Source organism: Saimiri boliviensis, chromosome 13, assembly GCF_048565385.1.
Source record: "Saimiri boliviensis isolate mSaiBol1 chromosome 13, mSaiBol1.pri, whole genome shotgun sequence".
NCBI lineage: Eukaryota > Metazoa > Chordata > Mammalia > Primates > Cebidae > Saimiri > Saimiri boliviensis.
Genome location: NC_133461.1, coordinates 15,004,565 through 15,076,653, shown reverse-complemented (window position 1 = coordinate 15,076,653; position 72,089 = coordinate 15,004,565).

Below are 72,089 nucleotides of genomic sequence, written 5' to 3'. Positions count from 1 at the left end.
TTGAACTGAAAGTTCAAATGAGTATGGATAGACAATTATTTTTTCCTAAGCAGCCTGAGGATAGCATTTCTTATTTGCAATCTCTCTCGTTACTAATGAAAAGCCTCTTAATTATCTTCCTTTCGCGGCACTTCTCATCCTGGTTGTTTTCTCTTTGTCTTCAGCACGCTCCAGTTTCACTAAACTGGGTCTAAAATGTGTTCGATTTTGATTTTATATTCTGTCCAAGGTCTTGGTTTCTTTCATATCTTAAAAATTTATGTCTTTATCTTAGTCATTTTCTTTTCGGATGTTATACTTCCCCTACGTTCTCTCTTCTCACCTCAGGAACTCCTGCCAAATGTCTTTGAAGTTTTCGTTCTAACCCCCATGGTTGATAACCAGCATTGCATGTTTTAAGACAAAAGTGCCTACCCTACACCAAGGGGGGATTCCTAATTTGCTCTTTTTGAGTTATTGTCCATGCTGTGTTTACCTATGACTACTCTTTTGGTGTTAGTTAGATACTAGAGTCAGTGATGATATTAATTTTAGCCTCAGAAACTAGAATGATCTGTAGACATGGACAGTGTCACAATTAAGGGCACAGAAAGCATTGTGAGGTTTTCAAATAGGCAAATATTTACACATGTGTACGGTTATTTAAAAACGTATTTCTTATGTCAATCCATGATTTGTTTATGTCACAATGGAATCTGGAGTAGTTTTTCTTCCTTGACAGAAAGAAAGATTCTATCCTCATAGTGTTGAGTCTTTTGCAAGGACCTGTGGATATAGGTGGTACCTACATGGAAACACGTTTCCTAATACCACCCATAATGGGTAGCAAAGTTCATAGTGAAGTTTCCACTGTGAGTGGCAGGTGGTGGGCTCTGCTGAGAAAGGACCTTCTAGATGCATATTTTGGAGAGCAGGTATGGGATAATCACTTGGAGTCTTCCTCATCCTCCTTGGATACTAAGTGGGTTTCTGAAGTCTGCATCTTCTTGGCTTTCTGTTTCCTCTAGAAAGTGTATAAAGAAACACAGGCATATTGTACATAACAGAGGAAAGCAGACTTCAGCTTAATTTTGAGGCAGAGAAAAGCAAGTGCTCATTTGTATGTCTAAATTGTAAGCATCTATAGAAAGAAGATTCCTCCTCTTACGAAGCCAACCTGCACCTTAATCAATTACCATTCTTGCCTTCACATGCTGGCACTTCAGCAGCCTTGGTTCAGATTTTGACAATGACAGGGGATGTCATAGAGGAGGCATGATTGGGTTCCCTGACTGGAATTTATTGTACAGCAGATTTTGTTTTCTTTTGCTGGGAGAGAGGTAGCAAGGACTCTACTTACCTTGAAGGAGCAAAACCTCTTTGGGAAATTAGGAAGAGTTATGCTTGGATGCCTCCTTCAGGAGTGATAACTCTCTGCTGCTCCTTTGCTACCCTGGGACAAACAAAACTTTCTTTGAGGCTGCCCAGGGACCTGCCCAGGGACACTCACATTATGTCCATTTCTCCTGATTAACATAGCCAGGAAATCTGGCCCAAGCTGCCTCCTGGGACCCAGATGCCTCTTTACCCTTCCTCCTCCAGGCCCTGTGGAATTATTCTAGCCTTGGTGTGGGAGCTGGGGCAGTGTGACACCTCTCACTCTTTCCCTGCTTCTCCTGCATGCTATTCTTTGCCTCCTTCTTTACTTCGGCACCCACGCCCCAGCTCCACTCCCTTTACCTCCTCCACAAATCCTTCGGGTGCTCTAAGACCTCAGGGCAAAAAAGTCAGAAAAAATGGACAGGTTTTTATTTTTCTGCTTTCACCTGCCATGTGGCTTCCCTGAGGTATCCCCGAACATATAAAAAAAATATTATCTATACTGGGTGCGGTGGCTTATGTCTGTAATCCCAACACTTTGGGAAACTGAGGCTGGCAGAACACCTGAGGTCAGGAGTTCGAGACCAGCCTGGCTAACATGGTGAAACCCTATCTTTACCAAAAATGCAAAAATTAGCCAGGCTTGGTGACACACACCTGTAGTCCCAGCTACTAGGGAGCTGAGGTGGGAGGATCCCTTGAACCTGGAGGCAGAGGTTGCAGTGAATAATTATATCACTGTACTCCAGCTTGGGTGACAGACTGAGACTCCGTCTCAAAAAAAAAAAAAAAAAAAAAAAGAAAGTTATTTAGTGAACTTGATCATTAAAAATGTTAAAAACCCTCTAAAATTCTGGAAACATTATATTTTTTTTTTCTGTGATGTGTATATGTGTAAAGTATATGTTTTCTTAGAAATGATGCCTTACATTTGCACTGTGGTAACGGTATGGGATAGGCTGGCAATGGTGTGCCTAACCCCCAACATTTGCATTACAATGAAATTTCAATCCATGCAGTTGCTTAACTCATTTTCTTAAAGATACCACAGCCGATCCAATAATATGAATACTATGATAAATATCTCTGAAATTACCCAGAGAGAACCTGGTTAGTAAGTGAGAGAAACATCACAATTCCCAATAGCTCACAGTTACTTTTACATCAACCAAATATGGGAGTGAAATGAAGAGATATAATTAAAAAGGCTTTCTTCCCTGTGCTTTCTCATGCCCTGCAATTGTCCATACCTGGGTGCTAGGGTTTGTAGGAATGCATGTAACATTGTTTCCAATGACATTCAGCTTAAGGGAAGGAAAGGAATACTAGCAATTTGTCAACAGAGTTAGCCTTTGAGATTTCTGCTTCTACAAACTGAAGGCCTGATTGGCACCTGAACTTTAGAAGGTTTATTTAATGCTACAGAACCTCAGCATTTTCAGGTTACCCTTCAATTCAGAAGTGTTGTGTATATTTTCTCCAGTGACCTGTTGCTCACCTCTGCTTAGCCTCCGAATCCCCTTGCTCTTGAGGCTGGCTTCTTCCAGCGTGTTTCTGTAAACGTGGGCACGTCTGCTATGCCTGGAAGCATGGAGGCAGGTTGGCTGAGACTGTGCCTATGCTCTGGCTTTCCTGGCAGTGATGTCTTTACTCCACACCTCCTCCTGGCTGTCTCACTCATTTACCACCTTTACAAACTTAGATCTGTTTTGTCACCCCTAGAAGCTTCTGGTTCCTGTTCAAAGACACCCTCAGCCTATTCCTCTTTTTGTCATTCATATCCCCTTTCTCCATTGTCATTTGGAGTTTCTGGGTTCCATTGATGACACTTTCAAAATGCCTCTGCTGCCCCGATATACAAGTAACACTAATTTGTCATTTGAATCAGTGCTGCCTTGTCAGTGTTTTGATAATTAACCCGTGGGCTGGCATCCCATGTGTGTGTCTCTGGAATGAGAACACACTGACTCAACTATGGTCATGATGCTTCCTGTGAGTCAAGGTGCAGAAAAATGATGCAGAAACAACTGAGGTTAGAATAGCATGCAGAATAAAAAGAAAAACAAAACACAACCTCATTTCATTCTTTGTGTTCCTGACTGGTGGCTTAGGTGGCAAACTTGCCACCTGCATTGTTTATGTACTCACAGAAGAAATGAAGGCTCCTGAGTTACCTTGGAGGGTGACACATGAAGAAAGACTTTAGAAGCAAGTGAGCAAATTGCTGTTTACAGATAGTGATGTTGTGGCTAAGAAATAAGGTAAAATTGATGGGCACCAATTCCAGGCCTGGCCTTAAATTTTTTCAAAATCCTCTTCTTGATCTCATTTTCTTGTCTCTGCATGGCGGAAAGAGAAGAAATTCAAAATGGTGAAGCCCCATGGAGAAAAGAGCTCAGATTCTTGAGTTATCGCTGAAAGTTTTTTGTGGAGGTGGAGCCAGATTCATTGCACATGGACCTGGATTGGAAGCGCCTGACCTCCTCGATCTTTCTGGGCTCATACTCTGGGACAGAAAGACAGACAAGTAATAGAATGCTTGGTAGGGACCATATGCCACCAAACACTGGAGGCATCCGGAGAAGAGAGAATGTGAAGGAGTCAGGAGGATTGTGACCTATGATATGTTACTTCCCATAAAGATAATAAATACTGGTGAATCAGCAGGGTGTGGAGCAAACAGAAAGGCTGAAGGGAAATCTCTGAAGTTCTTCAAGCTTCGGATGCTGGAGTGATGATGGCTGCATACCTGAAGGCATTGGAGTAGATGGGCATGGAGGAAGTACTGGCTCTTGCCTACTGCATTTCTGACTAAGGAAAATGAACAGGAAAAAGCCCTCTGCACATGTGTTTGAGGAGACGTGGTGGTGGAGAGTTTAGAGAATAGAAACCAGGCTTGCCCAAGGTCAGATTCTACTGCAGCCTCAGTGACACTGGAGATACAAAAGGACTTTGGATTCTCATGTTTGTGTTAATTTGGCCAGAAGAGGCATGTGGCCAATTTGTCTTAGAGGTAGCATCAGAGGATTGAAATTCACCATCTAGAGGGAGGATTAAAAGTCAGTGAGGCTCTACCACCTGAGACCTGTCCGTAACATCCAAGGCCAGGGGGACAACAGTAGGCTGATTCTACATCTCCATGAGCGGGGTTCTCGAGAACAGCCTCAAGCCAATGAAGGTGGCTTTGCCAATTATTCTGCTGTAACTATGGGGAGGATGAGCATAAGCAGGGAAGCTGAGACAAGGCAGGCAAGTAACCTTTAAAAATCTGCAGTTGGTGTGCTGTTGATTAAGGTAAAGGCACAGAATTATATATCCAGGTTTCTAACTTATAACAGAGCCTCCAACCCAGGTTGAGAGACTACTAACCTTAAGAAAAAAAATGAAGATTTCTGATTTCTGGATAATGATCCAGAAATCTAGAAATTGAAGAAGCGACATACCCACTTTGTTGAAGTTGTAGGAAGGGTAAGATTTTCCAGGAAAATTGCCAGCATGCTAAGCACTTGCTTGAATCTGTAAAGGAAGCTAAGGATTTCTTGGAGTGCTTGGAAAACGAGAGAGAAGGGGAATCATAAAAGAAAGAAATGAAACACATGAATGTTATGGGTTAGCATGACACGTTGACTGTGGTCCATTGCCTTCCTCTGGTGAGTGCACAGAGAGAATGGGAGATGAAAACTCAGGTCAGAGAAGTGGATAACTATGCTAGTTCAATTGAACCATAACTGCTACTGCTGTTTTGGAGCCAAGGACAGTACATTCCCCTTCCTTGGTCACAGAAGGCCCCTTATAGTTGTCTCCCAGGACTAATATATTAGAACCAGATGAACAAATGTGAGGTGATAAGAAAATACAAGGTGAAACAAACAAGAGTTGAGAGACAGCTCCTTATCTATGCTTAAAAATACAGCCCCTAGGGTGGAGGGTAAGAAAGTCACATCCATAGTTTGATAGTGTTCGGTGTGTAGTAGATGGTGTCACTGAGGAACCAGCCCTGAACAAGTATACAAATGGCCCCAATACATACTTTGATTATATATTTTTTACCTATCCCTCCAAGTCAAAACACATAGGGTAGACCCTTGGCAAAGACTGTGAAGCATTTATACAATGGAGGACGGAACTGGAGAAAAAGAAAAAAAAGTATAATACATCTAGTGTCATTTTCACCATTCAGGGGATTAAAAACTAACTTTTATTTCTTTTCTTATTTATGTGGAGGGGGAGAAAGGTCTGCCTAAAGCTTATCTAGAACCTGTTACATCATATCAATCTCCCCTACCCACCCCCCAACATTTGAAAAATCACTGCTGTAGATGTGTGAAATGGATTTGTAGACGAGCAATAGTTTCATTTCGGATTTAAGAAAAATGGATTTGATCCCATGGGAGGTACTCTGATGAGTAATATAAGAGACTAACATCGGAAAGTAAGCTAAAGGGTCTTGAAACAGGAATACCAATACAAAATTGTTTAATCGGGGTCAGTACACAGGAAACAGACCTCAAGAGGGTTCCCATTAGTAAAAGAATATGATAGCTTGACATGTTCGAAACCACCTATAAGGTAAGACGGTGCAAAAGGTTGGAGAAATTACATGGAAAAGACCATGATTCTTACTGATCGGGACAACGTTGGTAAGAAGCCACCTGTCTTACCTGTAGTAGAAACAGGGATTACAATTGGAGCTAACAACAAATGTGTGTTTCATGTGATAAAGCATATGAATATTTGAATAATTAGATGAAACACTCATAACTTATTTACATATTGAGCCACCTATTCAATGTCATCATCGGCCTCATCATCATCATCATCAGCATGCCTTCCATTTCACCTTCCACCATTTTTGAAACTATGCTGGGTATCCTGGGAAATTTTTCATCTATTATGTCATTACTCTTAATAACAACTCTGGTAGACATACTATTACTAATGCTCAGAAATATATATATGTATATATTTTGCTGGCACAAGGAAGACTGCAATTCTTATGCTCTCTGTGGTTAGATGTAGCCATTTCTTTTGTTCTAGCCATTGGACGTGGAAGAGGATTGATGTGTACCACCTTCAGACTAAAGCACTCAATTAATTGCCAATGCAAGATCCTCCACTCCAAGCTTGTCCAACCCGTGACTTGTGGGCAGCATGTGGCCCAGGATACCTTTGAATGCAGCCCAACGTTAATTTGTCAACTTTCTTAAAACATTATGAGTTTTTTGCAATTTTTTTCTTTTTTTGCTCATTAGCCATTGTTAGTGTATTTTGTGTGTGGCCCAAGACAATTAGTCTTCTCCAGTGTGGCCCAGGGAAGCCAAAAGATTGGGCACCCCTGTTCTCCTCCATCTTCTTCTGGACATCTAAAAGGAAGCTTTGTGTTGAGATAGTAAAGTCAAAATGACTGGGTATCTTGGATCCCTGAGAGGCCTTGTGGTCCCACAGAAGACTTTGCATGAATAAGAAATAAAGTTTTCTTTTGTAAAGACACTGAATGAAGGATTGTTTGTTATCGTAGCATGACCTAACTTCTCTTCGACTCTGCAAAGAATATCTGCTTATTAGTTGCATTTTACTGAGAAAATTAAGGCTTGGAACAGTAAGGTATCTTAAGATGGTATTGCACATTCAGTTAAGCTGGAGTATCCATCTGTCTGGTTTTGTGTTTACAACTGGAAGATAATAAAATAGGTTGAACAACCTAAACACAAAACCAGAGAAATGGTAGCATCAAAAGGTAAAATTGGAAAGACTTTGGGAGTATAAATGGGGCATTTTTTGAGGAAGAAAAACTTGAGATGTTTTTAATGGTGAACCATAAGGATACTGGCACAGAGGATTTACAGACCTGCTTTTTGGAAGTGACAGCCTTGTCTAGACATTTTCCTGTATCTGTGTCTGTATTTTAGATAATTTTTTTTTTGCATGAGTTATTTAGAAGTTTAAAAAGATCTCTGCTGCTAAGTAAGAAATGAGGAATAAAATAAACAACAACAAAAGAGCCTTTGCTTTGGCCTGACAAAAACACTGGCTGGTTCATTCATGCTACATTTGGAAAACATTAGGAATAACTAAGCCATTATTACCTGTGGCAAAACACTTTGCTGTGGATGGACGCACTGCTAATGACCTCGCAGCAGGAAGTATGGGCTCTGAAAGCACTTCTCTGTTTCCAATGCAGGGTGACTGGGGTGTTTTTCTATATCCTGATTAGTGCTTTAGAATCTCTGTGTGGTGCTTTCTGAAAACAGAATGGGTCTCTATTTTGTTAAATGTTGCAAGGATGGATGATTGACAATCACAGATCAAATAAGCACTCAGTAAATCATCAGAGGAAAGACCAAGTGAGAAAAAAGAAGATGACAAAATACCTTCAAATATGCAGTTTGAATACTTTAGCACTCATTTCATCAGGATGGTTGCCTTATTGTGACATAGCATGTTTTTCCATTTCCGCCTTTCAGAATGAGTAGCAGAACTAGCAGCTCTTCATCCTTCAAGACCAGCTGTCAGTGTGAGATAGGGATTAAGGCAGGGTGTTTTCATGATGAGACTGTAAATCTCATGGCGGAGAGGATTTGACCTTACTCATCTCTGTACGCCCAGATTCTAGCCCACTACGTGGCACACAGTAGGTTCTCACCCAATGCGGGGGGAGAGCATGAGGACAGCAGAAGCTTCTGAGTGCAGCTCAGATGGAAAATAAGTTCCCTGGTACCCTGTAATTTTTGGTGTTTTAAATGTGATTCTTGTTTATAGACTAGTAAGGAAAATACATCATTGTAATATTTTGAAATAGAATATGAAAAGACTAAGGTCAGCTGGTAGATTCCAAAGTAGAACACAAATGTCTTAACCTCTAGCCCTGTTACCCTGTGATGCTGCCTGGAGGAGGTGAACCTTAGGGTGTGGGTGGAACCAGGTGGTGGATGGCTGGGTCCCTGCCCTCTCTGGATGGCTTTCTGGTCTCTAAACTTGCCTGAGTCAAGTAATCAGAGCTCCTTCAGGAAAGTGTTAGGGAAGCAGTATGTTTCCATGCCAAGTTTCCTAAGGATTATGAGAAGCTGGCTTTAATACTTTTTAATAGGAAATTTTAATTAAACTAAATGTACCTCAGGGAAGAATAATGTATGCGAACTTATCACAAAATCAAGGACCATGGTGAGAAAAAGTAAGAGCTTAATGTGGATGAATTCCAAAATATTTGGCTTAAGCAACAAAATCAATTTATTCTCTATTTCCCCTTAATATGTTGTGTGGATCTTTTAACAGTTGGTTGTTTAATAATAGTAATCTTCAAGCTTATACCTCCGATCAGCATGCGTGTGACAGTCCTTCATTCTCAGTAAGCACTGTGTGATACAATCAACCTACTGCAGATGCTCCTTATTCTATTACTGCAGCATAATCATTTGGGGAAATCGGTGAAACTAATGCAAAATCTCACAAAGCTATTCAGAAATATGGATTGAAAATAGAAGACTGGAAAAATAGCTTGTCATAGCCCATTAGCGACTACACACTGTGATTTGAGAAACTATTTTTCAAACGTTTCCATTTTGCACATTGCTCTAAAAAAATCCTACCTTGTTTGTTCCCGAGGAACAATGGGAGCACCTATCATTGGATGTTAAGGCAGATTTACCAGGAAAATATTCATATTTTCACTGGAATAAAATATGTGGACTTGATTTAAGATTCGTGCACGCATTTTTCTCAGAGATAAACACTATATCTGATGTTTATGTTTATTGAGAGCAGAGGACAATAATATAATGCAATTTAGTGGTACGATTTCATTGATCTTGATGGGTAGGATTCTATACTTATGGATTGGCCAGCATTTTATCAAACTGGCTATTAATTCTTTCATTTCCCCTGTTTTTTATTGTTTTGTAAATATTTATTATAAATCTTGCCTACTTTCAGCCTGCTGTAACCTGGCTGTCTTTCTCTAATCATTGATCTCTCTTTCCAGAAAGAATCTTTTCTATTTTATTTCACAGTCAATGACTTTTGGTTTTTTATTTGGTTACATTATTCCCTCTACTGAGATGCCAGCAATTTTACTGGGTTTTTCTCAAGTCCTTGTTAACAATAGTTCTCCCTACCCCTATACTCCAGGGAGGAAAAGAAGTAATGGTTACTATGAACCCATTAATACATCCTGGGCCTTCTACTAGGAACTATCATGACAATTTCTTACATTTCATAGGTTGAAAAACTGACAGTAAGAGGTGTTAAACAACTTGTCTAAGGTTACACATTGACTATATTGCAGAGTTTGCATTCAAAGAAAGCCATGTTATTCTGACATTCAAACTCCTGGTCTTTCCATTCTTGCGAAGTATTCTAGAATGAACTACTCCCTACTCTGGTAGATACTGTAAGAGCAGAGGCAGAGACAGCACGAGTGTGGGCTGTAGTCAGAGGGACCAGGGAACCACACCTTGCTCTGTCACATACTGCCTTAGCTGTTTACTTAGTTTTTCAGCGAAAATGATAGTTAGCTTCGCAAATTAAAATAAAAACCTAGGCCGGGTGCGGTGGCTCAAGCCTGTAATCCCAGCACTTTGGGAGGCCGAGGCGGGTGGATCACGAGGTCGAGAGATCGAGACCATCCTGGTCAACATGGTGAAACCCGGTCTCTACTAAAAATACAAAAAATTAGCTGGGCATGGTGGCGCGTGCCTGTAATCCCAGTTACTCAGGAGGCTGAGGCAGGAGAATTGCCTGAACCCAGGAGGCGGAGGTTGCGGTGAGCCGAGATCACGCCATTGCACTCCAGCCTGGGTAACAAGAGCGAAACTCCATCTCAAAATAAATAAATAAATAAATAAATAAATAAAAATAAAAATAAAAACCTAGCAGATAATGTAGCACAATGCTTACCTCTGAGTCAAAAAGCAGAAAAAGAGATTATTATAATTATTACCCCAAGAAGAATAGTTGCATATTTATCCTGAAAAAGAGCTATACATTATTTATTTCCCTTGATTTGACTATTTCTTTCAAGTTCAAACTGTTTGCTCTCTAAGTCCCTGCCCCCTTCTCCAGGTAGCTTGCACACAATGGAAAGTAAGCATTTAATGGACTTAGAAGACCCACAGGCTTAGATCTCTAAGTTAGTTACGCTGCCTGTGAGAGTGAGGAGACAGGCTTCCTACTGTCTTCTCCGTTCCTGGGAAAGGTTTTAAGTGCTGTATTTGGGCTATATTACCTGAAAGCCCTGTTTCACCTGTAGGGAAAAGGTGGCCAGTAATACTCAACCTCAGCAGTAGACTCAAATGTGCAGGGCAGATGTATAGAGAAGAGATCAATAACCTTGATCTCTGCTGCTGGGGCACCACCCAGTCATGGATACGAAGAAATTGCTATTTTTCATAACGTTTCTTTGGAGGCTGACTGTCGACTTTCTAAAGCACACTAAAACTTGTAATTCTCTCAAATATCAATTTCTATTGGCATATTCACAAATAATATAAATTGTAAGCAGAGATTCATGAAATTTCTGGAAAGCAAATAAAAATGAAAGAAAATGTAACTTTCAGGGTTCTAATGTGCAAACTTTCCAAAGAGGTTCTCCCTGCCTGTATATTTAGGGATATCTTCTGAATTCTGCTTTGGGGGAATCCTCAAGCTCTTAGCCAGAGGATTGCTGAATGAGACTAAGTGGACATTCTGGGTATGCTATGAATCAGGGAGATTCTGATTTAACTCATGACATTTATATTCTAAGTCTATAAGGGAACATTCTGTTATCTCCTTTGGTACTTGTTCATAAAAATATTCATTTATTTTATTTTATTTTTGAGATGGAGTCTCCCTTTGTCAGCCAAGCTGGAGTGCAGTGACACAATCTCGGCTCATTACAACCTCCACCTCTCAGGCTCAATCGATTCTCCTGCCTCAGCCTCTTGAGCAGCTGAGATTACAGTTGCATGCCACCACACCCAGCTAAGTTTTGTATTTTTTGTAGAGACAGAGTTTTGCCATGTTGGTCAGGCTCGTCTTGAACTCCTGCTTCAGACTCCCAAAGTGCTGGGATTATAGGCATGAGCCACCACATGTGACCTATTTTGTTTTTTTGAAAATGAGTTTGTGTGTGAAGATAGTGTTATGATGACAATAAGAGAAAATATGCATAAAGAGGAAAAAAGCCTGAAAACTTTCTGGGAACTTCTGCACAACTTTCTCCCTTCTTCTCCCACCCTCCTCCATGCAGGGCTGAGGTGATGCGCCCATTTGTGGTCAGTCATCTGGGATCCTTTGGTGCCTTCACTGGTTTTGAAAGAACACAGACAACATGGAAAGGGAAAGCTCTGTGCTGAAATTTAGGGGAGGCTCTGAAGACCACCCTTATTCCACCTTACCTTCAACCCAAATTGTCTGCCTTGTTCATATTTCATTGGCACTGATTTCTAGAGGGCATAATTAGTGAGTTAGATACTGTGTTCCCAAATATCCTCTGTACTTATGCAGGCATCCTTAGAAGGATGACATAATAATCTACCATGAGACTTCCATTAGGGCATGAACACAGAGTTTATGGCATCAGCAACCCATTGAGAGTACAGGTGAGATGCATGAGGCAAGAAAGCCTTGCTGAGAAAGAAAATTAGGCTTTCCAGCCTGAGGACTTTGCAAAGAAGTAGGAAAATGAGGTAGGAGTGAGTTGCAGGTGGATTTTTGTGTGGGGAGGCTGCCTATGGGGGTAAGCTAGGAGGGAGAACATACGGTTGTCAGATAGGACAGTGGAATGAGAACCCAAAGACACATTTTATGTACTGAAATATAGAATATATTGATGTCTAGGGAAGCCCAAGTTTTTAAAAATCCTTTATGATGAGTCTGTTCAAGGAGGCGTCAATGTTCTGCTCAGCTTTTCCAAACTTTAGATAGGTTTTTCATGCCTCTAGAATCCTTGCCTTCCTTTTTTTTTTTTTTTTTTTAAATGGAGTCTTGCCCAGTTGCCCAACCTGGAGTGCAATGGGATGATCTTGGCTCACTGCAACCTCCACCTCCGGGTTCAAACGATTCTCCCGAGTAGCTGGGATTATAAGCACCTGCCACCATACCCAGATAATTTTTGTATTTTTAGTAGAGCTGGGGTTTCACCATGTTGGTTAGGCTGGTTTCAAACTCCTGACCTTGTGATCTGCCCACCTCAGCCTCTCAAAGTGCTGGGATTACAGACGTGAGCCACTGTGCCTGGCCTGAATATTAATTTCATGAGGTTGACATTGCCTGTTGAGTTCCTTTATTTCTACAAACATGATGTCAGTTCACATGCAATTTTATTTGATGCTACACAACAAATATATCAGTTGTCACTTTCTTTTCATGTTTCTTTTCCTTTTTTTTCCAGCTTTATTTTGGTATAACTGACAAACATTGTATATGTTTACAGTGTGCTATGTGATGATGCTTTGACACATGCCGACATTGTGAGAGGATTACCGTGATCAAACCAACATATCCTTCACAGTTATCATTTTTTTTTGCAAAATTTTACAAAATTATTGCAATCTTTGCTTTGACAGTCCAGTGAAAATGCTGGCCCTTCTTTCTTACATACTGTCTTGGACAACGAAAAGTGCTAAACTTACCAGCTGCCTTGAGTTTGCCATGGGCCTTCCATGGAAGCAAGTCCTGAGGTGGAAATGGGCTTCTTCTGTGGGAGTCTGCTAAAACCCACAAACCTCACTCCTTCATTAAAACAAAGCCAAACAAAATTCACGCAACTGCATTTTTAACCTGTGTTTGCATAACAATGAGTTTCATTCTTCACTCTGCCTAATTTATTCCCCATAGTGATTCGCCTCAGGCCCCTAGCCCTTGTTCACTCTAATAAATCCAGTGGCTAAAGATGAACCTTAGTGCTTTTTTTTTAGAATTAGTAACAAAATGCTAACTGTGATTCTTCTGTAGAGGCCCTGTTTTATAGGGAAATGTGTCAACTAAACAAAACCCTGAACACTTTCCCTGTGGAACTTTGTGACTTAGTGAAAGTACCATCCCCAAAACCTTCCAGGTTAGCCATAATTAGACAGCAAATAAGTGACCCTACCGTGATAGGTTCTTTGCATAATAATGTAATGCCTGAGACATTCATAGGAGTGATTTATTGTTATCTCTGCTTTGCAGATAAGGAAGGGGAGAGGTTACCCATCATACTCTAGATTTCATAAGTAAAAAAGTTGGCAGATCTCTATTCAAAATTCAATTCAGGTGGCTTTAAAATCTGTGAATTTTCTATGCCTTGTGCTATATTCTTACCTGTAAAATTGACAGAACGATAATTGATATGTAGCTTACATTCCAAGCTTGGAATTCTCAGAGACATAGTCTTGAAAGAGAATGTCTTGGGCCAAGGGAAGTATGCAGAATCCAGACCTTTCAAGGAAGGCAGTAGAAAAAGTTCTCTTTTTTGAGACACTTAAAACCTTTCACTCCACTGGCTCACTCAAGTGCATCTCAGCAGTACAGATCACTTGGTCTGACTAGAGGACAGCTCTCTGCCTTTCCAGTAAGCACATTCAGACTTTGTCTTCATGTTTCCATGCATTTGTTTTCTAAACCCAGAAAAGTGATATTTACTGTCAATCTGTTCTTGAAACGCATCTGGGGTTTAGCAAAGGAAACTATCCATGATGTCAGGTATATTCCTGGCTCTGCCTGCTTTTCTTTTCTTTGACCCTCCGTCAACAAGCAACTTCATTTATCTAAGCCTTCACTTAACTTCTTGAAGACTGGTGATAGTAACTTTCATCTTATGGAGATTTTCTAATAACTAGATAGAGTAAAATCTCAGAGATCCTTGAGTTCTCCAGGTTGAATGCATTATACAAAAGTAATTACTTGGTGTGAACAGCTAGGAGGCATTTCATTCTAGTCAGGGGGTATCTCTGGTATTTATTTTAGACAAATAAAGCAAACTTAAAGGAAACTCAGCCATCAGTTTGTTTAATGCTCTTATTTTACAGATGAAGAACGGTCACAATTATGTGATATTATGAAACTGAGGTCAGTTAGGCTGTCTTTCTCAAAATCCTCATAATAAATGCTCTGTACATGTAGACATACGTACAGTCTATGAAGGCAAACAGTATCTAACTTGCTTGACGTAATAACTACTCTTCTGTTTCACGATAAGTTTGTATCTATTTTCCTAAAGAAATGCTATGAAGATATTAATTTTAATTCTTTTTAATGTTTCCAACTTAAAAATGTATATATTATATAGATATAAAATCATTATAACTTTTTTGTATGAGTGCCGATAAGATCAACCAAGACTTTAATAGGACTTAACTCCAGACACTTGGATTACTCCCGACACTGTTTGCGGTGGGATAAAGCTTTACACGATGACACATTCTGCCTGGAGTGTTGGCTCCATCTGCTTTCAAAGTTCCACTTAAACTCAAATATACATAAATTATATACGTATACGTAAATTAAGAATTATGCTCATAAGTTTTAATTGCCTATTTTATACTTTTTATCTATGCGTCATTGGCTGCCTTGTACCAGTTTAGGTCTTATTTTCCTAAGTATAAAATAAACCTACTTGGTCAAGACCCTGGTGTGTGTGTGCGTGTGTGTGCGTGTGTGTGTGTGTGTGTGTGTGTGTGTGTGTGTATACATATATCATCCTCTGTCTGTAGCATTACACTTCATACAAAGTAGGGTCTTAATTAATATGTGTTGTTTGATGATTGATTTGTTTTTCTTTAAATATACTTAACTCATTAATCGACTTGTACAGTAATATTTAATGAATATCACTTTTATGCAAGTATCCAAAAAAAAAAGAATCATATATCCTTATCTTCAAGACTATACAATTTAGCTGAAGAGCTAAGAATCACTTACAAATAGGTAAGTGACAAAAGACAATGTGTATGACTCCAATAGAAAGATGTAGCCTCCTGTGGGTAAAGAATTCTTAGGGGACATGGGATTTTCAGAGTGAAAAAGGTCTCATAACTTCTAGAACCTCAGTTACTGTAGACTTTTTGCCATAGTGATATAAAATTTGTCAACAATGTTTATTCGCATTTTGTTTTGATTGAAAATTACTACATATGATTCCTTATAGTCAAGGAATGGGAGGAGAAGTACCTCTCCCATGAGTTTTCCCAAAGACCTTTATGGTCTCCTCTTGCAGTGATGAGATGGGTTTTCTTGAAATTCTTTGGCAGTTGGCAAGAAACCGGAAATTGGGATTGTTCTACCTCAAAGACTGATCTGCTCATGTCTTCTTTTCTCTGTGGCATCTTTCTCTTATTAGAGTCTTGGAACACAATTTTGCTTTTGCTTTTGGGTATCCTCATGCAGTCTGTTAGATAGGTATTAAAGTTGACAGTGATGCTTCTTGTCCATGTGTATGAAATAACTAAAAGTTTGGAGAGAACAAATGGCCATCACCACAAAAAAACGAAATAAGCTTTGGGTCTAAAGTATTTTTATTTCTTCTCCCCACCATCACTTTTTGAGAAGCAGTTATAATGAATTATTTTTCTTTAAAAATAGATTTATGGCCACCAGGGGGGCTATTTTCCTACAAAAAGACCAGAATAAATAATAAAAGCTTACCTGTTAAGTCTCCCAGCCTGATGTGGAGCATCATTAGCAGAGAAACCAAGCAAATTGTTGTGGGATGTTTTGCAGAACAGATACCCTTATTCCATCCTCTCTCTAAGATGGCTTTTCCTTTTTTGTTAGTTTAAAGAGATTCTAAGTCCCAATAATAGTTAAGTTTAGAGAAATACTCTGAGTGACACACCAAATATTTTAATAAACTGTTAACGCTGGTTCAGATTAATGATCTACTTATCCCTGTGTGAGATGCACACAGTGGTGGATTAAACCTCCACTTAAACTAGGAATTTTTTTTTTTTTTAGGTGTATAGAGTTTAGAGAGAAATTTCTGCTTAACATATTAGGTGTTGCTGAAATTGTTGAGTATAATATTTGTTCTGGCACTAACTTTCTTTTTGCATTTGTGAGATGTCTGGAGGAAATTTCAGATGCTCAAGGAGAGCCAATTTATTGGTCTGTTTTGTTATGTTCAATGTAGGAAAGTGGTAGACTCTTTAATCCTCCATTAGCCAGATTCTAGAGAGCAAGGCATGAATGATAGCAATTTAGTTATCATGTTCTATTTCCAGCAGAATTGTTTGTAGTTTAGCTCAAAATATCCATCTTCTTAATTTCAACTGGTTTTGCCAGTTGCCAGTTAAACCAGATTGCAAGTGAAAATGAATATCATCAACACACTTAAATATTTCTGTGCATGGTACAAAGCAGACTGTAGATGATTATAGACTAGTGGAAAATGTGTTTCCACAGAAACTTTCTTCTAAATTGCTAGGAGTGTGTTAGACTTTAAGATTACTCATAGACATGTGCTCAAAAATTTGGTAAACTTTAAAAATTTTTTATTTTATTTTAAAAGTATGTTATAAAGAAAGCAATATTCTCTAAGGCAATGAATGATCTATTCTCCTCCAGTTTAAAGATGCTACATGGGACATTTGCATTATACACAAAGATTACTTCAAATAGCTGTATGTGATCATTTTAAACAAAGCAGAATACTAAACATTTGCCATGACATTGCTGATCACCTGTTCCTTTTAAAATTTGTATAAATTTATGGAATATTGTGTAATTTTGTTACATGCATAGATTGTTAAGGGCTTTTAGTGTATGCATCACCCAAATAACATACATTGTACCCCAAAACCTCTCATCATCCATCCCCCTCGGTCCCCTTTCCCTTCTAAGTCTTCATTGTCTATCATTTGACACTCTATATCTTTGTGTACTCATTATTTAGCTCCCCACTTATAACTAAGAACATATGGTATTTGTCTTCCTGTATCTGACTTGCTTCACTTAAGATAATGGTCTCTAATTTCATCCATTGTACTGCAAAAGACATGATTTCATTCTTTTTATGGCTTAATATCCCATTGTGTATATATGCCACATTTTCTTTATCCAGTCATTTGTTGATAAACACTTAGGGTGATGCTATATCTTTGCTATTGTGAATAGTGCTGCAATAAACATATGGGCATAGGCATCTTTCTGATACAATGATTTCTTTTCAAAACCCAATAATGGGATTGCTGGATAGTTATGTTTTTAGTTCTCTGAGAAATCACCATACTGTTTTCCATAGAGGTGGTACTAATTTACATTCTTAGAAACAGTGTATAAGAGTTCCCTTTTCTCCATAAACTCACCAATATTTGTTATACTTTATCTTTTCAATAATAGCCATTCTGACTGGTGTAAGATGATATTGTGGTTTTACTTTGCACTTCTCTAATAATTAGTGATGTTGAGCATTTTTCATATGTCTGTTGGCCATTTGTATGTCTTCTTTGGAGAAATGTCTATTAATGTCTTTTGCCCTCTTTTTAATGGGATTATTTCTTTGTCTGATTTGTTTTATTGTTTGAGCTTCTTGTAATTTCCAGATATGAATCTTCTCTAAGATGAATAGTTCACAAATATTTTCTCCCATTCTGTAGATTGTCTGTTCACTCTATTGATTATTTCTTTTGCTGTGCAGAAGCTTTTTAGTTAAGTCTCATTCGTCTATTTTTGGTTTTGTTGCTGGTGCTTTGGGGGTCTTAGTCATAAATTATTTGCCTAGATCTATATCCAGAAGAGTTTTTCCTAGGTTTTCTTCTGGTATTTTTAATAAAGTTTTAGTCTTTACATCTTTGATTTATCTTAAGTTGATTTTTGTATACAGTGAAAGATAGGAGTTCAATGTCATTTTTCTGCATATGATAATCCAATTTTCCCAGAACGATTTATTGAAAAGGTTGTCCTTTCTCTAGTCTAAGTTCATGTCTATTTTGTCAAAGATCAGTTGACTGTAAAAATGTGGCTTTATTTCTGGGTTGTTCATTTCATTCCATTAATCTATGTGACTATTTTTATACCAGTACCATAACTGTTTTGGTTACCATTGATGTGTAGCATAATTTGAAATCAGGTACTGTGATGCCTTCAGCTTTGTTCTATTGCTTAGGATCAATTTGGCTATTCAGGTTGTTTTCTGGTTCTATATGAATTTGTAACTGTTTTTCTAATTCTGTGAAAAATGACGTTGGTATTTTGATAGAGATTGCGTTAACTCTGTAGGTCGCCTTGAGCAGTGTCATCATTTTAATGACATCAGTATTCATTCTTCCAGTTCATGAGCATGAGATGTTTTTTCAGTTGTTTGTATTACCGATGATTTCCTTCATCAGCATTTTGTATTTTTTCTTGGAGAAATATTTTACCTTATTGGTTAAATATATACCTAGATATTTCATTATTTTTGTAGCTATTGTAAATGGGATTGTCTTCTTGATTTGGTTTTCACCTAGATTGTAATTGGTATATAGAATCAATACTGATTTTTATACACAGATTTTGCATTCTGCTGTATTCATTGATCAAATCTAGAGATTTTTGGTGGAATCTTTAGTCTTTCTAGATATAAGATTATATCATCAGTGAATAGGAATAATTTGACTTCTTTTCCATTTGGATGCCTTTAATTTTTTTTCCCTGCCTGGTTGCTCTGGCTAGGATTTCCACTACTATGTTGAATAGAAGTGGTGAAAGTGATTACCTCTTCTTGGTTTTCTTAAGCAATTGCTCTAGTTTATTTCTTCTCTTTTCATCTGGATGGTAGCTGTAGCCAAATATACCACTCTACTTCCACTCACTCTTTCATAATGAACTCCAAATTATCTTATGATAATGTACTTCCTTTTTAGGAATATTCAAGACTCGTAAATTTCAGAGTAAAATCAGACTACTTAATCCAAAAATGGCCTTCCTATACCACCAGCCCCTGTCAAAATGCCCAGTCTTAAAAAAAAAATGCTGTATCCCTTTCTCTGCTGATAAATTCACATGCTAGAAGTAGCTCAATAAATATTCTATATGCTTTTCTTCTCACTCACCCCAACCTTGTCTTTTGGCTTATCCTATTTTATTTTATTTTATTTTAAGAATGCTCTTTCCTTTCACATTTCTATATGCTAATACTTTATCATTCAGCACCCATGTGCTATGATTTGGTCATTTGTTCTCTTCAAACTTCATGTTCCAATTTGATCCCCAAGGTGGCAAGGTTGGAAGGTGGGGCCTGGTGGGAAGTGTTTGGGTCAGGTGGGTGACTTCATTATGAATAGATAAATGCACTCTGTCAAGGGTGAGGGAGTTCTTGCTGTATTTGTTACTTGACAGTTGGTTGTTAAAAAGATCCTGACAGCCCCCTCTTCTACTTCTTCTGTCCCCATGGGATCTTGCCCATCTCTCAACACATAATCTCTTGGCACACATGGGCTTTTGGAGATAAGGCCCTTACCAGATGCAGGTACCCAGTCTTGAACTTTCCAGTCGCCAGAATCATGAGTTAAATAAACTTAGTTTCCTTAAAAACTACCCAGTCTCAGGCATTCTGTTATAGCAACTCTAAATGGACCAAGACACCACGTAAGCACTGCCTCTTCCCCAAAGCCTTCTGAGATATCCCCCTTGCTCCCCACTTATGTACACACCTCAGATTAGCCTTGAGATTGTATTTTTCCAGGAATGACAGTCACAGTATTTAACCTCTGCATGACATGGCCATCCACGGATCAGAACCTAGCTGGCTGAATGTACTGGTTGAATAGCCAGCCTATAGTCCTGCAAATCTCTCAACTGGTTTTCCTCATGTTCTTCAGGAAGTTATCAGACATCTTCCTCGCTAAAAGGTCACTACTCTGTGGTCCTCTAGCAGCTGCATGTGCCTCTGTCATGGTACCAATCACGCTGTGCTAGAATCACACTGTTCTGTTGTCTCCATGCTCTGCCAGGTAGAACACCTGGCATGTCTAGATACTCAATAAAAGCTTGTTGCCAAACTGATTAAGATTTTTAAAAAAGTAATTGAGGCCAAACACTCAATCACTCTTCCTAGTAATTGTATTTATAAAATGCTCAGAAAATATTTGTTGTATTAAATTTGAGCTCTTGATCTCTAATAATATCTTAATAATAATGATGATGATAATGATGATGATACTGCCACACAATTACATATCAGTCACGATGTGCCAGTCACTGAATTAAGTGCTATATAGGTACTTACTTAATCCACGTCTACTTTAGTGAGGTGGTTCTCTTATTTTTCCTGAGTTATAGAATAAAACAGAAACCAGAGAGATTAAATAAGCTTTCTAGAATCCTGCACCTCATCAGTGGAATGGCCAGGCTTCTAACCTAGTAAGTCTAACTCCAAATTCAATACTTTTTTGCTCTGAATTAATTTCAGTGAAAGCACTTTTTGATCTGATGAACCCATTGTATACATTGATTGTTTTCTTTTCCCAACCAGCCACCCTTTCCATTAACTAATATTCTGGCACTGTTCACAGTGACTTGTAGAATACTTTCAATCAAAAGCATGTAAATAACTATCTTACCACCAACATTCACCCTTGAAATCTTCTTGCTAAGACATACAACTGTTGCCTCTACACTTAAACTACTTATTTCCTGCCTCTATTTTTTCATTTGCTTTGTCCTGGTTTTCTAGCTGAGGACAACTTGTAAAAGTCTGTTGCCCATTCACCCTGCCTTCAGCACTCAGCTTCTCAGTAACTCATTCATTCCCTGAGCGTTGGCTAACACTAATACTACAGTGCTCTCAGTATCTTTTCTTCTCATCTTAATTTCTCACTCACATTTCAGTTCCAAGTCTCTAAAATAGATATTGGCTTTTCTTTTGCAATTAAATAAAGAATACCCTGAAGATTATTACTCTTATCTTAATTTATATTCTCAAATATTTATCTCTTAATTATATTAGTAGCATTACTTGGCTAATCTTTTGAACTAATTATCATTGCAATATGTTTAATGAAATATGTTAAGCATATTGTAATGATAATTTCTTTTTTACTTAAAAAAGAAAATACATACATACATGTGTATCTTAAATCCATCCATATAGGTCTTAAATCTATCTATCTCTTTATTTCTTAAATTTATCTTCTTATCCTTCTTTCCTCAATCCTTTTACAGTAAGCCTGATACTTATTACCTTGTGCTATGGTTTGAATGTATCCCTCCAAAACCATGCATTGAAAACTTAATGCCCAGTGCAACAGTGTTGGGAGCTGGGGCCTAATGGGAGGTGATTAGGCATGAATGGATTAACGCCATTATCAGAGACAGTGGGTTTGTTATTGCAGTAACGGATATATTATAAAAGAGTGTTTAGTCCTTTTCTCTGTCTTGTTCTCTTTTGTCTCTCTACCATGAGATAGCACAGCAAGAAAATCCTTCCTAGACACTAGTTTCTTCATCCTGGGCTTCTCAGCCTCCAGAACCATGAGCAAATAAATTTTGGCTCATTATAATTTACAGCAGCACAAGTAGACTGAGAAAGCTTGCAAACGGATGGTGACGATAGTTTCTCATATGGTCTCCCCTTGAATCTTCCCTCTGTTCCAATTATCAGTCATACATTGAAGTAATTTATACTAAAACCTTCTTCATAAGGATCATTTCTAGGTGATAACATCATAAATGATTTCAATTCCTGTATTTATTATTTTCTATATTTTTAAAATTTTCTGCAGTGAACATACTTTCTTAAAAACAATTACTGTAATTATATTTTTCACAAGAAAAAGCACAATAGAGCTATGTTTTAAGATACTGTAAGGAACTTTTTAAAAAAAATAAGATCTAAATAGGCATTATTAGGACCCTTCCCAGCCACTCACTTAGATACGCTGATCAGCATAGACTCTCGCTCAACCTCTACGACCAAGGAGCTATTCACCAAGATATAGGATTGCTCAGAGCTGCCCTTAATAATTTATACGTTCATCTCCTCCCCTTGTTAGTATGGGAATTCTAAGACTGGCTCATTCATTCCACAAATGTTTATGAGATGCATCTTAATGATCAAATACTTGAGATTGAGTGATTGAGTGGTGATCAAAGCATGTCCGTCTGCATTTTCATGTTGCTTACGGACTTTTCATCTTCACATCTCTGAGCCCCTAGCGTAGTGTTAAGCACCCAGGAGAGCTCTCAAATAACTACTCTTGATTTAGGATTTCTCTCAGTCTACTGTATTAGATTGTCAAAATTATAATATTAATAGAATTATGTAAACCTCACTGCCTCTAATCAGGTAAGGGAAATATTTCAGACACTAAGCATTTTTGATTTCAGAAAAAATTTTTTTTCAACTTTTATGTTAGATTTTGAGGTCCATGTGCAGGTTTGTTACATGGTCTAGAAAATATTTTTAATCTTAACTATATATATCCCAGTTATATATCAATGAAAGAGTAACCTTCCTCCCTGCGCCCCTGCCAAGTAACCAATTTTGAAACCAAATAATCTGCTAGGTGTCCAAAATAACATCAGAAATAAACAATGATTTATCCTCAATTTTTGCTGCCTCATCTCCATATGTAGAGTCACTTGTCACTGCACTGCTGTATTACAGGTATTATAATATACTTTCTATTGTTCTGCTTTCTTTAATACCTGCTTTCTCAGGTTCTGAACCTGTGCTTTGTAGCTTAGCCCTGTGGTAAATATTTTACATGTATAGCTTGTTAATTTCTCACAATAAGGACACGAGGCAATTTTATTATCCTTATCTTGCAGACGAAACGCTGAGGCTTTCAGAGACGGGAGGTGCTGTGCCAAGGCCACACCACTGGTAAGTGAAATTGACACTAAAGGCTGAGATCTCAGTGGCCACGTCCTTGCCAATGCCCATGTCTCAGTTCACATGGTGGTGTCATATCTCCTTGTAGCTTAGTGAATCACCGGCCTGGTTGCATCCTGAAAAACCTGGTTTATATCTGTTCTGTCCAGAGATGGGTATGTACAGAATGTGCCTGTTTTCAGAGTATGCCTGGAATCTGCCCCATGTCATGGTAAAATAACCAAGGAAGTAACCCCTTTATCAAGTCTGCGGAAGCCAGCCCAATGGTCCCAATCTCCTTTCAAACTTCTACCTGCTATGTGGGATGGTTGTCATTAGTAACCCATGTTTCTCTGTGCGTGTTTCTGCATTGCTATTCTCATCCAACCTCCTTAAATAACAGGGCTGAATCTCTCTCATGGATTAGTCTCCTTTCTAAATTTTATTCTCATGTAGAGGGTCCAGAATGTGCTAGGAATGAGGAAGTTTGGGTTTTTGTAATTAAGGTAATTTGGGGAGGAGGGAGATTGCTTTCAGTTTTACATGCTGAGTTCTCAAGGTAGAACTAAATTACTCCAGTAAGAAATCTTTTCCTTCTTTTTTTTTTTTTTTTTTTTTTTTAAGTTGCTATCAATGACATCCAATGTCACTGCATGATACTAATGTAAAGTGTCAGATTAAATCAAATAATGGTGTCTAATTGTTTTGCAAATGAACAACCCAAGTCACTTACATTCAATGTAGCTTGACTTTATAAAGATTTAAATAGAAAAGGTGATTCTCTGGAAGAGTGATCATTGCAAGATTCCTGAGCTACTTGTGCGATGTAGAAAGCTCCTAGCTATTCATCAACTTGGCTTATTTGACCCAAATGAGGTGAATGGAAAAGATATAAATTCTTAGTATGTGACACCATCACCTGCCACCTGTCACCTGTCACCTCCAGGTCAGAATCCTGAACTTCTCTTAACATAAACTGAAAAGGAAGTTGAAAAACCTTTACCTACTGCAAAGTGTTATTTTATTTAAAGCTTCACAACTACAGTCTTGTTGGGGGTGTTCAACATGCCTGGCAGCTGCCTTTGATTTACCTGGGAGCACTGAAATGAAAATCACAGCAGCGCCATTACCTTAAAATTATTGGGGTGGAGTGCTGGGAGAAATTCTTTAAATTTATGATTTATTTGCTCTTCTGGTCACAGGTAGTATTTCATATCCCACTCTAGACTTACATATTCAGCTGCGTGTATGGACATGGCCATACCAATTGTTAAAATATTAAAATACTTCTATGCCAGTTGATAAATAATCACTGCATTTTTAGCCTCCTAAGTAACTCCCTTCCAGTCAAAGACCTTCCTGAAGGATCCCAGGAGAGTCTCACAATCCAGCAAATAAGAGAAATAACCCTGACACAGCAAGATTCTTCTGGAACTCTGTACCAACACTCAGGCTTCTGCCATTCTGTTATTAAATATTTTAAACATTGCCCCTGAAATGAGGAATGAAGAACTTGAGTGGGCTGGCTTTACACGGGATCAATTGCAAAAGTACTTTTTGTTGGCTGCTTTGAATCTTTTACAAAACTTCCGTGGAAGATATTATCTATTATGGGTCTATTGTCTCTCATTATGGGATTCATGCAATACATTTTAAAATTTCTTCAAGAGTGTCTTATTTTGGCAATGTAATTTACTTCCCAAGAAAAACAAAGCTAAAAGATGTGGTTTCTTTTAATCAGGCAAGAGGAATACATTGCAATGTAGTTGTCTTTTTACTTTGTCTTTCTGGAAGTCTAGTACTAAAATTAACACCTAGTTGAACAATAAAATTATGCAAACTACTTGATGTGTCTGTCTTTCTTCTTAAATGACTGATTTGCTCATTTTAAAATTTTATTCTCTTTAATATGATTTAATATTATAAGTTGCACTAAAAAAATTGGGGGTATGGGGACAGGTTTTTAAGAAATCATGCCTAATTGGAACATGCTCTGTGCTTGGCTGTGCTCAGTGCCTTGGGTATCAAGAGCTGCAGGGATGCCCCAGTGCTTCACTGTGTTCTCCTGAACAACTTCCATGCATTTGCAGTTATTTCTCTGAAGTAGGAACTGAGATCTCTTATTATTAAAATAAAATTAGGTTTGAATAAATATTAAAAATCCATTTGATTGTCCGTGTTTCCTACTCAGGAATCTTCTGCTGAGGTTTGCAAACCTTTAAAGTTGACTTGGTTAGACATGAGAAAAGGAAATCTAAAAATATCCATTATAATGTTATTCTTATTTTACGTTTTGTCTTATGTGATACTTACTTAGCTCATGGACAATTGTGATCTTTCCAATTGCTTCTTTTTCGTAGCTTCCTTGTAGCCATTCACATGAACATGTTTATTTTGTAGAATTGGTAAAGGCAGAAAGAAGTTAAATTCAAAACATTTTGTGAAATAAATTAACTAGAAAAATAAAAAGGGGTTTGGAAGTTAAATGTTGAGAAGACTGCTTGGGGTGTATGCCAGTTTTCAATTGTCTGTGCATTTCATTTTCAAGAACATTCTCTTTTACCCTATATACCTTGGATGATAGAGCAAAATAAATAAAAAATCTCTTTAATGCATTCTATGTACCTTCAGTAGTCTGTGCATTCCATAAATTTTGAGTCATTATGCTTTCATCTTTGTGCTCCTTTTTCAAGATTTTACACATAATATGTGCTCAGTGATTGTTTACTCAATTTTATGTATTATGTGCTTAGCATACTGGAGAATAATTAGGTCCCTTTGGCTTACAATTTCTGTGTGTTTTAAATCTCTCATTTAAAGTTCTGCCATTCTGCCAATCAAAATAGTAATCATTATCATCCATCTGTTCTACCTTTACAGTTTACCCAATCAATCAATAATATATTACAGTGTGCCAAACACATTTTCAAAAAAAACACATAGCTAAATAAATCATTTTTTCCCAATAAATTTTACTTACTTTACACATTAAAAAGTAGATAAGTAAATACTTTTCTAGATAATGGACTAAATTAAAATAAAATTTTGAAAAAGGTCTACAGGAACAGAAAGGAGGCTTCATCAACTCTGTACTCAGAAATTCAGGAAAACCTTCACAGAGGGGTTGATCCTTGTGCTGTAATTGATGAATTCAGTTGACAAATATTAATATGAATTTCCTGGTAAAAGGAAGCGGAATGGGCCATGACATTCCAGATTATTGAACTCCCTTGTTCAATAATTGCTTATTTAAGAAAGAGATGTTCATGTTGGATAGGAAAGAGATACGGTAGATCAACTTGAAGAGGTATGGGAGATGCTGTTGTGAAAGACCTTTCATACCATCCTATGAACCTTGGAGCTTTAGTCTATAGGTAAAGGACAACTAACAGAGGTAGTTGGCCATGGACTTGAATTTCAGCTATCAACTTGTGTTATTATTCACAGACCAATGAAAAGGGGGCAGCATCTCACTTAGATTTTTCTTTGCAGCTTACCTAACTCATAGGCTCCTGTGTTGTGATATTATGCAGAAGCCTTTCTACAAAAATGTGAGAACTTATAGGTTAAGAGATGGAAATAACATGCTCTTCAATTGATATGCATTACTAAAAGAATTTCTTTTTAAACAACTTGAAATATTCATGACTAAACGTTGGAACTACACGCTACCATTTATTTTAAAAATACGGTATTCATTTCTTTATCATTTTAGATTATAATGGAAACCTTGACTTCTATACACTATGCTGCAAATTCAACTTGTACCTAAAAAGTATTCATGCTTGGCTTATGTGACATTTGTTGAGAAATTTAAATTACCCATTGACAGAGATCATTCAGATAGGAAAAGCTAAAGCTATGTAGAAAAATTGAAAGGAAGTGAATTGGGCAGCTGCAGGAGAGAAATGATAAATCATCCATTTATGTCAAAGGAAAGTGCCTGCTTCTGTATTGTTGGTATGTCATGTAGTTCAGATTTGAAATACAAAGCTAATAATTTTTTCTTATATATAGCATCTGTCCATGAAGGGCTCAAACAGCATTTATATAATGGTTTCTCACAATATTTCAGTGGAATAAGGGATAGCCTATGATTGTAATTTATAGATGAGGAGATGGCAGTGATTGCCAGCAAGTACTAGAAATGTTGTGGCATCACTTGTTAGGGATTTGGTGCAACAAGCAGGCAGACGAGAGGACAAGTCTGCTGAAGGTGGCTGAATTGTGGAAGGCAACGTACTATGTAAAGATAGCTCCAGAAGTGTCATCAGAAATGGGGATTGCATAATGCCAAGATGGCCTGCATTCCTGCACTATTTGAAATAAAGAAATATGGAAGAAGTAAATGATCTTCCCCAAACTGAAAAAAGTCTCTAATCTCTCTAGCCTGATTCTTTATCCCCCCAGGTTCAGGGATGTTCTTTTTTTTTCCATTGCTTGATGTAGTTGCAATAGAAGATATTTTTATTTTGTTTTATAATAAGAGAATAATGCCAATTTTAAGTTAAATGTAAATTTGTTAGTGCAATATAAATAATTATTGCATTTATTTACGTAAAAATATGAGGGAAGTTGGGAGACTGTCTTATAATTTGCTTATATTTGGTAGGAATCAATGAAAGGCTTAGGAAAGAAAGGTATCATTTTAAGTGATTTCTCTGAAAGACAGGCAGAGAATTATTCTAGGGATAGGGTATTTGCATGAACAAAGCAATTAGCAGTAGCTTTACTGTTAAATAGATTAATAGGTAAGTGATTTTAACTGCTTGAGAATTACTTTATTTTCTCTTGGTTCCTTACGTCTATATGTGTGTGATGATAAAAAGGGGTGCCTCATTGTGTTAATTATTGGCACGTATTCAATAACGATCTGTTTCAGGAGCTCTGCTGAATTCTGTACATGTATCACCTTGTATAAACATTAATTTTCTTCCCAGTAACTCATGGATACCATAATTGTATTCACTGTATGTAGGAAAAACAAAACACAAAATACAGAGTTTAGTAAAGTTAATTTAGACCCCAATCCCACTGAGTGGCAGATTCTGAATTAGTATGCTGTGTAGCCTGGATCCATAGTGTATGAGTTTAGCCACAGCTCTGTGATTCTTCTGGGCCCAACCTGGCCTCTTTGGTGCTGGGCAGAGCAGAGAAGAGAAGGTCTTGGTTCCTTCCATAAGACAAGGGGTGTTTGCTCTGGTCATAGAAGTGGCTAGAAAAATGGCTGAGATGCCATGCCTAGGAAGCACTGAGGACTTTCTGGGTGGCTTCTGCCTTAGTCTTTTGAGGGTGACACCATCCCAGCATGACTTCACAACTAGGATAAAGTCCGGAAAAATGGAGGTTTTGGCTGTGTGGCAAGTTGTGCTGACAAGCAAAGTCGAGAGAATTAGTGATTCCTCCATATGGTTCCAGGGGACATGCAGGGATAGGAGCAGCTGGGACTCCAGACACGATACAGCAGAAGCTCAGCCAGAAGAGCCTCCTGTTGTCGCTGTTGCCAATTTTGGGTTGTTTACATCCCTTTGCTGATCACCTGAGAAGTGTTGGAGGGAAGTCTCAGAGTAGTCTTGGAGGATGGAAATGGTTCCATAGGAGACGGGGTGCCAGTGGAGGATTTTAAGCCATCTGCTAACATTTCTAGCTGTGTGCTACTTTGGCCAATGTAAAGAACAGATGAGAGAGGACATATAGTTTTGGGGAGGAATCTATTGCCTTGATTCACTCTAGGTGAATTACAACAAGGACCCAGACCAAAGGTTGATGGAGAACAGTTAAGATTTGAGTGGGAGTTTAGAGTCCCAAATAAAGTTTGTGTTTTAAGAGCTGGGAAACTCTACTTTCAGACTTACTCCTCTCTAATCCATCTTCTGCTCTGAGGGCAGAATGATGTTTTCAAAATGGAAGTTATAAGTGACTCCTCATTAAAATAACCTACAGAATAAAACCCCAGCTCTGGGGAGGCCACAGATAGGCTCCCAGAAACTAGTTCCTTTCTGTCTTTCTACTCTGACCTCCAGCCACAGACATGGAGTGTCCTAAGTAAGCATTCTACCTTTCTACTGTGTCTTGCACAGGCCTATTGCTAGAGCCAGTGATGTTTTTTCCTTTCATACTCCATAGTAAAAATTCTACTCACTTCTTTAGAAGCAGTTTAAATCACACTTCCCTTGGAAACACTTCCTGATTTTCCCAGTTCATACAACAACAAAAAAGGAATTTCAACATGTCATTTTCATGGTTTATGACTTAATCTTTTAAACTCCAAATCTATGCTGAAAACATTCACTGTTTTCTCCTTTCCTAAAGGTTAAAGTAGCTCTTTACCCTAGAGGAAACCAGCTTTCACGTAAAATAGTAAATACTTGAATAACGTAATGTTTATTGTAGTGTTTTTTAAAAGTATACATGTGTAATAAAGATGTGTTTGAGAAATATAGTTTTTAAGGTATTAAACATCTGAAGGGCTTCAGACAAAAAGATTTTTAATTTCAGTTGTACCATAGTAGATCTTAAAGTATGGAAGATTATTCCAATGTAAATATATCAAACATCCTGTGATCCTGTAAGAAAAATATCACTCCAAATCACCAAGGTAAATCTGTCACTTTTAGGGCATTCATATATGGAAACCCTGGCAAACATGAGTATCAGGAAATCAAGGAAGTTGTCTACAGCTGGTGAATGTTATTAGGGCAAGGAAAATGCCCTTATTAGCAAGAAAACAGCAGGCAAATTACAGTTTCATAATTATGTTCAGTATTTCTATAAAATAAATTTTCTTGAGCTGATCAAAATTTGTTTTTCTTTATTGAGAAAATATGACTTCTTTGCTTCCTAGCTAGAGAAGAAAATGCTTTTGTTTTTTTCTGGAGTCATGGTACAAAAACTTTCAGGCCCAGCATGAGGTCTGACATGTTCTGCATACCTACCTTTTAGTCAATCTTGGGTTTTTTGCTGCCAAGCTGTTCTTTGTGAAATGACTCATCATTATTTATCTAAATTGGTTTTAAATGAGAATGTTTAACCAAAAGATCTGATCTGGATATTATGACAGCTGTTATAAAATATGAAGGTTCAAGTTGTGTCATTTTCTCACAATTTATTTACTTTTCAGATTTATTATTACCATTGCAATATTTTCCTGAAACAAAATTGTACATGTGAAGTTTTCAGCAAAACTTTTGGACTACGAATTAGGGTAAATTTATGAAAATAGGCATTGAGTTATAAATCACGAGGTCTGCATTCTGATTCTAGCTCTTACAACATGAACTGAAACAATCAGGCTAAGCTCTCTGGGCCTTCTTCCTTACTTGTCAGGGAGGAGTTAATAGATAATGCCTGCATCCATTCGCTTGAGCTGCTGTAATAAAGTACCACAAGCTGGGGGACTTGAACAACCAAAGTTTATTGTCTCACAGTTCTGGAGGTGGGAAATCTGAAATCAAGGCATCAGCAGTATCGGTTCCTTCTGAGGACTGTGGGGAACCGTGTTCCAAACCTGGCTCTTTGGTTTGTTTCTAGCTGTCTTGTCCCTGTGTCTCTTCACAATGTCTTCTCTTTATGTGTCCGTGTCTTTGTCCAAATTTCCCCTTTTTATAAAGACACCAGTCAAATTGGATTAGGGCCCACCCTAATGACCTCATTTTAACTTGAACAGCCTTGTGAAAACCCTATCTCCAAAACAGGGTAACCGCCTTAGGGTCCCGGCATTAGCACCCCAGCTTATCTCTCTTGTGAGGTTGGTGTAATTTCACCCATAATGACACACAACTTCTTTCTTTTCAGCTTGAACACTTCGTTAAGGCTATATATGTGCCAGTCAGTACCCTTGAGGTTGTTGGTGACAGAAACACAAATGTACATGGTTTTGGCATGAAGGGAGGAATTTGTTGACACACTGCAAGAACAGGGAGTAACAGAGATGCAGCCAGACCCTTCAATGCTGGCAGGATGCTTTCTCCATTTGTTCCACTTTGCTTTGATTCAGCTTTATTTTCTTTTTTCTTTTGAGACAGAGTCTTGCCCAGGCTGGAGTGCAGTGGCATGATCTCAGCTCACCACAGCCTCCACCTCCTGGGTTCAACTGATTCTCCTGCCTCAGCCTTCTGAGTAGCTGAGATTACAGGCTGCCACCACCATGGCTGGCAACTTTTTATATTTTTAGTAGAGATGGGGTTTCACAATGTTGGCCAGGCTGTTTTGGCACTCCTGACCACCAGCTGACCTCAGCCTCCCAAAGTGCTGGGATTATAGGCGTGAGCCACCACACCTGGCCTATTTTCTTTCATTATAGATTGGTTTCCCACATAATAAAAGACTGCTAGCATCTTAGAGTTCTTCTGAGGGTGAGCATGGGGAGGGAGGGACGTAGAAGACTTCATTCAAGTTTGAATAATCAGCAGGGCTTGCATCTGATGGCCCAGCTCCAACCAAGTGCTTACCCCAGACTACCCCTTCTGGAGGGGCCTCAGGGAAGAATGTGGCAGTTGTGGCTCTATCTGCTCTTTTCCAGGAGAACAATGTTTTAGAAGGTCGGCAGGTCCATAGGCTGTAACTGCAGTAATGCTAGTTAAATACGTGTTTTCATCCTTACTGGTTGTGCATGTATGATATAAGACTTGTTTAGGTATCTACCTTCCAAGTACAGATTAGGGTTTTCCACACTGGAAAAATCTTGGCCGTTGTATTAGTCCTTTCTCATGCAGCTATGAAGAAATACCTGAAACTGGGTAATTTATAAAGGAAAGAGGTTTAACGGCTTCACATTTCCACATGGCTGGGGAGGCCTCAGGAAACTTACAATCATGGCAGAAGGCATCTCTTCACAGGGTGGCAGAAGAGAGAAGGAGAGTGGAGTGAAGGGGGAAGCCCCTCATAAAACTGTCAGATCTCAGGAGAACTCACTGACTGTCATGAAAACAGCTTGGGACAAACCACCCCCAGGATTCAATTAGCTCCACCTGGTCCCACCCTTGACACTTGGGGATTATTACAATTCAAGGTGAGATTTGGGACACAGCCAAACCATATCAGCAGTGAAGGCTGAAATGAGTGGAAATTAAGTAACAGTCTGTGGAACACAGAGTGGATGGTGAGGCTGTCAGAAGAGACAACACGAAGAAGGAAACCACAAGGTAGGAGCTTAGGAGCCCGGCTTGTGTGTGGCACAAATCCTTCGATTCTAGGCCCTGTTGTGCCTCAGGAAGGTGAGTAACACAGCCTGAGAGGTGCTCCAGGACACAGGTATAGGGCTCGCTGGACTGAGGGACACGCCAGCTTCATCAAAGCTTAGGTAAGATGTGAGGATGAAGGATAGTGGTGCTGTTTGGTGCCCACTTGATTTGCCATTGCATTGGGTTGCCTATCGTCCACCTGCACCTCTCCAGAATTCCATTTCCGCATGGAACCTGTAATGTGACCTTTTATGGAGATAGGGCCTTTATAGATGTAATCAAGTTAAAATGCAATCCTACTGGCTTCTCAAGAGCCTTAATTGGTGACTGGTGTCTTTCTAAGGGAGAGGAGAGGGAGATCTGGACACACAGTCACAAGAAGAGTCCCATGTGACGCTGAGGAGGAAACTGAAGTGATGCAGTCACTGTCCAGGGGACACCAAGCACTACCAGAAACCACTAGAAGCTGGAAGAGGCAAAGAAGGATCTTTCACTAGAGCCTTGGATGCAGCATGGCCCTGCCAGCACCTGATTTTGGACTTCCAGCCTCCAGAACTTCGAGGGATCACATTTCCGTTATTTTAAACCACCCAGTTTGCAGCACTTTGTTAGGACAGCTCTGGGAAATTGCTACAGACATGGCACTTCAATTACGAGCTACAGTCTTTCTTTCTATCTACTATTACTTGAATTTAATTCACCAAAGAATCATATTTTCTTTATTCAAAATGTTTTAAATTATGGGCAAATATGTGGACACAGATGTCATACATCAGAGACTCACAACTTGTTTCAAAAGTAAAGAGTTGCACCACTTTTAAATAACTCAAAACTATAATTAAAATTCCAAAGTTGGAGTTGATGAGAAGTGATTCTCCTTTGCAAAGCTGTCTTTGGGGTCCTGCTTTGTCACACTCAGAGAATTTCTGTTTTATACCTATGAATTGTCAGAAATCCTAAACTTCCATTGTTAAAATCAGTTATACATTGTTTAGGGAGGAAAACCTACATGAATTTACTCAAAAGAAATTTACTTGAGAGTTCAACACAAGCCGTTAAATCACACACATACACAAACACACACAATACAAACCACTAGGTGTTTTTCTGTCAACCACCCCACCCTTTTTAGAAACTAAACACTTTGTTTTAGAGCAGGTGTCCCCAAACTGCAGCCCCCTGAGGTCATTTTTCCGGCCCCTACCGCACTTCAGGAAGGGGCACCTCTTTCACTGGTGGTCAGTGAGAGGAGCACAGTATGTGGCGGCCCTCCAACAGTCTGAGAGACAGTGAACTGGCCCCCCTGTGTAAAAAGTTTGGGGATGCCTGTTTTAGAGTATTGCCTGATTTGGATGAGAAATATTAATTTCCTCAACTGAAATTCTTCAGATTGCCTCTCCAAATGTCAGTGCTATTGGGCTTTCCCTGGGAAAACAAAACAAGATTGCTGTCAGAGAAGCAGTCTGCAGATCAGCAGATCAAGTGGGTAACAGAATCCAGGATGCTATTATTAGCTATGGAGAAGGCAGTTAGTTTGCAGGTTACATAAGTGAGGGAAATGGTTGCATTCTGGAAATGAGGAAAGAAATGGAAAATTGATCAGTAAGGACGATCTGGGCTGTTTTCTCATTATCTCCTTTTTTTTTTTTTAACCGCACCAAAAAAGAAAAAGAAAATAATCCAGAATTGTAGTCTTTCTGTCTGCCTACTGTTATTTGAATTTGATTCACCAAAGAATAATATTGTCTTTGTTTAAAATGTTTTAAAGTTGATGATAAATCCTGAGTTCAGGTCAGTGGACACAAGTGAGAAGCAAAAAGTCAAGCACCTTATTATGGAAATGTTGTTTACATCACACCCTGGATTTGCTGTGTTACAGCTTATAGAATAGCAGACAGCCCTTTCTCAAGTTTCTTCAATTTCTTCGCAGTTCATAACAATCTGACTGATGGTTTGCAATTTCTTTTCTAATGACATTTTTTGGCATGTGAAAATGCAGAGCTGCTTCAGTTCTGATCCAGGTTTTTTTCCTTCACAGTTTTTCTCATTTTTGTGGTGAGGGGGTTATTTTTTATCCAGCAGCGGGTTTGGTGCTTCTGTGGTTATTTTCTAACCCTTGGCCATGGCATACTTAGCACTGAATTTCTGGCAGAATCTTTCCTGATGCTTGTCAGTTTCCACTTTACTCTCTTGTGTTTTTTTTAGTATATAAAGCTCAGCCACCACTCATTGTTTTTTGAAGATAATGTTAGTTATACGCTTGGAATGACTTGAATAAACTTGCAATAAATGACCCTATCCAAATGCATCAGAAATGCATGGGGCACAGCCGATAACCAGTGCACGGAGACATTATCAGTAAAAACTGTCAGCTCCCCAGTAAAAACACCCAGAACTGCCAAAGGCAACTCCTCATAATGGAACTTTTGCAGGGAACAGTTTCTTTTCAATGACACTGGTTTTAACAGCCTCCAAATGTTCTTCCTCTGTGTGCACTCCACCTCCAATCAAAAACCGAAATTCCAAATCAATTCTGAAATACTTTTTAGCAAACAGCTCAATTCTTAATTTCCTGAAAATCAAGGAACCAGATCTTCAGCAAGGATAGATTCACAGCAGCAGCCTCTAAACAAGGTTATCTTTACTTTCTTTCCCCAGATCACACTGCTGTGCCTAGTCACATAATTAAGGACAAAGTGATGCTAGGTGAGGATACATGCAAATGAAGTCATGCCTGTAATCTGTAGGAAACGGGTACTAGGTATAGCCTGAAAAATCCCTAGAAGAGCGTCTCTGGTGCTCCTGGTTTGTGGTTGGATATGGCAGAGCAATCCTGGCAGTTTACTGTTTTAACATGCAGCGTTTTAGTTTTAGTGGTGCACTTGTTTAATTGAACAGATCAGTCCAGCATTGTCTGAAGCATGCATCATATATCTGGCTCAAGCGAGTTCAAGAGTTTTCCCCTGAAAAAAAAAGTGCATATGTGTGTGTATTTTAATCTTGAAAAATCACTTTCAAGTAAACATTAAATGGCAAATGAAGACAAAAATCAATAAAGTAAGCATCAGGTAAGGCACAGGCATCCAGTGTAGATCTGCTGTTGATAACTAGTCCCTTCTCTATGCAGGATGGGTGGGTGCAAGACAATAGGAAGCAGCCACAGATCTACAATTTTCTGACTTCCTAGAAACAACTACCAAGACTCTTGAGGCAATCCTTTTGAACATGTTATAGCATATGGATGCTTTCTTCCAAACCTTCCAATAGCTTCCTGTCTTGCTCAGAATATAACTAAAGCCCTTATGATGATGATCCTTATATCATGACCCAAAGCTTCCATCCTCCCTCTAGCCCTCCATCAAGCTGTTCCATGGACACTGATCTTATTTTTCTTTAAACCCACAAAGACTGCTCCCACCTCGGAGCCCTTGTAACTGCTGTTCCCTCAACTCAGATGTGCAACCCACAGCCAAGCACACCGCCCTCTTTCCCTCTTCCCCACTTTCGGTGACTCTGCTCATGTATCAGAGAGGCCTTCTCTGACTATCCAATCGGAATTACCTCTGTTCCTCCTTCTCTTTACCCTCTGCTTTGATTTCCTTCCTTCGTTCCTTCCTTCCTTCCTTCCTGCCTTCCTGCCTTCCTGCCTTCCTGCCTTCCCTCCCTCCTTCCTTCCATTTATTTATTTATTTTGAGACAGAGTCTCACTCTGTCACCAAGGCTGGAGTGCAATAATGCAATATTGACTCACTGCAACGTCTTCCTCCCTGGTTAAAGCGATTCTCCTGCCTCAGCCTCCCAAGTAAGTGGGATTACAGGAGCCTACCACCATGCCTGGGTATTTTTTGTATTTTTAGTAGAGATGGGGTTTCACCATGTTGGCCAGGCTGATCTCAGAACTCCGGACATCAGGTGATCCACCCACCTGGGCCTCCCAAAGTGCTGGGATTCCAGGTGTGAGCCACTGCACCCAGCCTGATTTTCTGTAGAGTATTGTTCCCTACATGGTAAAGATCAGCTAAGTAGTTTCCTCTCCATCTCCCCAATTAAAATGAGTGCTTCTTGAGGACAAGGGCTTTGTTTTGTTGACTTCTTAATCCTACTGCTTAGAGGAGAGCCTGACACATCCCTGTGGTCATCAGGATTTTGGTGTTACTGCCATGGTTATGTTATGTGATATGGCAAAAGAGACTTTGCAGATGGAATTAAGGTTACCAATCATCTGACCTTAAAACAGGGAGACTTTAACACTTTTACCCTATAAAAACTATGGCAATAAATTTATTATGTTTTAATTATGGATGAATAAAGAAAAAAGTAATAAAGCATTAAATAAATCACCTAAGGTATGTATTTTTAATTTTCTGGGCAGGCCTGATATAATCACATGGGCTCCCTTTTCTCAAAAATGCAAAAGGGAGTTAGGAGAGTTCACAGTGAGAGAGAGACATGACCAGGGAAGAAAGAAAGAGCCATGCAGTGTTGCTGGCTTTTCGGGGAGGAAGGCGGGGCATCAGCTGGGTGCACTCTGGAAGCGGAGAGTGGCTCTCACCTGTCAGCCAGCAGGGCCAAGGGAAGCTCCGACCTAATGCCACAGGGAACCAAATTCTGTCAATAATAGTCTGAATGATAAAAAAGGATTCTTCCATGGAGTCTGAAGAAGAATGCACCCTGTGGACACTGTGGCTTTCAGCCTGTGAAACTTTAAGCAGAGACCCAGCTGAGCCCACCACACCCTTAACCTATAAAAACTATGAGACAATAAGTTTATGCTATTTTAAAAGTGGACAAATAAAGAAAAACAAAATATAACATAACACAACATAACATAAATCACCTAAGGTATATTTTGGGTTTTGAGATTTGATATCTGGAAAGAACCAAGTGCTTTCTTAAGCTACCTGCTATTAGATGGAGAACAAAGTAAGGAATACACTCAAAAGCTGTGAAATTGAATAGGCTGTAAAAAAATTGCTGTTTAAAAAGAGCATGAATTCTCTTTTACCTAAAAGATAGTGGTTGTAGAAAAAAGTGAAAAAAAAAAGGGGGAAAGATTTGTTAGTTAATGTTTAAATCTCAATTCCGTCATTTGCAGGTCCAGTGACCATGTGCAAGTCACCTAAAGTTGAGATAATGATAGGTTTATACTTAACAAGAATGGTAAAGAAACAAAGAGACTGTGTATGTGGTAAAAAAAAATCATAAACTATAAGTTATGAAAGGTAATAACTCAACTCTCTTGTATGTACTGGAACTATTGTCCTTTTAGAAGATTTCTTCCATCCAATTCTGATAATTCTGAGATGTTGATTTTTCAGACATGTGTCTTTTCCCAAAACACTTTGGTGTGATACTCACGCACATGAAACAATGTACTTTAGCATTATATGCATACTTTAAATGGGAATATTCTCACTCCATGATTAATGTGAAAACGAGAAGCTAGCTGAAAATATTTATGGCATGTTTAAGGCTGATTAATCTTACGATCTTGAAAACATGATCGTTTCGCAGTTTCTAAGCTAAAATGGGACGTACATTATTGAGCTATAAAGGTCTTGGAATGAAATTTTCTCGTCTAGTCACAGTTGTGTGGGAACTAGCATAAGAAATGGCATTTTGCTGACTGGGCTGCAGCTCATACACTGCTGTCTATGTGCATTGGTGAGTGCTGAGTTGAGGTGGCTCAACATTTTCCCCAACAATTTGGATACATGTATTAATCAGCATGGGGCCTTCATTTCATAACCAACAGAAGAAATTGTAGTCTGGGTATAGAGACTAGCTTATAAAATGTCATGAAATTGAATAGGTTTTTAAAAATGCTGTTGAAAAAGAGCATAGATTCTCTTTTACTTGGAGAGGGATCAATGGATGCAGTGGAGTGGCTGGCATAGCATCTCCTTCCTGCCCGGCCTGGTGGATCCAGGTTAAGTGAGAATGAGGGTCCCATGCTGTGGGAATTGTATTTACTAGAGGATTGTGAGCCTCATGGCACAAACAAATAACAAAGCGATACAAAGTCCAAGTGGCAGTTATCCCTACCACTTCTAAATGGGACTCTGGTGCTGCATGTGTCTCTGGAGGCCAAATATAAGCATGAATGAGTGTTGCAGGGACCTCCATGCACTGCTGGTGCAAGCACATCTCAGAGCAGCCATTGTGGAGCATGATACGCAAGACTTGGTGAAACAAAATCTGCATATTATACCCGTATATAACCACAGGAACCTTCTCTATGCAGTAGAGAGTAGTTGAAAGCAACTTACTGTTAAAAACTAGGAGAATGAATAAATAAAATGAGATGGATGCATGCTACAGAATAACTCCAATCACTCAGAAACCAGGGATCATAGGAACATACAGCAACACTGATGAACTTTTAAAATAGTGTTCAAATTTTAAAAGTTAAAAACAGAATAGAAACTACAATTCATTATCATTAATGGAAATAAAATCATTGCATATTTTAAAAGATCAAACATACTCAAGTACACCAAGCAATGTGGGAGCCATGAGGGAAGAGATGGGGGTTAAAGCTGTAAGAGTAAACAGTGACATCAGCATTACGAAACCAACCAGTACAACTGGAGCCGAAGGAATATATCTGGCCTTGGGTTATGTGGTTATAATACAATTTAATCCCTTATTTAAAAATGATCTACTTGTCCTTGTTTTCTTTAATTATGATGTCCTCTATTTGCTTGCCAAATCTGGATGGATTGTAACCACAAGATTAATAAAGCACCAGGAAGATACTAAATACCTATTGGTATCTAGCTTGGCAGCCTTGATTTCCTTATACGGTAGTAGATGGCCTAGTATCTGAAGAGCATTGATGATGAGTGCATATATATACTATCAATATGATGTGTAAATATATATGTGTGTGTGTATATGCATATGCACACACAGATAATTCTTAATTCAAACATACCAGAAATTTGGAGAATTTTTGCAAATACAGGTGAATTTAAAAGGTAAGAAGTATTCTGTTTCCTGAAACACCACAAATTTCTCCTCTTTGTTAATTACATATAGTGCTTCCTGATTATGCAAAGAAGATTTGCCTCTTTATCAGTTTCTTTTTATGCCCTCTTTGGCTTCTTGAGGTCAGTGCTGATTGGAAAATAAGAAACTGGCCTTCTATTAATATCTACCTTGCTTAATTTTTTTTTCTGTCCCATAAAGAGATTCTTATAAAGGAAGTTGACTAGAGTTGGTAAATTATTTATGCTCTATAGAATTAGGTTTTGCTGCCCATTGCCTTATGTGTTTTACTTTCTGAGGTAGGCAGAATAACGGCCCCTAAAGATGTTAGTTAACATCCTAATCTCTGGAACCTGTGAATATGCTACTTTACATGACAATAGAGAATAGAGGCATTAAGAAAATGGAACTATAGTTGTTAATTAGGGGAATTTAAAATAGGAAGATTATCCTGGTTTAACCAGGTGTTAAGCCAGGATAAGTGTTTTTAACAGTAGAAGAAAGAGACAGAGTTCAGAATTAAGAGGGGGATTGAGGCTATGGAAGCACGGACATAGAAGACAACGAAAGCAGTCCATCAGCCAAGGAATGTGGGCAGCCTCTAGAAGCTGGAAAAAGCAGGAAAATACACTTTCCCCTGGAACCTCCAGCAGAGAATGCGGTGTTACTGAAAACCTTGGTTTTTGCCCAGTGAGACCTGTATCAGACATATAATTTAGAGAACTTTACATTATTAATGATTAATTTTTTTTGAGATGGAGTTTTGCTCGTCGCCCAGGCTGGAATGCAATGGCGTGATCTCGGCTCACAGCAACCTCCACCTCCCAAGTTTGAGCGATTCTCCTACCTCAGCCTCCCGAGTAGCTGGGATTACAGGCGCCCACCACTATATCCAATTAATTTTCTTGTATTTTTAGTGGAGATGGGGTTTCAACATGTTGGCCAGACTGGTCTTGAACTCCTGACCTCAGGTGATCTGCCTGCCTCAGCCTCCCAAAGTGCTGGGATTATAGGTATGAGCCACAGTGTCTGACCAGAACTGTACATTATCAAACTGTGTTGATCTAAGCCATTAAGTTTGTGGTAACTTATAGCATCAGAAGAAAATTAATGCAGTTTCTGTGTTTTTGTTGTAATACAGGCATAATCATTTGCCTATATAATGATATGCTCTCAAAGTTAAGCTGGCAATATCTATTGAGAATATTTCTCTTTTTTGTAGGGTAGCCTTGTTTTTGAAAATCATTAATTTTTGGACTCACAAGGTAGATTTCAGACTAGAAAAATATGGAGTACTTATTAGTCATTCCAAAAAGAAGAAAAAACTCTAATGGGAAATATTAATATTTTATAGAAAGAATGAGCCTCAGGATATCTTAGTAATTTTTTAAAACTCTGAAAGACAATTAACTTTTTATTTTAAGTTAATTATAAAGTTTTAGTCGGCACTGAGTCAATTTTGTTCAAGATTATCTAGTGGCCAAAAATAAGTTATGGTTGGTGCCTGGATTAAGAAAGATTTTTTGGAATAGTAGTATTAGACAAATATGTTCATAAAAGCAGATTGGTTATAAAGACAGTTAATTTTTTTTAATGAATGGAAAGTCCAAAGATGACAGTGTGACTGTCCCAAGAAATAGCTCCCATTATAAAATTTTTAAACTATAACAGTACTTTATTTAGTTGGACCGTGTGTATGTGTGTGTAAATATGCAATGAAAGCTTATTACCAGTGAATGTGGTTGTAAGTAGCTTAAGTGACCAGCATTCCTTCTAGGTTGAATACCAGGTTGTTGTGGCAACCAGAAAGCATAGTTATGAGAAATTTGATCAACTCAGTGCCCCGAAAGTCATCCCAAGTGAGACAGCCAGACACAACCAGCATGTATCACAGAACACCTGACCAGCTCCCACCAGCGGGGCTTCTGTGGGCAAGGAAAGATTTAATTGACCTTACCTAAGTTTCTGTTAAAGTATCCATTAATGGAAAAGAATTGAAAAGCCTTAAGATGCCTACATCTTTCCAGACACTAGAAAGTAGAATGTTATATTTAAGCAGAGTCATGTTTTAATACATGCTGTAGGGGACTAGAGTAAAGGAGGGCTGAGAATTTCTCTAGCAGACTTGGACCTACGTTGAGAGGGGAGGTTTAAGTGTGTGTGTGTGTGTGTGTGTGTGTTTATTACATTGAACCACTGTTAAATTAATAAATAGTATATCTCCTGCTGAAAATTAAAGGGTATGCTTTTAGTTCAGCTTCACATATTAGCAAGTCAATTTGTGTGTTTTTCAGAATGTTCCTTTTTTTTAACAGTATTATTTTATCACACTATTTTCCCAATGTTTTGCTTCCTCAAAAAGTATACATACAGATTACATAATGGAAAGCTATATATTTAGTGTAAAAGAATCATAGAACTTACTTGAGATCCAATAACTTTGGACACGTCCTCCAATGCCACATGAAAATTTTGGAATATTTAAGCATTGTATGGTAGCCATGGTAGTAAAATGTCAGCATTTGCCATTCCCTGCAGAAAACATAAACTCATAGATATTTTTTAAACTTATTGGGTACCTTGTAAGGATTATAGCAAATGGGTGTGGTATTTTTATGCAACAACATAAGAATTTTAGCCATCAAACTAGCATTATTCTACAGTAATATTAAAGGTGGATGAAGTATATTGAATGAGTTTATGTGAGTTAAAATATTGAGGATATTTACATAAATTTATGTGTCTGTAGCACTTTCTCCAAGAAACTCCGCAAAGCTATAGCTGCTCTATCTTCTGTTTTTAACACTGCAAATAAAATGGGACTCAAAATTTACTATTTGTACAACTGATATACAAATACACAACTATATTTTTTGTAACTTATTTAATCTTGTCACTCCTATTCTGGCTGAAAATGTCTGGCTTTGTCCACCATGGATGTTTCAGTCTCTCTTGAACTAAAATATGTCAACTTGAGTTAATTACTCAGTATTATAGGTGCTCTCTCCCTTCCTCTCATATTCCATCTGGATGTAAATCTGGAAATCTACAGAATATGATGATGTGGGTTGATAGGTAGAGGGGGACTGGGAGAAGGAGCTGCTTAAGTGTTCAGAGCTATCATAATTCATAATTAGTTTTCTCATATTGATCAAGGACCAAATTCAGCCTGCATCTTGCTAGGGTTGGTGCAGCTGGTTTTGGCCTTTTACAATGAAGTCCTTTTGTCCTTACACTTGGTGACCAATGAACACCATTCACAATAGTACACATCCTCTCTGGGACAGCTGGTAATGTCATAGGGAACTATCACGGATGTATGTTCTTAGATGCCATGCTGACCATGGGGTCCCTAGGAGACACGGGTTTTCCAGGTCTTCCAGGAGGCAAGGGATCTTCCAGGTTTCCAGGGAAGTAAGAAACAAGCTTCCTATCTAGGATCTTCACCCAACCTCAAGTGTTTCTATAAGTCTCTCTTCTGAGATTGAATTCAGAGGAGAGAGAGGAAAGTCTAACCTCATTTCTCTCTGCTCTCTTTCCTGCCTCAGCATCTGAACCTATAGGGACCAGAAGACATTTCTTCCTCTTGGGGGCAAACTTTCTTTGTCTCAGGTATATTTATATCTTTTCACTAGAACTAACTGTAAAACTATGTTCAGATGTGTAAGCTTTGCTCTTAATATGAAAAATGCATTTTTTTTTTGCTTGTTATATAATCATTCCACATACCCTTAAGCAAGCCAGGCTTGCAACTCACTGTCTTATAAGGGAATTTAATGATGTCTAATGAGGCCTCCAAAGTGGAACAAGGTTCCTTTTCTTCTAGGCTATCTCCAAAGAAGTTGGGAGGGAAAGCAAAATGGGGGGTTGTGTCCAGATTTAGGCTCTTTCTAAAAAGTTGGAAGAAAAAATATCTTGATCTTTCTTGATTCTGTTTCTGAGAGCCACACTTGAGGTTTCTGACATGCGGCGGCCACAAGGCGGCTGTTGGTTTTACTGTCTTTTTCTTCAAAGTTGTAAGTAGGGAGAGAGTATTTTTTTAAGTACCTTGTGCAGGGAAGCCTGGTTCCTCTGGTGTGGTCCATCTTAGGCTTCCAGGATGCCTCAGGTGGTTTCAGTGGTCCTGGAAACTGAGTTGGACGCAAGGCAGGCTGAATTTGTCCTTGTGCCACTCTGTGTGAGTCACTGGCCCATCTGAGAAGTAGCATTAGGGAGAAGCTAACTCACAAAAAAGGGACCTTGAGAGGCTAAATTGGAGACAAGTTCACAGGAAGAGGGCGTAGAAATCAGAATGCATCATTTCCTGGACCAGCTCACAGGTAGGCTTCAGATGGCTTTTGAACTGAAGGGGCAGGGTGTTCTGAGAAGTTAAAGGACTGTAGAGCAGATAGCTACAAAATATATCAATCACACTCCCCTTCATGGCCTCTGGTGGAAGGAATCCATGAGTTAAGTGCCTTGTAAATGTTGCCATAATCTCTTGGGGAGTGGTGTGAATCAATTTCTCACCATGGGATGGAAAGAGCTATCCACTAAAGATACCACTTGTAAAAAAAGCGAGCACCCAAATCACCTCTTAAAGCAGGGAGCCTTTATCTGAAGTCATGGAACTTCTAGGGGAACCATCAATGGCAGCCAGGGTGACTTCTCACGCAAACGTGTGTCTGTGCATTTTCTCAGGAGAGATGCTGGGGCTTTCAGCGGATTCTCAAAGGAGTCCCTCACTGCTAAACATCAAGGGCCATTAGATGAACAGAAATGTTGCACTAACAAGTAACATAAAAACTTGATGCATTAAAACTCTTTTCTCTTTCCCAGAAATTCCAGTCAAAGAGAGCAGTGTCACTGATCACAAAGTTCATTTCTATTTTCAGGAATCTCTTTTGTGATAAAACTCACACAAAAATGTCCACTTAAAAGAGAATAACAACGAAAAACAACAACAAAAGACAACAAAGACTTGTCTTGAATGTTTTGCGAACACTCTCAAAAGGACATTTACTACCAGTAAGCAAGGAATCGAGAATACCTTTAAATCACTGACATTCCTTATAGGGTGTCCAGCTTTGGAAATTCATTTGTGAGCCAAGAAGTGTGTGCGTGAGGATGAGCAGTGGTTTGTGATGAATAACTTACTGTAAAGGGCAAATTTCAGTGAGAAATTAACGATTCGTCCTCAGGAGGCCTTTATTTACTATTAAAAACCTGAGTGCCTTTTGCTGTTAGCAGGCTGATACTTACAGGGAAATTGATTCTCTTCACAGAATTTCCCGACGGTCCCAATAAGCCATTAAGTGCTCCTGGCCTTACCTTCCTTGGTTTAGTAGCTGCTCTGCCGTGGTCAGCATCGTTCTCTCTGCAGCAATTAGTGGCAATAAGTGGAAGCTTGCACAATTGATGGTGTAATATGCCTGGACAGTGTGCAAGCAGCAGTTATGAAATGCTTCACCGAGCAGAGCTCTTGTACTCAATGCCTCCCTCCCATCAGTTTTCCAGGTACCAGAGCCTAATGAAGGCACACAGCAGTGGTGCAGGGACCAGAAGAGCTCGGGTGCCCAGCTTTCTGTCCTGGTCAGAAGGACCAGACTTTGCTGAACAGGCCTGCTATGGTGTCCTTCATCTACCACCCCAACTGATGTAACTCAATTATCCTGAAAAGGTTTTGAAAAAAAGAGGCTTTTCCATCTCTCTCTTACAGCGTTTTTGATTTCTAGCATTTCTTCTTGATTCTTTTTTGGAATTTCCATCTCTCTGCTTATAGTTCCCATCTGTGCCTGCATGTTGTCTACCTTGCCATTGGAATCTCTAATTGTTTTAAATTCACAATCTCCTAATTCTAACACCCCTGCCTTATGGGATTCTAGTCCTGATGCTTGCACTGTGTCTTTAGGATGGCGTTTTAAAAAATTTATTATTATACCTTAAGTTCTAGGAAAGGTGCAGAATGTGCAGGTTTGTTATATAGGTATACATGTGCTATGGTGGTTTGCTACACCTATCAACCTGTGATCTACATTAGTTATTTCTCTGAATGCTCTCCCTCCCTTAGTCCCCCACTCCCCGACAGGCCCCGGTGTGTGATGTTTCCTTCCCTGTGTCTGTGTTTTCTCATTGTTCAGCTCCCACTTATGAGTGAGAACATGCGGTGTTTGGTTTTCTGTTCCTGTGTTAGTTTGCTGAGAATGATGGTTTCCAGCTTCGGCATTTGTTTGCTTGTTTGTTAGCCTTTTAGTATATCTTGTGATTTTTTTTTTTTTTTTTTTTTTGCTGTTGTTGTGTTGAAAGCCAAAAGGATGGCTGGAGTTAAAGAACCAAATAAGCCTTTCTTGATGTGGTGGGAAGGTGCATGTGGGTGTGAATTGGGGGTGGGACATTCTATAGTCTTATAATTAGATCTCAGTTCATGCCTTGGACTGTGAACTTCTCAAGGGCTTCTCAGTCCCCCTCCGCTCCCACCACCTTTGGGGACACAGGATGGCTTGAGTGGACTGGAATAGTGTTTTTCCCTTTTCCCACAGAGAGGGGTAGAATTGGGTGCATCCCATCTCCCAGGTCAGTTAGGTTCTGGTTAAAACTTCAATAGTTTAAGGTCTGGTGAAATAGTTTCTCCTGCTGGCAGGCCTTGTTAAGAAGAACAGAATGCTCTGGAATATTTTTAAATGGGTATCTTTCCCCTCTCTCTGCCAGAAGCATGAATAAGATTTTCTTTGATTTTCATCGTAAGAACCTAGAGGAGTTCCCAGAGGTAAAATTCACAAAACTGTGAACCGCCCCACCTCCACCCCGCCCTGCCACTTCTATGTTTGGGCTCCTCTGGAGTTTTTGACTCTCAGACTTGTCCACCTCAAGCCTCCAGCAATTTGTCAGTTAGAATTCGGGTTTGGTGGCCATGGGGGTTTCGTGTGTGGGTTTCTGCTCTGGTAATGATTCTCTGTATCTGCTTGTTAGTCTCAAATTTTGGGGACCGTAGTTTGACCTGTGACCTCAGTTTTCTGACAGATCTAAGGAGGTTGTTAATGTTTTAGTTTGTTCAGCATTTGACTTGTTGGGATACAGTGATGACTTTTAAGCCCCTTACAAGCTCACAGGAAGCAAGAAGCCTGTCTTATTCAAGTACAAAAATGTAATTCATTCATTATATTTTATAAAAAGATTTTGGAAACCTTCTCTGCTGTAATAGGAGCCTCTCTAAGCATTTCCACTATCTTCATGGTTTAATTACTCACTACATGCAGATGATTCTTTTATGACTCTGACTCTGTCTCTACTATGCTACATATTTGCATGTCCATCTCACTACCAGGTTAATATATTTGAATAAGCAAACCTCAGACTCACATGTTCACAGCTGAAATCAATATTTCCTTGTCCCTATTCTGGGGTCTTTACTTGTCTCCTGCTCTTCTTACAGCTTCTGTGCTCCCAATCAGTGGTGCTGACATCTACCCAGTTCTCTGTGTTAGGAAAATAACAACTTACCAGTCCAGACTGCTAATCTCTCGCTGTCCTACATCCAGGCAATGAATAGCACCTGCTGCTTTTACTTCTTGAGGGATCCTTGGATGCCTTTCTCATCTCCACACTGTTATCATGGTTTTAGCTTGGGCCACGTGGACTCATTCCTGGATATTGTAAAAGTCCCTTAGGTATCCATACCCTCAAAGTCACTCTTAGGTAATCTCCTCCACGCAGTACACAGAGCGTCCTCTCCACAGCTGCACACTCCAGAAGTCACCAAATTTGGTTATTTGTCCTTTTCCATAGTATAATCTCCATTCCATTGTACTGTGTTCCTTTTTACGGTGTTATTGTGTCTCATCAACTAGGACAGCATAGTCTGATTTCCTCCTCACAGAACTAGTAACAGTTTCTCATTCTTTCTTGGTCCCTAGTCCACACCCCTCTTCTTCAGGTGATTGGTCCTTGTTGCAGCCCACCTGTAAATACGTGTTGGCTGATGGCCTGAAGGCCTTCTCAAACTGCCATTTACACGCTCATGGATCTGAATTATTTTTAGTACTAACGTCTTTGCTGAAATGCAGCTGTGCATATGACCAGAATTCCAAACACAGCAGGGCCCAAATTAAGCTCCCCATTTTGACCCCAACCCCACCCTTCTTTCTGTTCACCTGTTTCCTGTGGTAGAGTTAGCATGATCATTCACCCACTTGCCCAGATCAAGGTACGCAGAACCGTACTCTGTCTTCTTTTTACTTTAGCTACAGTAATTCCCTGGGCAATCCCCTCTTGTCCCTGTGATTCTAAGTAACATCTAAGTGCTTGACAGCTCCAAAACTCTACCTCCAGCCTAAAGCTCTTTTATACGTAACTCCCTGCTTAACATCGCTACTTGGTGGGCAAATCGTAGTTGCCATTTTGGTATTCTTTAATACTTCTCCGCCACTGCTCCTTCCCATCTTGGTTATTGGTCTCATCCTCCCGTGTCTCTGGTCCAAAACAGAGGAGTTCAACTTGATACCTCTTGTTTTCCCTTCTCAGTCCTTCGATGAGCCAATCGTGTCAGCGTTGCATCCCCTGAATTCCAAACGAAGCCACTTCTCATCCTGTCTCCTGCTTTTACTCTGTTTACTTTGATCTGGATTACTGTAGGGATCTCTTGCTTTGAGCTCCTGATTCCACTCTTATTCCCCAATAAGAGATAAAGAGATTTTTTTAAAAGGAAATATCAATTTATATCATTTTCTTGCTTAAAATCCTCGAATTGCTCTTCGGTAAAATTAGATTACAACGCAAATGCATTACCAGGACCTAAAAATCATATGGCTCTGGCTTCTGCCTGCTCACTCCCCTGTCCCACTTGTTTACTCTTCTCATTTACCTTTTTTCTCACTCTTGAATAGGTTATGCTTTTCCTGACCTCTGGGGCTTGGCATAAGCTTTTATTGATTCCAGAACATTCTTTTCTAGAGACTTACATGGCTCTTTCATGCCATTCAAATCTTGACTCAAATGTCCTGTTTTCAGAAACAGATGCTTGATCTACCCATCAAAGGAGGCTTTGCGATCCTTTCCAGTTATTTATTACATCACTGCACTGCTCATTTTATTCCTAGACTTGGATACCTTCTGAAAGCATCGCATTCACTGATTTGTTTGTACAATTATCTGCTTCTCACCAAGCCCATCTTCCACTAGGACATAAACTACCGAATAATAGAAATTTTGTTTAACTTCTTCAACATTTTGTTTTTAGGCCCTAGAAGTTTGGAGGGCTTGTAGTAGATGTTCCTAAAATATTTGTTGAATAAATTTAATACTTTTCAACTTCATTTTCTTTCTCTTTCTTTCTTTCTTTTTTTTTTTTCAATGCGGGGACAAGTTTTGCTCTTGTGCTCTTGTTGCCCAGGCTGGAGTTACATTGCACAATCTCGGCTCACTGAAATCTCTGGCTCACCACAACCTCTGCCTCCAGGTTCAAGTGATTCTCCTGCCTCAGCCTCCCGAGTAGCTGGGATTACATGCATGTACCACCATGCCTAGCTGATTTTGTATTTTTAGTAGAGTCAGGGTTTCTCCATGTTGGTCAGGCTGGTCTCAAACTCCCGACCTCAGGTGATCCACCATCCTTGGCCTCCCAAAGTCCTGGGATTACAGGTGTGAGCCAATTCGCCCAGCTCTTTCTCTTTCAAATCTGATGTGCATTTCATTAAATCCTGTTTCTTTGTCTCTTAAGTATCTCTGACAGTGGCTCACCTATCCAGCCTCACTCTTCCTAACACAGTTTAGGTCTCTATCATCTCTCCTCTATACTGCTGAAATAACCTTATTTTTCTGGCCCACAGTTATTCTTTCTCTTAGCCGATTCCTTAAAACACAGCCGGAATAATCTCTCTGCAGTGCAAACATACTGATATTTCTGTGTAGCTTAAACTATTTCATTGGCTTACCATTGCTTTCTAATTACAATCTGAATGCCTTTGTATAATTTCCAAGGGCTCCATGATTCAATCCCTGCTTAATCCTTCTCTCTTTCTCCCTTGATCTTTGACCTTTCCTGGTTTCTAGACAAGTGTTCTCTCTTGCCTCTGGAGCTGAGAATGCATCTCTTCTCTCTACTCTTCCTTCTCACTTGTCTAGTTCCTAACTGTACTTCAAATCTCACCTGAGCAGGCACCTCCTTCAGAAACTCACCACTGGCAAGACTGTGCTGTGCTGAGTGCTTCTTCCACAAGTGAGCACAAGGAACTTTGTTTCCTCTACCTCAGAAATTAACACTTGGTATTCTAATTACATATATCTGAAAGAGTTTAGTGGTTGAGAATAGAGACTCTGGTGTTGGACAGAATGGATTCACATTAACTGAACAGGCAGCCCTGGCTTTGCTGACCTCTACTCTCCAGAAAACTCTCTAGTGGTTTTCAATTCCTTCCTTCCCGTCTATCTTCATGACTCAGCCTGTATTTTTGAATACGCTGTTTAGGATGTGCCAATCAGCTTGTGCTGTTTTGCATATATCATTCTGTATCTTTAGGATGTCTAGAACTTTACTCTTTTATCTTCCTGGAATGCTTTATCTGCATTGCTTTTCTATGTAATGTCTTATGTCTCTTTGAAGACTTTTTCATGTATCTGGGTAAGTCCACACCAGGACTTCATGGTACATGCAAATTATCTGTTTAAATGCCCATCTTTCTTTATAGGCAAAACCTCTCAGGAGCAAAGACTATGTCTTACTCATTTTTATATTCATCAGGCTCAGTGCCGAGCACATGCTATGTGTTCATTAAATGCCAATCAAACAAAGAAGGGAGAGAGAAAGAAAATAACACAAAGTGTAAGATGCTTCGCCAGGTGTTTTGCATGAGCAAAAAGAAAGGAGGACATTTAAACAATAGGGAATGAAATCCTGCCTTATCTTTCTTTCATTCTCAAGAAAATGTTAGGTTTTCTATTTCTAAATGGATGCAATGAATTCATTTGTAGGCAACATCATAGGTGCTTTTCCCTCCTGTACCCCACATGGTAGTTGGAAAAGTGTTTGTGTTAGTCAGATCAGTCTGTAGTATTAAGGATGCTTGTCACCAGTATTTCTCTTGTGAACAGCCCTTGCTGCCTTCCTTCCAGCCAATCTCATCCTCCTCTCTTCTTCCTGGTTTGGGTGCTTCTGACATTTGCTGCTCTGCTCTACCTCTTAGGCTTCTGAGCGCAGAACTCCTGTAACTTTCCTATTTCCATTTGCCGGGTTCACAGAATACGAAAAGTAGAAGGATGAATAAAAAATAAGGTACAGACACAGTTCCTCAGAGCATTGTTAAAAGTTATAGTTGATTAAAATTGGAAAATATTACTTGTAAAAGATTGTCTACTCTATGGAGAAAAGGTCCAGAATGTGAATTCATAAATAACTAAAATGAATAATCTCATTTCCCATAAGGGACAGATTAAAAAAATGGGTATTTTTTCCCTTAAAAGAAGTCAAATTGCAGAGAAGGAAAATTGGGCCAGTTGTGAATTTAAATGCATGCCCATACTATTACAATTATAACTGCATTTCCTTAAAAGAGTTAAATATTTCTAAATGATTACAAATAAAGTTTATTTTCAAATCTCTGTATAGGTAGTTTATTTAAGTAGAAAATGCCATTTAAAAAGGCAATGCTATTTTTGTACACTGTAATAAGAGTTTGTGTTTTTCTTTTTCTTCTTTGGGTTCTGAAATCATACCAGTTGATTCTAGAGTGAACTTTCAGAAAAGTTTCTCTAATTGCAAACACCCTTTTAAAATAAAAGAGCTGAAAATATGATTTGGAAGATTGAGCCAGTAAGGTAGATATCACCTATCTAGCATTGGCTTTATTGACTATATTAATAAATGTTTCTCAAATGTAAGAAAACATTGTAAATAAAGTGAGACTTAAAAAATTGCCAGCTCTTAACATCTGGTGGGGATGGGGCTGGCTATATTCTATAATTCAAAGTTCTGAGCATTCTTACCCTTGGTAAATATTCAGAATTACATTTTAAAATAACTGAATACTATTTAAATATAATGAAGTGGAATAATTGGCAAATCATTCGTGCCTACACATTTTATTAAAGAACAAATAATCTACGTTCCTCTACAGTCATCTTCCTAGCTGGGAGGAAAAATTGTTCCATACCTTGTTTTGCTAAAACTTTGGATGTGAGTGATTATGTCTATCGAAATGTGTATGTGTTGTTTCTATAATAAAACCTTGTCTATCTGGGATTGATAGCAAAGATGACTTAACATGTATGAACGGAGCATGACCTGGTATGAACATTCTCATGACCAGACTGCTTCTAGAAACCTCATTATCAGTTGGTTCGTTGAAGTGACCCTATTGATCATGTATACAAAAAATTGATAGTGAATGAAATAAGTGTCAACATCTGTTCTCAGAGAATCCAGAATGCTTATACTTTAAATGAGTTCAGAGTTAAATTGGGCTGTTTCTTTGTAATCAAATATCCCTGCATTCATCATTCTCTCAAGTGAGTTAACTTTTTCTGTGCTCTACTTCGTGTGTGTGTGTGTGTGTGTGTGTGTGTGTGAAAATGACACAAAATGTCTCCATCATCTCATGCACTTTTGGATTATTAGTGGGGAAGGAAATGTCAAGCCTAGAGGGCAGATTGGTGCTCTCACACCATTCTCAAAGATTCCAGAATCAACCCACAGAGAAACATTTTCTACATTTTAGGATATTTAAAAAATAGTGAAAACAGATGACACTTCTGGATATTTTTGAAACTGCTTTTCTTTTGGAAAATCTTTGGGAAGAGGGGTTTCTCCAGCTCACGTTCATGGTTTAAATATTCATTAGAAAGTAGTCTTCATTTATTGAAGGAAAACTCTTCGCTTTAGGTTTTGGAAAAGAGGGAGGGTGGGTGGTGGTTAGCTGTTCTTACATTTAACTTTGATAAAGCACAGGACATTTTTCAGTGGGAAAGTTCTAATGTAAACCACATTGAGCCACACCGGAGAAAATGAGAAGGAAACAGAAGCAGAGCTCACTTTGCTTTTGTTTTTGCTTTGAGTTCTTGTTAATACCAAATTATGACCCAACAGGCAAATAGGCATTAGTTAATGTGCCTTGAAATTTCCACTAAATATCTTGTGACTTTGGATCAGTTACTTCTTGTTTTATTAAATTCTCTCATAAATACTGTAAGTTGTGATTTATTGACTTTAACAGAGAAAAATGAATCTCAGTAAGTCAACGTGGAGTTAGATGGTTGCTAAATGACTAAATGTGAGCTCAGACTCAGATCTGGAGCAACTCTGTGCCCCCAAAAGGCACTGCATGGGATGCCCTGTGTCTAGGAACTTTTCTGACAGCTTTCATTTTTGTTAAACCATCTGTCTAAAAGCCATTCCCTGAGAGCCCTGGTTCTGCTGGATGAAATTTGCTAGCTTTATAAATGAATCCAAGTGAAGGTGATATTGGGTGCAATCAGATGATCTGCTATTCCTCTGAGATAATACAACTGCATTTTAATACAGAAATTACTTAGATCATTTGTTAAATGTGAAAGAGTGGATCTCATGCTAACATTAGAGTCACTTGGCTACCAGGTGGAGCAGATATTTTTGGAACATGCATCTGTTAATGTCCTTCGAGTTTAACTATGGAGTAGGCAGCACTTTCTTTGGGAATTCAAGAGGATTGACCTTAATAATAGTGTTTCTGCTCTTATGTATGAATATTGCCAAAAAGATATATATGTGAATACTAGTCTTTTCCAGTATAATGTTATAGTTTTATCCTCATTTGTAGGAATTTATGGTCTAATTATTCTTACTACGTATTTGGATGACTGATCAAAAGGACTCCATTGTCTTTACTGACGTCGCCTGTTCAAGTGACCTCACTGCTTTCAGATGACTTCTAGGGGCTATGCCGCATTTCTGGTGCTGAATTGATGCACAAGTCACTACTCATCTGGGCTTCGATGGAGTTGTTCTATTTGAAAAGGAAAATAGTACTTTAGGGTTCCCCACAGTTCTCACACTCAGTGCTTCAATATTTGTCCTGTTCCACTTGGCTTGCAATCAATCTTCACATTTCTGGATGATGAAATAAACAATCCTGCATACGGCTTCCAGATTGAAAGAAACCCTGATCTCAGAACTCAAGGCTCTGGTCTGCAGTGGCCGCAGTTCATCTCTGGCCTTGACAAGCCATTTCTTGGCCGTGGAACTCATTACTTGAAAGAGATTTGCTGTAGCTGCCATTATGGTGCCTTTGGAAGAAATTAAGTTCTCCTGCCTCACTTCCAATGCTTCTTTTACGGTAGCACCCCAGAAATCTTGATTTCATTGGCTCATTTGTGAGAGACCTGACCCATCTCCCAATAAGCACGCCGTTCTGGGTCTGATGAATGAAGAGTGGAGGCCTGTGCCTTTTGCTCTCCTGGGTAATAAATGTAGCTTACTGTGTCCGCATGCCCAGAGATATAGGCAGGGCAGAAAGGGACATACACAGAGTTCACAAGCTCTGTTTCAGGATAATGTGTTTTTGACTGCCAGCTGCAATCTTCACTCCTCTTTCGTGCAGCCCCCATCTCTCACTCCCTATCCTACATTTTAAATGGTTATACTTTTCTATAAATCCTCAATTTTTTTCTTTTCTTTTCTTTTCTTTCTTTCTTTTTTTTTTTCTTTTTGAGCCTAGTGCACTGAACGTTTCTTGTCATGCATAAAAGATACCCTGGAAACTCCCATCACGACTGTGTAAGTATCTATTTGTTTTTTATTTTTTGAAAATCAGATGCCGAAGTAGTGCATTCAATAGACAAGCATTTATAGCTTTGTTATATGATTTTGGTTCAGTTTTTTTCTTCTAGCCTGTTTATTTATCAGGAGAAAAGAGGGAATTAAAGATTTTACAGAAAGAGAGCTTCCCTTGGTGATTAATTTTAGGTATTTTGTGAAGAGATGAAATGGATGGGCTTTTGAAAGAAAATAGAGCTAAAAGAAGTAGAATATATCGTATATAGATTAGGTACGAGAAAATGTGTTGCAAAGATGATCTGAATACTGTTGATCACTAATTTTAAATTAAATGCAGTCCTGATGGGAAACTGATAATTTAATGATACAGTTTCTATATTTTGATTTAAGATACCAATATTTCCCTTAGAGTCAAAAACAATCATTTTAATCACTTGGGTAAACTGCCTAAATTGTATATAAATGAGAAAAGTAACAAAACATCTTTGCATTATTTTGCAGCTTTACAAGTTACTTTTCCCCTACATAGCACTAATGTTTTGATTTCAGAAGATAAAGTGAGGAAATACAGGTGCTTTGTAGTAACATGAAAATATTAAAAATATATTTTGTTCAGAATATAAGAAACTGAAGAACTATGGCTTTGTTTCTTTATAATTGCATTAGTCTGTGTACACTGCTATAAAGACATACCTGAGACTGGGTAATTTGTAAAGGAAAGAGCTTTAATTGACTCATGTTCCACATGGCTGGGGGAGGCCTCAGGAAACTTACAGTCATGGTGAAGGCAAAGGGGAAGCAAGAATCTTCTTTATGTGGTGGCAGGAGAGAGAGGAGTGAGGAGTGAAGGAGCAAGAGCCCCTTATAAAATCATCAGATCTCAGGAGAACTCACTCACTATCACAAGAACAACCTGGGGTAAACCACCCCTGTGATCTGATCTCTCCCTAGACACGTGGGGATTATGGGGATTATAATTCAAGATGAGATTTCGGTGGGGACGTAAATTCTAACTATATCAATAATGAAGAATAGTGTTGGAGTTACTCCTTAGGTAGGCAGTACTGTTGGCCTCTTCTGAAGTGTGCATTTAAGGAACAGCCTGCAATCCCCCCCACCCTAGAGTTTCTTAGGAATGAGAAATCACAGTCCAGTTGTTTCCAAATGGAACTATAAAAATACATATGTGACACTGGATGCACAAGTGTTATATAATTAGATGAGCTTTTAACATTTTTAGGAGTCACGTGTTGAGGTTTCATGAAAAAGGTAGGTAAATGCCTAATGAAACTTTGTGCTAGCTCTGATAAACTTATTTATAGGCAACCTGAATGAAATCTCCAGGTTTTACTTACTGGATCTCTGCTGGGCATTTCACATGCTGAACTCCAGATGAACAGCCAAAATCCCCTAAGAGCTTGCTGCCAGAAAAATGCAAATTTCCCATCTTACTCCAAAATTGTTTCAAAAGTATTTTTGTCCATAAACCACTGGCTTATAAGAATACATATCTCAGTCCATTAAGTATGCCACACCACGTCCATTTTCTTTCCCTCTTTCCCGTTCCACTTAATAGTTGAGCCATGTTCTTCTGGCTGTGGTTTTACAGAAAGAATTAAAAGTTGGAACAATTATTTGAGATAGCACAAAGATTCTATTTTGACATTTGAAGATTATAGAGTTAAGTAAAAGCATACAAGTTGGCTGGATTATTTTAATGCATCTTTGTAAATTATAAATATTTGACAACATTTGTATTTATTTTTAAGTTGGACCAAAATACAATAGTATGACATAAACATGTATGTCCCATGCTGCCATTTGTAGCATGGTGCATTTGCAGATCTGAGCATGGAGAAAGGCAGACCAATCTTAAGCAGTGGTGTGGTTAACACTGAAATAGACGTCTAACGATTTTGAAGCAGTCCACATAACTTTGAAAATTCCTGGAGGAGAGGTAGAGGTATACCCTCCTAAAGTTAACATCATTCTGTCAATAGAAATCTAATATTGATCAGGCATACTATAGTTTGTAAAGACTGAGAGCTTATAACAAAGCAATTCCATCAATTTATACATAATCACATGGATACTGAAAGCAAGGATTCTCAGAAATCTGTGAATGTGCTAGATTGAATATCATTATAGACACTAAGTATACATGACATGAAAATTTTTTAGGCAAATGCTTCTTTGATGGGAAGATTCCTATGGTGAATGCTGGATTTTCTACAGGGAAGGGCTATTTTTAATATGTCTTTTTGGCTTGAAACACACTTTAGCTCATTCTCTCCCTATAATTTGGAAACAAGGCAGCTACCATAGGAGTTAATCATGACCAAGTCATAGACTATTTAGTCGGGGGGAAAAAAGTCTTCTCCTGATGCAATTTGCTCACAGAAATTTCAAAGAGACCAGCCCTAGAGTTACCTAGGGTCAATGAAATCAGAATCCAGTGCAATGCAGATGCAATAATTTCTGTTTCAGCATACCTATTCACCAGGTTAATATAGCTGTCATTTGTCACAAAAGGCTTTTGGGAAACCAAATGCAGGATTCTTCCCTTTAGCTAGAAACTTACTTGGCTAGAAGGAAAATTGCCAGGGAGGATACAGAATAACTAATCTTCATTCTTCCCTCAAAAATGTGCTCACCCTGAATTCTCTTGCATTAAAATAGAAGAAAAGAGAGCCCTGAGTATTCAGGTGAGCTACTCTGTCAGTCCTTGGGGTTTGGAATCCTATTAGAGGTATCTTTACAGTTTCACATTAACTGAAACTGTTTCAAGAGCTCTCCAGAGATTTTCTACTGACCACTGCTCCCCTCAATCTCTACTCCCCGCAATATAACTCGTAAGCGACTTTTCAAAGTTTTTACATTTCTCAGTCCTCTTTTTAAAAAAACATCACTGAAGGTATTTTTGAAGAATTAATGGGATATTGTATTCCTGGGAGAGAATGACCCAGTCATCTAAACTAGTAAAAGTGAAGGCTTGTTAAAGAAACCTGGTTTACTTTCCTGAATTAAGAACTGAAGTTGCAGTATGACACTTCTCATACTTAGAAATAACAAAAATTTCTCATTTTCATTATTTCTTGCCCCCTTTCTGTTTCCTTCACTAGACTCAAAGTTCCATGAGGCAGGAAGAGTGCATGTCCTGTTGATCCTTGAATCTCTAGGTGCACACAAGATTAGTTAATCCCTAAATAATTGTTAAATGATTGAAATAATTAACAAACCCAAGGGACAGTACATGTGGGGAAAATATTGAGTTTACAGGCATTTAACTCTCTTCCCACTGTTTAGGATTCTTGAAATTTGACAAATAATAATAATAATAATAATAATAACCTTAGGGGAAAATGCTTGCTTAAATTAGAGGACTTCTTTCCCTGAGTCAGGCCTAATTTTAAATTATTTTAAAATAAAAAGTAATGCAGAAATTTCAGCATAACCAAGCCCTGAAGACAATTCAAAGGTTACTTTTCTGCCTTCATCTCTACTTAAAAGCAGTATTGTGCAAAAAATCAGATAGCACCATGGTGGCCTCAGCTTTTTGTGTACATCGTTTTTGCCCTTGCTTTAGAAAATGAAATATTTGGAAACCCTCACCTCATGGCTTTTCTGGTGATACATAAATATGGAATTTTAAAAAAAGTAACTCGCATCTGTTCCAAAGAATAAAGGAATTTCAACCCATTTATTATGCAATCTCAGGACTGAGATGATTAGCTTGATGACATCAAATCGTAGCTCTATCACTTCATTGCCACCAGGCTTATAGGCCCTTGTTTGCTGGTTAATATTAAACAAAAGATTGATACAAACTCTGGCCAACATGGGGAAACCCTGTCTCTACTAAAAATACAAAGAAACTATCCGGGCATGGTGGCATGTGCCTGTAATTTCAGCTACTCAGGAGGCTGAGGCACGAGAATAGCTTGACCCCAGGAGGCAGAGGTTACAGGGAGCCAAATGAGACTGGGCCACTTGTACTCCAGCGTGAATGACAGAATGAGACCCTATCTCCGAACGAAAAGGTTGACAAAACTTTATCAAACGTTATTGGCGGAATTTGTCAAATTTCCATGTTTGGTTGTGATGGAATGAAATTTGTTGTTCTGCAAAGATTCATAAACATTGTAGTGTAACTTACCTGAGTACATTGTAATTTTAATCGTTTTTTCCCAAGATAAAGGAAAAAATAATCAAATATATGGTAGATAGTAAGGGTACTTCATGTCTGCAAAGCTCCGCACCCTCCTGGAAGACCACATCAGCAATAGCAGGAAGGACATTTTTTACGTTTTAGAAATGTAGAGAAATTACTGTTGGGTCGACAATTGTTTGGGGATACATTGAAATAAGCCTTATGATCTCCACTGAGGTGAGAGACAAGGAGTCTGAACAGTTGGTGGTGGCATTCCTGCCATATTCCTGTGAAACTTTATGAGTTAGATCATAGTTTCCAAATATGGATGGATGTACAGAGCCAGCTGATGTGTGAGGCAAGATGCTAAGTCTTCAACAGGAGTTGAAAAAGATGCTGGCTAGGGGGTTGAAGGGGTTCATAGACCAACTAGTGAAAGGAGAAAAGAAGATAGATATATACCTCAGAAAACTGACCTGGCAAAGACCAGGTTTGAACCAAACTATGTTCATTCCTCCATGACAAGCCCTGCATTTTGTTTGAGCTGAAGAAATAAGGATGAATAAAGCAAGATTTGCCAAGGAGGGGCCATAGTCATATCGACTACCCAGCAAAGTCTTCTAGGGTGAGGTAACCCCCATACAGTTGAAAGCAAGTAGCCAAAGTTCTTGGAATACCTACTAGGAATTAGTAACAGCAATGCTTCTAGACCCTCAGCTGTAGCAGGACAGCATCCTCATCTGGTTTTGCTGTTTTGGGACTTAGCTTCTGGCACAGCGCAAGGCACATGATAAGCACTCAGTGTGAACATTTGCTGCCTGCATTAATAAGTGTAGGTCCCTTGGGAACATATAAAGGACAGCGGAATTATGCTGTGATGGTTGATTTAAAAACAAAAGAAATTTATTTCTGGTCAAACTCAACATCAGGCTATAACCAAAAATATAAGATCCACTTAAATTTTTCATTTTACTCTTTAGGTGAAAATACGTGTTTCATTCCTGCTGTTCCTTCAATGTCTCAGTGCTAGTCTCTCACAGCTTAAAAAATTATACTCAAGATCAATAGAAAAAATAAACGTAATACCAAAATAATAAAAGCTTGTGTAAGAAATAATTAGAATTTTCTCTGTAAAAATATTTGTCATTCTGTAAAGAAATTTATATGTAATATATAATTGGTGTCCAGATATAAATTTAAGTCATCTGATATCTCCAAAATACTTTGTTTAGTCCATTAGTAATAATGAGAGTTCAATGGTTATATAAACCTACTCACTAAATCCAGACTGCTCTCCTTTGGGGGAGCTTTAATTAAATTTTAATAAGAGTGGTGAGTTAAACATGACTATTGAGAGACCCTTTATTCTGTATATTAATTTTGCGTCAAGATAATAAGATGTGTTTTAGGTATTCCAATTATGGTTAAAGAGAGGGAATACAGTTTCAACTTGGCTGTTACCAATATTGATGAATTTCTATTTACTGGTTGGAAAATACATGCTTTCATTGTTTACACATTTCATAATTATCACCAGATGTGCCTTAATAAGAATGGATTATTTCAACCAAAGTAAATAATTCATTAAATTGTAAATAAAATGCATATTTGGCAAGCCAAAGAGAAAGCATTAACCAATCTAGAGTTGTAGTTCTTTTTCCACTAACTGCTTACAGATTGCCTCCACATTCAAATCCATAAACCACTCGACACCTCCTGCTGAGGCAAAGCCTTACTAATGCTGAGTAATAGATTGTTCAGCAGCATGAGAAAATACATCAGGGTTAAGGAAAGAAGGGTGATGCTCATGTATTTTTTAAAAAACCCTCCCTCTTCCCTTGTTTTATTCTGTAGCCTTTAATACAGAGCATTGCAAACTCTTTCTCTGCAGTCCTAGCAAAGGACCTGCTCTGTCTTGAGGGATTGTGTCTGTGGTACAGGGTTATACAGTTAGAAAAATCAATGGTGCACAGAAATGTGTTTGAAAATAAGAGCACTTCTTTCTTTAATTTAAAATAGTGTGGATACTTTTTGATAATTAAATAATTTGACTTTATTTTGATATATGACACTTTAAATATGAAACTTGTACTTTGCAAATCTGACGCTATGTGGAATGTTGCAATTGATACTACAGATTTTAAACCATGTGATTTATTTATTTTAGCAGACTTTACTTTTACACTTGTACTATGACAGAACTTTTGTATCTTAGTCATGTTTTAAATTTTTTAATGAGATTATTAGAAAATCTAACTTCTAAGAAGACTAAGACATTCTTCTTCATTTTGCTTTAAATATACTAATTGCTGTGTAATAAAATTGAAAACAATACTGTAATGAAACAATGACATTAATCACGTGCATTTCAACACATTTATGTACAACATGTTCTACTGGAGATAACTGATGTGGCTCACGCCTGTAATCACAGCACTTTGGGAGGCTGACGTGGGTGGATCAGGAGGTCAGGAGTTGAAGACCAGTCTGACCAACATGGTGAAACCCTGTCTCTACTAAAAATACAGAAATTAGCTGGGTTTAGTGGTGCACACCTGCAATCCCAGCTACTCAGGAGGCTGGGGCAGGAGAATTGTTTGAACCCAGGAGGCGGAGGTTGCTGTGAGCTGAGATTGTGTCACTGCACTCCAGCCTGGCAACGGAGTGCGACGCCATATCAATCAATCAATCAATCAATCAATCAATAGAAAGAAAGAAATATCCTATGTGGATTCCTGTTCTAGGGGGAAAAATAAAATAAAAAATTAAAGATCAGTTAAGTTGAGAGTTGGGGGTGTAGCATGAACCAAGTACAGGCTGACAAATAACTTGGTCTAGGCTAGAAAGCCAGCTTTAGTGTCAAAATATAATGATAGCTTTCTGATTTCTTGTGCATACCTCTATTTGTAAAGAATATTGAGCATAGGTCAGATACGGTGGCTCACGCCTGTAATCCCAGCACTTTGGGAGGCTGAGGCAGATGGATCATCTGAGGTTGGGAGTTCGAGACCAGCCTGACCAACATGGAGAAACCATGTCTCTACTAAAAATAAAAAATTAGCCAGGCATGGTGATGCATGCCTGTAATCCTAGCTACTCAGGAGGCTGAGGCAGGAGAATCACTTGAACCTGGGAGGCGGAAGTAATGGGGAGGTAGAGGCTGTGGTGAGCCCGGATCATGCCATTGCACTCCAGCCTGTGCAACAAGAGCAAAACTCCATCTCAAAAATAAAAGAAAAAGAATATTGAGCATAAAGCAGAAATGCTTTTTATTCTCATATTCAAATGCCTAAAATCAACCAATAGCTAATGAGAAAAGCACAATAAATAATGCAAACACAAAGAGAAAGATAGGCTCAATGCTTCTATCTTTATTTGATAAAGCAAGGAAATAACTTATTATTGGGTATTGCCTAATTCTTTCTGGTCATTTATCTATTTTTTATGTGTTTTTGCTTTTTTTTTATGGTCCAGGGAAACTAAGATAAATCAGCTAATTGTTGCACGTTTTTGGTTATGATTGATTTTGTGTTGTGTATAAAGCAAATCACATTGAAGCAGCTTTCAACTCTTTTCTGCAAAGAACAGAAATAATAAGGAAGAAGCTCAACTTGTTCTATTTCTCTAACCATAATAACATAGTTGATGTAGAAAATTAAATGTTATGTCATTTAATTTATGACCACTGTGGTCTACCATAGTTAGGGGATGAGATCTCCAGGTTCATAAAATCACACGGTTGGCACAACATTTTAAGTTCTCTTTAATCTCTAGATTAAAATCTTCTGGAGGCTCTGTAGTCTCTGACTACTGCAACAAGGTCCATAATGGTCTCCCTGTTGCCAGTCTTGAGTTCCTGCAATTCATTGTCCTCAAAGCATTAGGAGTGATTTTTAAATGCAAATCAGATCACATCAAAACTCTGCTCAAAGCTCTCCAGTTGTTTCCATTGTACTTAAAAATACATACATTTCCTTTCAAGACCCCCAAAGCCCTTTGTAACCTGGTTCCTGAGAGGTCCCACTACTCTCATCTGATTTTACTCCTCTCTACTCACTCACAGGGTCAGCTGAATGTTTCATCAAAGCACCAAACTCTTACTTACTCTGGTGTCTTTCTACAATAGGGCAACAGCTACTTTTTATCAGCTTCATTCAGGTGAAAGCAGTGTAGAGTAACAGCAAAATCCACCAGGTTACAGTAAAACATTGCTTTTAATCCGATTTTAATTCTTAGACCAGGAAGCCCATGCAGTCATTCCAAAAATTATTCCGTCCTCTTAAACAAAATCATTGCAGTCATTTGAGTCTTACGCCTTTTTAGGGTTCAAAAATGCATCTGACGATGAAACATTACTTGAAATTTTAAATGCATTGCTATTTCTATCATCTACTCTATTCCTACTTCAGAAAGGTCTTGGATTAGGTTTTATAAATTAAGTCCATTAGAATTTCAGAAACTGTGTTAACTGTAGAGACTTTGTCTTTTCTTTCACCAGCAGCTCTGGGTCTGTAGGCATGGCATCACGATATGATAATTACCACCATGTTTGGGCCAGGACTAAAATTTGAAGTTTGCCATCTATCTATTCTCTCTCTCTCTCTCTCTCTCTCTCTATACTTACCTACCTACTGTTTATCTTTCATCACTCAATCAACTGCCTACTTTTAATATCAAGGGAAAGCAATAATAGTCAAGTTTTCAGAACACCAAGTATACAGTTAGAAGAAAAAATGTCCTTTGAACAATGTCCCCACCCATAAAATTGAATATGTCACTGTGTATGCTTTAGTTTTCCACATTAATCTGAAAGAAGATGATATTTGCCCAGTATCAATCCCTTAGGAAGATCAAGCAATTCATTTGATAGCATCTGAAATGTCCTGAACACCTCAGCACAAGATGTTCTACAAACATGATGTATTATTATAATCATTGTCTCTATCTCTTCTGCACTTAGTGGAGCATACCGTTTGCCATCCATCTCATACTGATGTTTTAGGGATTAATGAGATAATATCTATAAGGTACTTAGAGCTCCTCGGAATCAGCAGGTTATGTAAGTACAAGGGAATTTGATTATTTTTAACCCAATGTATTATGTTGCCTCCTAACTGTCCCTTTTCGTCCAGAATAGATGCAAATGATTGATCAAATTCACCCTGAAAGAAATAGCAATATAACATTTAGTTACTTTGGAAACTGGAGTGTGTGTGTGTGTGTGTGTGTGTGTGTGTGTGTGTTTGTATTTGAAATGTCATTTGAATTCTGTCTCTTAGATGAACACATTTCCACTGAACTATTTTGGTTACACTTAAAGGGATGTGATTGTAACTCTCAGATCTTGATCTATGAAAATAAGTGTTTTGTACCACATCTCTATTAGAAAAAAAATTATAAAGTGAGACATAACGTCATTTTAGTAGCCTTTGACAAGATTACGTTTAACAGCTTTTAGTCAAGATTTTACTAAATCTATAGACACTATAGAAATAAAAGCTGGAATTGATATTTCATAAAACCTTATAAATTTTTTTTCTTTTAAAATACATTTTCTCTTTTTAAAAGAAATTTAGTATTCCTCAAATAAAAAATTGCAATAAGTTAGAAACAAAATGTGGGGAGTATTTGTATGAATCTGAAATAAATGGTATGTAATGAGCAATTAGAATTAATTCAAGTGCCTATGGTACTATACCTTGAGAAATACATATGAAGGATTCTGTGCAATAGACAAGAGCACTGCATCACGGTTTTCAGTACCAGTGCACTCTACTATCTACCCCTTTCTCTTTCTGTCTGGCAATTTTTCTGATTCTCCTTCTATTGATCCTTCCATCCATTGATCTATCTGTTCATCCACCCATCTATTATTTATCCATTCATTTATTCCTCTGTCCATCATCCATTCTTCTATACATCTATCAGTCCATGAATCTATTCACCCATCTATCATTTATCTATCCATCCATCTGACCATCCATCCATCCATCTATCTATTCATCCATCCATCCATCTACTATTCATTCATCCATCCATTCAGCCAGTCAGCCATCAGTATTAGGCAAGGCTTTCTAGACAAACAGAACCAATAGAAGAGAGAGAAAGATACAGAGAAGGAGAGAGATACTAATTTATTGTGAGAAATTTGTTCACACGATTATAGAGGCTGAGAAGTCTCATGATCTGCCATCTTCAAGCTGAAGACCCAGGAAGGCTAGTGGTGGTGGTTCAGTCAGTTTGAAGGCCTGACCACCAGGAGATCTGACAGTGTAAATCCCAGTTCAAGGGCAGGAAAAACAGATGTGCCAACTCAGGCAATCGGGCAGAAAGAACACACCACCTTTCTTCCTCAGCTTTTTGTTCTATTCAGGTTCTCAGTGAATTGGATCATGACTACCTATGTTGAGGAGGTCACCAATTAAAATGCTGATCTCAACCAGAAACACCCTCACAGACACACCCAGAAATGACGTTTAATCTGAGTACTCTGTAGCCCAGTCTATTGACACATGAAGTTAATCATCACATCATCTACCTATTTATCTATGTACTTCTCTATCTTTAATATCTTTTTTATCTATGTATAAATGTTTCCATGCAAATGAAATCCAGCTGCAGTGATACTAAGTTTTGCAGACAGCATGCCTTTATAACAGCACCAGCACTCACCAGCAGGGCAACTTCCATAAATTACTTTGTGTACCTCAGTCTCTTTATCTGTAAAAAGGGAATAACTATAGCTCACCTCATAGAGTTGTTGTGAAGGTTTAGGGGAAAAAAAAAAAAAAACCTTCTAAAACAGAGTTTAGTGTAGAATAAGCACTCAATGCTGTTATCCCTAATAGCAGTGATCATTATTCCCTCCCTAATTCCTTTTAATCTGGCTTACTTTGTCACTTCATTATAAATCTTATTCCTTTCTTCCTTCATTCGAAAACATTTATTGAGTATATACTTGGCATCTATCAATTAAATATTATAATTTTCTACTGGATATCTTGAAAAGAACACCGAATTTGAATCCAGGTGACTTTTTTTTTTTTAAAGCTAACTCTATTGCATTTATTTTTGTTACTTTGAAGAGGCCACTTATGTTAATCCTATTTCTCATCTCTAAAATAGGAATAAGACTGTTTTTCCTGCTTGCCTCACAATTGTGAGGATCCAACACTGTAAAATATATGAGCTATTTTATAAATTATAAAACTCGGGGGAAACATGTATCTTGTGATTATTTCCATACTTCTTACTTTCCACCTCTACTCCATGGGGATGGATTTGCACAGTTTTCCATCTACTTATAGTGGATGCCTAGCAAATCATCTCCAGTTACCTGTCTGGAAATTGTCATTGGTACCCTCATGTGTAGTCTACATTTATACCATTTTCCCTATACACTAAACTTAATTTCCAAATTCAAAGAACATTCTATTTGCTATCATTGAAATTCCAGTTTCTTTAAGCTGAGAAATCCTGAAGTCAATTCAATGTGACAAAACAATTGAACACATCATTCTCCTACTTGAATGACTTCCACAATTCACAGTCACCTACCGATTCTTCACATTGACAATCAAAGCTTATTATACTATGGATTGTGCTTTAAAGTTATAGTCTTAGTTACCAATACTGCTCCATATGCCCTCTGCATTCCAAGAAGCTAAACAACTTGCATAATCATGCCTGTGCTTTCTCCCTTCATGAGATAACTTATTTTTATCCCTTTTCTACTATGGCCCTTATTCTTTATTAGTGAACAGACATATGAAGTGAAAAAAAGTACCTTAGAAAATATATCAAACATCATATACAATTAGATAATTGCTAAAAGCTTCTTTTAACTGTCACCTATATGAAACCATTTTTCATCCTTTACAATTGGGTATACTGTCTTTTCTTCAAAACCCTATGATATGTTTTTATTTTTTTAATTTAAGAATTTACTCTACTTTGCAACAGTTATGGGTACTTGTTTTGATATAACTAGTGTTCATCAGAGCTGTGTACTTTCATTTGTGTGGTAAGAATCATAGCATCATATTCATAGTAAGACTTCAATATAGATAAATCTTGGAGACACTGCACTTCAGTTCCAGACCATTGTAATAAAATCAATATTGCAACAAATTGAGTCACACATTTTTGGTTTCCTAGTACATGTAAGAGTTATGCTTACACTATACTGAATTAAATATGCACATACTATATATATATATATATATATATATAAATTTAAAAATACTTTATTGCTAAAAATGCTAATAATCATCTGAGCCTTCAGCTAGTTGTACTCTTTCTGTTGATGGAAGATCTTGCCATCTTGATGTTGATGGCTGCTGACTGATTGTGGTGGTGGTTGTTAAAGTTTGGAGTTACTATAGCATTTTCTTAAAATAAGACAACAATGAAGTTTGCCACATCAATTGACTCTTTTTTCATAGCAAATCCTCCTCAGAAAACAGCATGTGATGCTGTTTGATAGCATCTTACCCATAGTAGAACTTCTTTCAAAATTGGAGTCAATCCTCTCAACCCTGCCACTGCCTTATCAACTTAATTTACACAATATTCTAAAATCATTTGTTATCATCTTAACAATGTTCATAGCATCTTCACTTGGATGAGGAGCAGATTCCATCTCAAGACACCGCTTTCTTTGTTCATCCATAAAAGAAAATCCATTTGCTCAAGTTTCTTCATGAGACTACAGCAATTCAGTTATGTCTTTAGATTCCACTTCTAATTCTAGTCTTCTTGGTATTTTCACCATATCTTCAGTTATTTCCTCTACTGAAGTCTTGCATCCCTGGCATCATCCATGAGAACTCCAAACTCCCATTCATGTTGGTATTTTGACCTCCCCCAATGAATTGTGAGTATTCTTAATGGGATCTAAAATGATAAATCCTCTCCAGATGGTTTTCAATTTACTTTGCCCACATCCATCAGAGGAATTATTCCCTATGGCAGCTATAGCCTTACAAAATGTATTACTTATTCGATAAAACTTGAAAGTTGAAATCACTCCTGGATCCAATGGCTGAAGAATAATTGTTGTGGTAGCAGGCATGAACATGACATTAATCTCCTTGTACATCTCCATCAGAGCCCTTTTGTTTGGCCAGTTACATTGTTAATGAGTAGTCATATTTTGAAAGGAATCTTTTCTTCTAAACAGTGGATCTCAACAATGGGCTTAAAATTTTCAGTAAATCATTGTGTAAACAAATGTGTTGTCATCTAGACTTAGTTTTTCCATTTATAAAGCATCGGCAAAGTAGATTTAGCATCATTCTTAAGGACCTTAGAATTTTTGAAATGCTAAGTGAGCACTGCCTTCAAATTAAAGTCACCAGCCACATTGTCCCCTAACTAGTCAGCCTATCCTTTGAAATTAGAAACCAGGCATTGACTTCTCTGTAGCTGTGAATGTTCTAGATGGAGTCTTCTTCTAATATAAGGCTGTTTTGCCTACACTGAAAATTTGTTGTTTAGTGCAGCCACCTTCATCAATGATCTTAGCTAGATCTTCTGGATGACTTGCTGTGCTTTTACATCAGCACATGCTGCTTCACCTTGTACTTTTATGTTATAAAGATGACTTATTTCCTTCAACCTCGTGAAACAATCTTTGTTAGCTTCCATTTTTTTTTTCCTGCAGCTTCCTCAGTGCTTTCAGCCACTATAGAACTGAAGATATTGAGAGCTTTGTTCTAGATCGAGCTTCAACTTAAGAGGATGTTGTGGTTTGTTTTATCATCTATCCAGACCACTAAAATGTTCTCCATATAGCAATCAGGCTGTTTAGCTTTTTTGTGTGTGTTTGCTGGAGTGGTACTTCCAATTTTTTTTAAAAGAACTTTTCCTTTGTATTCACAACTTGGCTATTTGGCACAAGAGGCCGAGCTTTTGGCCTCTCTTTGCTGTTGATATGCTTTCCTTACTAAGTTTAATCACTCTAGATTTTGATTTAAAGTGAGAGATGTGAGACTCTTCCTTTCACTTGAACATTTAGAGGCCATTGTAGGGCTACTTATTGGCCTAATTTTAATATTATTGTGTCTCAGGAAATAGGGAGGCCCAAGAAGGAGGAGAGAAACAGGGAAATGGCTGGTCCATAGAGCAGTCAGAACACACACACTTATTAAGTTTGCTGTCTTATATGGACATGGTTTGTGACATTCCAAAACAATGATAATAGTAACATCAAAGATCATGGATCACAGACATAATAATAATGACAAAGTCTGAAATATCATGAAAATTAACGAAGTGTGGCACAGAGACACAAGTGTGCAGATGATGTTGGAAAAAATGGCGCAGATGGACTTGCCCAGCACAGACTTGCCACAGACTTTCAGTTTGCAAACAGCACAATATCTGAGAAGTTTAGCAAAGTGAAGCACGATAAAACGAGGTATGCCTGCATGTACTTCTCAAGTGAAGTTCGGCTGCAAGAGAATATCTCGGTATAATAATTAAGGAAGCAAACACGTATGTTGTATATCTTTGAGGATTACATAGGCTAGAAGAGAGATTCAGCTGTTCTCCCTTTGTCCATACCAAGCAATGTACACTGTATATTTTTCCGTGCAAGCCCTTCTCATAGCTAATGCTGTAGTAGGTTTTTGTTTTTGTGTGTGTGTTTTTTTTTTCTGTCTTTTTTCTTCTTTTTCATGCACTGACAATTGTGAATGTTTCCAGTTTTTGGACCTCTTATCAACATTCACCAAGAATGCTATTTTTAGTTTGATCCAATTCTAAGTCAGAGGACCGTGGATACCATTCTGCCTGATTCTACTACTTACTCAATCGTGGCTTTTGGTAGCACCCATAGCCACATCTTTCTTTATCTATAAACTAGTAGTAATTCTTGCCCTGCCTAACACTGAAACTTGTGTTTGTGTATGTCAGTACACATACAAGCACTCTCATTTAAAGCCCTCAGCCGATCTACCACCTTCTCATAGCAATTATTTCTTTGTCAGCTGCTCGGCTGTAATTAATCTGGTATGTAGGCTAGTTTATATAATCTTTGCTCTGCTGACATTTACTAAACATTGGCTATATGTGAGCCTTAACCACCTGTGACTTGCTGTCTTTTAAATTAGGGACCTAGAGTTGTATAAGATAAGGTCCATGGCCTACAAGAACTCACATAAAGTAAGAGACAGACATATCAACAAATTTAATAAATGTGATAAGTATTTTAGGGAAGTTTATAGAGAGTGCTGTGGTGAACAATATAGGGAGTTAGAAAAGTTTTTGAAATGAAGATGTTGAACTGGATCTTTGCCATGGCATTCTGCTCTTCTAGATTTTCTTTCATTTTTCCTCCATTAAGTCACTTACATCACATACTTCAAATTTCAGCTTTCTTCCAAATCTTCTCAGATTACTGTATCTTCATGTTTTCTAGTATTTTGTACTTGAATTTGCATTACATTGCATTTCCTTCTAACATGGCAGAGTTGGAGCATTTTTTTAGTTATTGAATAGTGTAAATCTTAATAGCAGAGACAAAACACTAAATTTATTTTCTACTCTCCCTTTTTACTATTTAGCATAATAACTGGCATTCTCTGTTGGACCTTTAAATGATGCTCTGTCTTCTTCTTTGTAGACTCCCGGCAACTTTCTCTCTACCTTTACCCTGCCAATACTATGATAATTATCTTTTTTTTTTTTTTTTTGAGACAGAGTTTCACTCTTGTTACCCAGGCTGGAGTGCAATGGTGCGATCTCGGCTCACCACAACCTCCGCCTCCTGGGTTCAGGCAATTCTCCTGCCTCAGCCAAGTAGCTGGGATTACAGGCACGTGCCACCATGCCCAGCTAATTTTTTGTATTTTTAGTAGAGTCAGGGTTTCACCATGTTGACCAGGATGGTCTCGATCTCTTGACCTCGTGATCCACCCGCCTCGGCCTCCCAAAGTGCTGGGATTACAGGCGTGAGCCACCGCACCCGGCGATAATTATCCTTAAATGATTATCTTCAGTCAAGATGTATCTTATGAGTTCCTGATGCTGCCAACTTTACACCTTACCCTGGATGTTTGAAGTTTGCATACCTGTTACAGCTCCCATGAGTGGAGCAACACCAGGGTCCTCAGTCTTGCCTTGAATTGGATAAAACCACATGGGCACATGTAGAGTGGTTTTAAGGAGTGGAGAGTTTAACAGGCAAGCAAGAAGGAACAAGCTCTGGTACAGAGACAGATGAAGGAGGGCTCCAAAGCTGACAGAGGAAACCCCATGCATGGAAGAAAAGTGTCTGCTTATATTAGGAGGCTGGAGGAGTTGGTGTCTGATTTGCATAAGGTTCAGAAGATTGGTTGACCAGGCATGTCATTCACGTAGCCCATAGGGAGGGAACAGACTCTCCCACCTTAGCCTTTTAATATGCAAATACAGGGCTCCATGACCTTCTACACAGGTGGGGATATGTGGGAGTAGCCATGTTGCCAGGCACGTGTGGGGGCAAAGAAGAGGGTGGGAATCGCCATGTTTGGGTGGAGCCAGTTTCTAAGGGCAGGCATTTGCATATCGAAGGTTGCCTGCCCAGCTCTAAGAGTCCCAGCATTCCTGCTAGACAAGAAACGTTTCTGAAGCTGCTTTAAAAGAATCAAAAACTTCCCAAGGACTCCTTTTCCTATCTGCCTAAAATAATTTCTTATTAACTCCTATAACATTACAAACTGAGCAAATCTAAAAAGAAACATATGTCCTCCAACTAGTGTGTGCCTCAATGTGTCCTGGCCAGGAATCTGCTCTCTCTCAAGGTGCTACTTACCAGTAAATGCACGTGATTGTTCCAGAGAGAAGCCTAGGAGATCCCTCTCCCCTCCCCACTCATTTCCTATTTCCAAATACTATGTCCTATTGAATATATTCTGTTTGCCTCTATTAATCTTATCAACTGCTGTTACTCAAAGCAGTTGATAATGACTTCGCCTTAGTTCTGAGACTTGCAAATCAAAACTTAACTATTATATCTGTGTAGTTTTCCTCCTCTTCAGAGAGTCATCAAAGCATTATAATCAGGTGATCATTTACTTGATAGGCCTACAGGGTGTCAGCAATGGATTTAAGATATACCTGTTATAATCATCTCACTGGCCCACCAAATGGAAGCAATTAAATATACAGGTAAATTTTTCCCCAGGTAATCAGTTTTTTACATGTGTGTTATAATATTGAAAAATTAAAATCTTAGGTGAAGGATTTTCTTCAGTAATGAAATTTTTCTCTTGTAAATGGTACACTTCTCTACCTTCTTAAACAAAATATCCTGAACATAATTAGTAATTCAGTGTTTCCCTGAAGAGTCAAAATTGATGTTTTGGATATCAGTTATTTTATTACTGTGCAATATGTTGATGTCTTCTGTTGTGATGTGTAGACCTGTTGCCTGTTCACTAAGTGACCCTATACATATATACATTTAAAGTTTGTGCTTTTATTTTTATCATGTTTATATTGGACTCAATGTGTCTTTGTAAAATTACATGTTCCTAAAGGGGTGGACCTATCAAGTTTTCTTCACACAGCTCTTAGCACAGAGCTTTCCTGAGTAAGTTATAAGATTACCTGTAAAGGTAAAACTACTTTAAACCTTGAAGTTTCATTTACTTATATATTTATTTATTATTTTATTTTATTTTTTTGTGATGGAATCTCACTCTGTTGCCCAGGCTGGAGTACAGTGGCTCAATCTCGGCTCACTGCAACCTCCACCTCCCGGGTTCCAGCAATTTTTCTGCCTCAGTCTCCCGGATAGCTGGGATTACAGGTGCCTGCCACCACGCTGGGTTAAATTTTATATTATTAGTAGAGACAGAGTTTCACCATGTTGGCCAGGCTGGTCTTGAACTCCTGACCTCAGGTGATCCACCTGCCTTGGTTTCCCAAAGTGCAGGGATTTTAAGTGTGAGTCAC